Genomic DNA, 72,089 nt, shown 5'->3' on the forward strand with positions numbered 1-72,089 from the left:
AGAAGCCCCCCCCCCTGTATATTTTTTAAGACAGCTGCGTGATCCCTCACAAGCTCATTAACTCGAGCCGGATGGAGTCGAGTGGGTTAAGGGCGTTTATCTCTGCAGAATCTCAAGATAGAGATAAAAACTAAATGCACCATACCAGGCCATACATATTTACTTTTAACTAAATTGAATAACAGGTCTGGGTTGGCCTGAATGTAGATAGTAGATAATAGAGTTGTGGACTGTCCCAATGTAAACCCTGGGCCTGCTGTGCTGCGAGGTACATTCATTAGCTCAGACAGCATCTGTTTTTAGAGCACCAGAGTGCTGACCAGGGCCTTTGTACAGAGATAGCTACAGCCTCTGTTTTCCAGCTGGGCCCATGCGCTCTGCCATGAGCTCAGCACCACTGACCAACAAGGCAGAAGAAGCCTGTGGGCAGCAGTGAATGGAGTTTGTCCATGCATGAAGAGAGATCGCAACGAGCGAGAGCAAGCTGCTAGGGTCTGCTGCTTCGGTGGCTCCATTACAGAGACTTGCTTTACATCTGAACGTGTGGTTTTCCTCTCACTGTCATTGTGCTTGGTTTTGATTTATGACCTTGGTCTAGGTTATGTTTCCATCTGTTAGTTTGCAAGATTGCGCAAAAAACTACTGAATGGATTACGAAAACGCTTGGTGGAAGGATGATGGTGGGTCAGGAAAGAACCGTCCCAATTATGGTTCAGAATGAATCAGACATGCAAGAATGAAAATCCAGATCTAGTGGATTTAGATCTGGTTACACAAGGGGACTGAAAAGTATGCATTCTTCTTTTAGAAAGTACGGAGGAAAATCCAGTAAGTGACACTCCTGCAGGATTTAATCCGTTAGCTCCTCACATCATCCAGATCTATGGTTGGCAATTAGCCCTGTGGTTGGAGAGGTTGGTTTCACGAGTGGTGAATGAACCACTGACTCTTTCCTTTCACTGCAGAGGAACCAAGCAGAACCCGACATAAACTGAAGTAACGGGGAAACGCTGACGTTGATAAGAATGTAATGACCTCATGTAAATCACAGCAGGATGGTAAATGAGGTGATTGGACTTGATTCAGCCCAAATGCATTGCGGATGGTCTGAAGAAAGAATACTGTATTATTGGACAATAGCTTAGAGAAAAGAAAACTCATATACCTCTATGGCTGTTGGTAGTTTATATCATTTTAAATTAATCGATTGTTTTGGCAGATTATAACTTCAGACAATGTGATTTTCTGAAGTCACCCGCCAGAGATGAAGAGGTTGTGTTGTCGACATATGGTGTCAATTGTACTGATTGGTGTCAAATAATATGATTATGGGGCCACAAAGTAAGTGATGACAGAAATTAGCATAAGAGCAGATGTTTTTACCCACTGGGTTTTAGAAGTGTGATAGTAGCACGTTGTAAACCTGAGATCTTTGCTGCTGATGCTGCAGTCGGTTTTGTTTGCGTGATTCTCCTGCACATCAATGTTGTTGTTGTTGATGATTTGTTTAATGAAAATAAGGGCAAAGATGGGAGGCAAATAATGGTGTGTGTGTGGATGTGTGTTTAAATGGCAGTTTATAGATCCCTGTGTGTCGGTTCCTGCCCACCACAGCACGGAAACAGCATCATCCTGCGTCACCGAACCGTGACATCATCCAAATAAGTCAGACCACGCTTTCTATCCTCTTCAGGCGAGGGTCATGAATCACGGGTGTCACATGACACTGCGAGGCCTCTGGAACATTTGCACGTTGCTGCCGATGCATCACGAAGCCCATCCTTTTTTAGCCCGCAGAATGTAGCCGAGCGAAACGCCACGCGATGGGCTATTGAGTGTTTATTTGACCTCGAGGGCCATTAACAAATATGAAGCACTTACAAATGCAAAAAAGCGAAGCTCAGGAGGACGTTCATTCAGACAACACACACTAGAACTACTAGTGCACAATGCTGTTGTTTGGATAGTGCTCCGGTTTTTTTTCTACTCTTAGACTCGAGTTCACACAGAAGTGGACTACAGATGTCATGTTGAGCCAGTGGAGTGAAGTGCGCGGTTTAGAGCTTTCACTTTCAATCTAGTGGGAATTCAGAAGAGAAAGTAATTAGTCACTTTGAGTCAGGCCTGCACACACACTCTGTCTCACTCACAATCCTGCCCATTTGAGAATTTGTGGAAGACGGTCCTCTACATAATGCATCAATATGGCACTGATTTGTTTTCCAGATAGATCTTCTATTCCAGTGAGTTTGATGGCCGGAGCGCTTCCAGGCAAAAGGGACCTTGGGGGGCCCAACATCAAGCCAAACCAAACCCAAAAAAGAAATGATACCAAACCACATTACAGAGCGTTTGGCAGAAAGCTACTTGAATGGGACCTTGTAGTGGGTTTCCAATCATAGTGTGGTTGCAATTTTCTATCCAAACTAAACCAAGTCCTTGGTAAACTTAACCGAGCCACGACCCAAAGACGACGGGCATTCTGTTACATGTCCAAACCCGACCAGAACCCAATGTTTTCCAAGATAACAGGCACATGCAGCATAAAAATAAAGATAAAATGAATCTGCCAATATAACTCAATCCGATCTAGACCCGAATATAGACCCTTTATTAAACTGATGGAAACTACTTGCGATTTGTTATAACGTAGAGAGAAATATATCAACCACATCAGACCAAAATCTTGCATAGGTCCATAAGGCCAATGTGTGCTGCAGGTTAATGTGCAGGGCTGCTTTATGGCAAAATTGGATGCTTATATGATTTAGAATAATCCAGTCACTTTCATATTTCATACAAATCTTTTTGTTTCACTGTTTTACTGCCAAAGAGGTTAGATTAGGATATACATTTCAGAAGACAGCGTTGGATATTCAGGCGACATACTGTACTTTGAAGATGGTTTCCCTGAAGTTTGAAACCATTTCTTTGTTTTGTAAAACCAGTAAAAATAAACATTTGGGTTTATTGTAAGAAGGGTTAGTCTGAATGTAATATGTTGTGTAAAAAGATATGGATCCCATTGACTTTCTTGGCGATGCACTAAATGTTGCTTCAAATAGAGGCTCTGTCTTGGGGGCATCCCTGGTGTGGTCTGGTTGGCTCAGTTGGTAATCAGCCTGTGTAGCAAGGTCATACTTTATGTGAAATTACTCCCTTTCATCACATGTGTCTGAGGGAGGCTCACCTTGAGCTAACCTCATTAACTTTCATCAGAATCCCGACTCGAAGTATCGCGATTTAATCTGATCTGATCCACATCGGCGCACCGTTTCCCCCTGAGGGAGGCTTGTAGACGGGAAGCACAATGAAAACTCTGATATGTTCTAAAAATAGCAACTCCGCCATGTCATCTCCTGCTCATTCCCAGTTCTGATCTCCGTTCAATGCGTCCCACAACTCACACAGCTGTGAGGTGCTCCGCTTCTGTGGTGCGAGACGAGTGGAGGAGGAAAGAAATAAGAAGAAGTGTCGTCTTTTGTGTAGTGAAGCTACAATCTGGCTCCACATTTCAAGCTGAGGCTTTGTTGAACCATTAAGGGAAAAAGTGAGATCCTCTTCCCAGTAATCTCACTGGGTTTACAGCGACACATGCTTAACATGCTGTTGTGAGTGTGCTATCAGTCCTGCGGCGCCTGTGCAGCCTTTGTACTGTATTTGCCCGTTGCTGCCTCATCACAGCTTAAAGCCTGAGAGCCATGTTTTTTGAGGAGTCTCAAATGTAATGAGATCACATGGAGAAATCCCTCTCCTGGCATCGTTTATACCAGGAGGCCTCGATCCTCCGAGTGTTCGGAGGGAGATATGCAGTCAATATTAGACGTCTCCCAGGCGTCCTATAGCTCCGTATACCCTCCACTGTTTGCCCTCCCTTGTCAACAGGCTCCTTTTGTTCCTCACACTCATTTCCACTTTTCTCTTTCTCTCATTGCGGTCGTCTTGGTCTTTGTCTTTCCCTCGCTTTTCCTTTTGTGCTGCTGCTTCAGATAGGACGATCTCACAGGCATTTTGCAGCGTGTTTCTGACATGCGTATGTCACTGGCAGCCAGGCGCTCTGGACGTTATTCTGCTGCCCGACTCCCTCCATACAGTGACAGCTCAGATATTGGTCGGTCCAGTTTCTTTGGCAACGTAGGGAAACCTCAGGTTGTTGAATTAAAGATCGAGGCTTGGATATCGAACAAAGCATTGAAATACTACGTGTAATCGCCACTGATGAGTATTTGATGACTCTTGAGCAACTTGACTGGTTGTTGGTGTAATGAAGGCAAAACGTTTTTAAATCCACCACCAAAATTGTGCGGGTTCAAATCTGTTCAGTAGTTATTGCGTAGTCCAAAGAAATAAACAAACAGAAAGAGTTAAAACATAACCTCCTTGGCGGTGGTAATAAAACCAGTGCCACTATAGGCTCCAAACAGTGTGTGTATTGCATATTTGTGTTAAATGAGGTTTCCTAGTCCACTCCCCCCCCACCACCAGTGTAACCTTGGGAGTCATCCCCCTGCACAGCCTGCACAAATCCTGCATTAACATAGAAATCAAACTCCATAGTGGGCTTCTCTCTCTCTCTCTCACAGTGACTGACTTAATGGAGCCGAGCATCATATATATATATAAAAGTATTTCATCTGCACTGTCTCTCTCAGTCATCAGCTATTTCGGCAAACAATCTGTTCTTCATCTTGTTCCTCCAGACCTCCAACTCTACTGCTGGTTGCTGTCATTCTCAAGTTTCCTCTCTCTTTCATATCCGTGTTGAGGCTGTAAAATGAGGAGCTCTCACTCACACCTTGATTTCTTTTTTTTTACAACACCCTCCTTTCTCTTCAATTGTAGAGGATCAGAAGCAGAGGAATGCTGTTTCCTACTGTTGCTTAATCTTAATTTCTCTCACTCGGACTGTCTCTGCGTGCACGAGTGACACCCCCGATGACTCCATTGTGCAGTGGAGACTGGGAACAAGGGGGTCGGGAGAATCGTCCCTTTAACCTCTGGAGGGGAAGAAAAAACAACTTTCGGGAGGCAGTAAATCTCTTTGATTAAACCCAGCTCTGTCTGACTGCTCTTTTTTGTGTGGGACGACCCTGTGTGTGTGTGCGGTGTCTGTCCTCTGAAGGATGCTCAAACCTTGGAATAGCCACGGCAACCACCCCCCCCTCTCAATCTCTGTCTCCAACACACACACAGTCAGACACGTATGCAAACAGTAGAAGGGAATGTATGAGTTTAGACCGCTCAGCTGGAGATGCTGCAATAAACTTGTGGCCTTTTACAGTCAAGAAAAAAAAGGTTCTGCAGATAAGCGTGAAAACTAGTAAGTATATTAAACCTGAGCAAGGGCTGTGAGACTTTAAATTTCAGTGAAGCCAGGGATGTTTTGAACAACTCAAGGACTCATTTCAGAGACATACTGGCCCTCAGAGCCTTTCAGAGCAGTTCTTAGAGATTGTCTCATTGTGTGCAAAAACCTTTTCTCCACTTTTCAATCTATTATTCAGTCTAGTGGGATTTTAATTTCTACACGCCAAGGGATTTGTAATGGCAGAGGAAGGTTGTATCTATACAACACAATGACACGGTGCAATAAACCCAACCTGGCGACCATCTTAATTAGGTCATTTGTCATTTGGTGTGACTATAGGAACATGTAGACAGATGAACATGAGTACACACACACACACACACACACACACACACACACACACACACACACACACACACACACACACACACACACACACACACACACACACACACACACACACACACACACACACACACACACACACAGGCCTTGTAATAAATAACCCTAAGGCCTGCACAGAAACCTTGACACACAGATGGTTTGTCTGATGCTTGATGAAGAACCTTCAGGCTCACAGACAGGTCCAGGTGGTACCGTCTCCTTCAGTGAAAGCCTGGTCGTCATGGTTACGCATCTTACAGTCGGACAACAAAACTGATGCCTTGCTACTCCGTCAAACACATTTACATTTTTAGGTGCAGAGCCCGGTTGTGTGCTCCCCTTATGTTGAAGTGCTGCCGATCAGTCAGAGAAAATTTTTTTGCCCGAGTGTTGCTTTTGTGTTGCTTTGTGTTTTCTGCTGTTTGCACGGCCCCAGCTCCAGGGCAACTGGTGTGTGGAAATCAAACGTGGTCTCAGAAGGGAGAAACCCAGACCTCATTCATGGCAAAATGGGCTCGGAGCGAAACAAGCAAACATCCTGGAGACTGTGTTCTCTGTTACAAGGACAGAATTTGGCAGAGAAATGAGGGAAGAGGCCGTTCAAGATGACAACTAACAAACACCCGCTATTAAGTGAGCAGACGTTCAGGGCTCCAGCTGGAACACATGATTGTTTAAAAACAGCTTCTCTTAATGATGGCAGTAAAACCATCAAAGCTACAGGAGACAGCAGAATGTGTTGTTCTACAATACACTGACTGTAATAAAATAAAAGAATGGATGCTTTCAAGATTGACTTATATATATATATTATACTTTCATTTTAACAGGCTTTAACATTACTTTTCTTCCTGATAATCATCAAATTGTCCTTTTCTGCCCAATAAGGTTATTTTTTGTCACCCGTGTTTGTTGGTTTATTTGTCTGTAAGCAATATTCATTCATATATTAAAAACTCCCAAACTGATTACCATGAAACTTGCTGCAAATAGGGCATGAGTAATTTTTCACCCTAATGTTGCAAAAAAGGGTGTTTTTGACATGTTCACTGATTTTCCATGGAAAAAATGCATTCTTAATGAAATAAAATTTGACGTATGAATTTGAATTTAAGGGGACTGCTGGGCCCTGCCGTACATATGCGCTCGGCTGAGTCCCATTCTAGTTAGATCGTTGCAGCAGGATCACACTAACAACAACTGATCGGATTTCCGATAAAACTTTGAGGAAGGAGGAGACAGAGGAAGAAAGAAGCCAATAAATCTTGGTGTGAATCTGGCCAAACATGAACATTGAACATGGACGTCAATCCATTTTAAATAACATTTGTTTGTCTTTTCAACCCAGTATAAAAGTCATGTCCGATTACGTGTGTATTAATCTGCGAATGCACAGCTGGCAAAGGGGTATGTTTTATTTTACCAGTATGTGTGTGGTAATGCTTTGGTGGAATCAGATGAGGTTAGAGGTGGAGGCCAGTGTGTGTGTGTTCAGTGTTTTTCATGCAGCTGCTACTGTGGCTGATCACCGAGGTGCCTCAGCCTCGAGGGATCACCGCGCACACACACGTGCATCCACATTTCTATTCATGCCTGGGGTCAGTTATTCTATCGTTGTCTGCCTGCCCCTCCCTCACCCACCCACCTACCCACTGAAACATTCAGACCCACTATGTCCCAGTGGATGCATAAGCTCTGGCAGCTAATTGAAACAGGACAGAGATAGTTAATCACCAGGCTTTTGGAGACACAGACAGTGATCGCACAGTAGTGGACATTTAGAGGAACATGCAGAGGCCTAATTTATCCAGAGCTTCACATTCACACCCTTACTTTAGTGTCTTGTGACATTAGCAGTTAAGATGTGTTTTTGCAGCATGAATTGCTTCTTTAAAACTCCATTAATTTTTCCAATAGTTTGAAATAACACTTCTTGTCAGTTCGACCCCAGCCTTGTTCAAACAACGCCATCGCCGCTGTCCAGAAACAAAGCCAGCGTGCTTGAATCAATATGCTTCATGCATGGTTTGTATTCGAATGCATCAAAATTAATTAAGAAGTGCAGCAGTTGGCTCGCTGGTGGATTTTCCAACTTTTGCTGCTGCTGATTTAAAAAAGCTGTGTTAGGCTGCCACTGCCTCTCTTTGACCGGGGAGTGAATGACAATTGTATAGTGGGGGTTTTCATCAGTGGAAAAGGGGACTTTACTCTTGGGTTGGGTCGTTGTCGAGACAGCACCCACGTCCGTGTGGGAAGTTCAATGAAAAAGACCATCCCCTCTCTCTCTCTCTCATCTTTGTTGTTTTACATCAACCAGCAAGTTCAAACGGCTCGACCTCAGCTTATTAATGGCTGCCCACACGATCGGCTGCCTTTCTCCTCCGAGCCAAATACGGGTTTAAATGACCTCGCGTATAAACGATTTCAGCGTTTCTTTTGTCCTTTGCATTTGTTTTGCTAATGGTAGATGAATGGAGCACCTCTCTCTGGAGATTATCATAATGCATTCACGGGCACGGAGGGAAGGAAGCTCGTCTACCGGGTGGAGGGGTGGGCTCCTTTCTGTCTGTGGGCCTCATGCTGGAGGTAAAAGTAATAAAAGTGACCCGAGACATTTTGGTTATTGATTGAAGGCGTTGTGTTCAAGCAAGACACATTCATTAACTGTGTGTTCCCTGGAGATTTATTTAGATAGATCCATGAATTCATGTGTGTGACATTAGGTTGATACGCTGGATGAATTAATGTATTTTAGCTCTAAGGGTTGATTATGTCCATTTATCAATTTTGTTTTGAATATTGCATGTCGCTGCTTTTGAGAATAATTTCCATCTCATTATTTGCTCAACCAAGGGCCAGTGCTTTATGCAGTGGTATAAGTTAGAATGGCAAAATTATGGAGTTGGATTTCCAATGGCAGAGGGGCACTGTCCCTTAATGTTCACGACTCATCACATAAAGTGAAAACACGTGTTATCCAAGGATGTAGACTTCCTGTAAGGGCACGATGCCCAAGTGTGATGATAAGATGAACATCTCTTGAGATATGTAAGCCACATTCAGAGAATTCTGGAATTAGTAGATATACTGTACGTGTCATTTATCTGCATCCATGTCCTGTTTCATCTGATGCCCCATGAGAGTACACTGCTCCAAGTCCGCACGACTAAAAGCTGTGCAAGCCTCTGCCAAACGAGTTGTAATAAAAACGTCATCGCTACATAATATCACAGGAGATAAAGCAGTGGTAAAACAGCTTGGAACTATTAAATTGAGATTATCCCTCATCTTTATCCCTTTGCGTAGTAGCATGGTTTTCAGAGCAGCCCCATTAATGCCTCGTCATCTTCTCTCTGATGCAGGTTTCATCAACCTTCTGAGGACCGACAGTGGCTGAAGTTAAATCCTCACAGGTAAGTGACAGAAGCTAATGAAACCTCCTCTGTCTGCTTTAATTCAACCCTTATTTCACTCTCGGTAAAACACTAGAAGGATTTTTAACTGTTTTGCGCTGAATGTAAATGACTCTGAATAAAAGCAATGATGTCATTTTATTGCATTTGTACAAGCCACCAATCGATAACAACAACATGTGACCTTGTGCAGTGTGTATGCAGCTACTCAGTGATACACAGCACGGCACTGTATGCACAGACTCTTGTTGGATTCAGTTATGCTCTGATCTGTTTGTGACAAAACTACCAATATCCCTTTATTCGAAAAAGCACTTGGAGAAAAAAGCCATTCTGTTAATATAAGAAGCTTGTGTCAGTGTGTGAGTATGAGGGGGCGGGGCCAGCAGAGGAGATTAGACACACAAGCTAAATATTTGAGGCACCGGTGCGGCCAAGGAACCATTTAGTCACACTCCACAGATTTAAATGGTCGCAGGCTGAAGCATTAGAGGAGTATTGGTATAATAATATTCTACTTTTCTCTCAAAATCCCACGAGCACACGTGGACACCATTTGGGAACCACTGCCCTAGAGGTTTCATCCAGTATCACCCATAGTAGTAGGCATAGATGGGAAGAATCACAACTGTCATGACTGTGGACTCTTGGATAAAGAGTTTTCTCTTTTTCTTGGTGGACTCTTTGGTTCATGGACTTTTACCTGTGTGTCTTTGTGTTCAGGTTTGTGTTCAGGTTTGTGTTCAGTTTAGTTCTCAGTTTCCTGCTCCTCGTGTGTCTCTAGCTTAACTTCCTGTCTTTGTCCTGCTTCCCGCACCTGTGACTGTCTGCACCTGTTCCTCATGTGGTTCACCTGTGTTCAATCTACCCTGCCCCCCCCCTTCCTTATACAAGTCTCTGCTTCTCTTTGTCAGTTCGTCGTCTTTCATCGTTAGTTTGTCATGTTTTACAGTGTCTTCCTGTTCCTTGTGTTTTCTTTGTTTTTTAAGTTCAGCCTTGTATGAGTCATTCCAGTGTTTTTTCTGTTTTTGGACTTTGGGCTTTTTGTTAGTACCTTTTATTAAAGGACACTTTTTGTTGTCTTACCTGGCTCAACAACGCAGCTGTGGATAAAAAGAATCAACCAGCCCTTGTTGCTAAGTTAAATTCCTTGTTGCAAAACATAACTCAAGGAGAAGAGATATTTTTAGTGTGACAACATGTATAAGCTGGAACATATTTGAAAGAGCTCTTTTATGTATTTTACTTCATACTAAAATCCTTAAACCTGCATTTAAAAACAAAAGTGAAGTAAAATGTCCACACCCAGAGAGGTCGATAAAATGACCCATCATGTGTTTGGTCAGGACTTAGTTTGAATGTGAGTGGAAAAATAGGAGCCACATGACTTGGCATCACCTGCTGCTGAACACACTCACACACACACAAACAGGGGGGGGAGGGAAACAGATTTAATACACTGAGATGCACATGTTGTGAAAAGATGTGTTGTAGGTTATGTTTCATATTTTGTGCAAGACTAGAAATCAATGCACAAGTTTTGCAGAGATCTAAAAATACAGAGCTTTTGTGTCACCACACATGTCAGAGAACCTATAGAGAGGAGCGACATTATATACACACACACACACACTCTGGCACTGCTGTAGACCTTTTTCATTTGAATACCGAGCGGCCACACACATAAAGACTGTAATAATGTGCACAGATTGCAGGCCAGAATCACTCAGCATGCTGCATCTGCTTGGTGGGACAACCCATAAACCATATTTATCTGTAGGGAGCAATGTCTTAGTAACTAGAGCAAGCCAGCGTGTGGAGCAGCACAGTGTTGCATAACAAACCTCTACAATCTTTCCAGCGCTCTTTACTATCATCGCTACCTGAATAGCGCCACGAGAGCACTTCACTTTATTACCCTGAACCAGGATTTTAGCGGTGAGTCATTATCAAAACAGTTTATTGAAGTGAAAAGAGGTACGAGTTCAGTTATTGTAGGTTGTCATGACGAATGTTTTCTCCTCCCTCGGTCTTTGCCCTCCTACCGATCCCCCTCTCCTCCTCTCTGTGATTAATCCTGACGAACAGATGGGTGGAGGAGAGAAAAGGGGACATGCCAGCTTTTTGCCGGTGCTGTAACACCGTCAATCAGTCCCCTCCCCCCACTCTCACCTCCCGCCCCTCTCCCATCATGCCCGTCCCTCTCCTGTCACTGTTTCAGCCCGCTCTCCCTCTGCGTTACATCCCTCCATCAATCTGTCTGACCATCTCTGTCTGCTTTAATATTCATCAGTAGCATGTTAAATAGAAAGTGTACATTCAGGGTCCCAGGACAACAAACTATTTCTAGATTTGACTACCGATGAGCTTCCTGTATAAAAAGTGCAACAACAGGATCTTCAGAGATGCATCAGAACTAATTAAATGGAAAGGATATATATTTAGGAACCATAAAGGTATAACAGTCCTTCCTCTAGGATACACAAACAGGCTCTCACACACTTGACATACACACACACACTGTAACTCATGTCACAGTAAAGCTCAGACTCATGTACCAAGGCCTTGTGCATGTATCTCCTCATCAATACCTTTTACCTTGAAGTAGGCTCCAGGAATACCAATGAGGCTCGGCTCGTTTACAAGCCCGGCTGGATTTACTGTCACACGGTTTCACTTTATGAGGATGACACTTCAATGACTGTTAGTGCAAGGTCCATTTATCATAACATACATCGTGTTCCATTCCAAACACTTAAAGGGTTATTTATGCAGCGTTTAGGAGATGCTTCCATTTCAAACGTCACTGCTTCCTTGCGTCCTTTACGTTGGCATGGTTGTTAAGCAATAGATCCACTAGAGGGCAGCGAGGAGTCTGGAGTTTTGGACAAAAGCAAATGTTGGGAAAGCGGCTTTTTGTTCATGTGCAAAAGTTGTTTCTTCTTGTCCTATGGTCGTCTTGCTTGAACTTTTGGCAACAGAGAAAAACAAATGCAGTGATAGGACGAAGGGTTTAGAGGGAAATTACTGGATAACTATAAGGCTACGGAGAAATAAAAAACGTGGGAGAGGAGCCGATATTAATAGTTGCGCAATTCAGTTTTTTGTATCATTTAAAATGATTGACCACCAGTCTCCTCTGTCTCCCTTGATTATTCTTCCACGTTTGCACAAATGCAGCCACACAGAAACACATGCCCTTATGGATTTAACCAGCATGTCCCTCTTCTCTGGCTGAGCCCACAGCTTTTGATGAGATGGCCTTAGGCAGGCGAGGCATGCGGCTACACACACACACACAACCCACAGACACACACACATACAGAAACATTCATGTGCACATACATGGGCACAGACCAACACCCAGTCCAGCCCCCGGCAGAAGACAAGACGGAGCGCACGCCTGGCAAAATGTGTGCAACCGTCCAAATATCACAGCTTTTTAGTTGGACGTCAGACGGAGCCAATTTTTGTGGCAGCCATCAGAAATGGCTTTTGACGACTTACACACGGCTGGTTCCAGTGCTTTGTTTGAGAATTAATGGCCGCTACAGTGTAATTGTTTTCTCTTGAAGGCTTAAGCTCAACCATATTTACAATTTGAGTCGCTGAATTTTATCAAATGTTCTCCACCCATATTTTAGATAATAATACACTGCAGTTTTTTTCGTGTGTTCACCAGACGAGCATAACAGTTAGTGTCAGTGGTTCTTTAGAGGCAGCAGGTGTGACGCCTCAGACAGAGGCACCCACCCTTCACGCTCGCTCACCTTCTGAGAGAGACTCGCTCTGTTACCCGATTGTGCCTGGAGCAACGCTGTTAAGATTCAGTTCAGATAAAGGCTGGGATGCTCACTTTTCCCTGAACAGGAATAAAGGAAAAAGGAGAAGAGGAAATGACAATAAGCAAAGTCTGTATCAAGGTATTAATATCAGGGACTTAAGAGTGCATGGAGAAGCATGGGAATTCACTGCAGGGGGGGTTAGTTAGAAACAAATGCACTTATGCAGACAACATTTTTCTTTTTCCTGTTTTGACTGTTGCGTCTTTGACAAAGTAAAAGCGGTTAGAAATGCACAGAATCTGTTTCAAATACAAACTGTCCCACCTTGTACACATTTGCTTTTCTATCATTATTAAGCACCGATGCAGTTAAGAGCTACACCCAGTCGAACTGTTGTTGCGTCTCTCATCATCGGACGTGTCACCTTGTGTAGAACACCCCTGCCGTTTCAGCATTATCCCAGCGGTAAACAACATGAAGGACAATGGCCCCCGTTGGGTGGCGGTGGTGGTGCGATTGGCCAGGGCGCATGCTGACTATCAGCACTTCACAAAGCCTCAGAGAAAAGCACGCACTGGGGGATTCTGCGGATGGTGCGAGAAAAACCGCCCCCCCAAAATAGGAAACCCCCCCCCCCTCCCGTGTGTGTACGTGTGCGAGCAAAAAGTGGCTTAGATGGTTTGTTTTGATTAGGGGGCTGTGTGTGATCCGGTTCGGGCGCTATTGGAGACAAAGAGGCTGCCAGTGCTGTATTTTCCTTGCAAATAAATGGTGCTAGTGTCGAGAAAAGCTCCTCTTAGAATAACTTCCAATGTAGTGGGCAGCTTCATGATGGAGTCAGCAGTTGAATCATGAGGTGCTCTAATATTAAGCAGTAAGAACTCGTGGCTGGAGAGTTGGGGCTCCAATCCTCACAAGCAAACTGGGGACAGGAGGAACGACGGCTGGAGTGCTCACGAGCAATAGTCAAATGGTTTCTTGGTCTGGAATGTAGTGTAACATATCCGTGGAAATAACAAAAGTAACACAAGTATGCTATTACCTCATCCATAATAGAGCTTATTGTTTTTTTATTTTTTTACACAATGAACTCCACACCGCTCGCCTGCATTTCCAAGTGTATGACAGTAAATACCTTACACCCTGCATAGATTCACTTTGGCTTGAGTGTACGCTTTATTCCTGTTCCTCATATAAAGTGTCCCCTTCCCTTCAAAAGGTAATGAAAAGCGCAACATTATCCCCCTATTGTCTGATGAATAGTTGTCCTTAAGTAAGTAATACTTAACTCTGTACAAAGATATGAAACTGGCGTGAATAGCTCCCCATCGATCACAGCGGATTAGGTGAGGCTATGCATCCTCTTAGTTTTCCGTCCCCATCAAAAAGGCTTTGCCCCAAAGATGTAGGGCCATTTTCTCACCTTACTATGGGCATTGTTCGACTTAGACTCGCCACACAGGGAGCGGGAAAGACAAGAGGAAGAGGAGACAGAGCAGTCGGCCCATAAAGTGATCAAGTGGACAGATTCATATACAAAGGCTAAGAGAAGAGGTTGGAGTTTAGCGCTCAGGGTCAGGGCCCTTTCTTCCAGGTGTTTACACAGAGGAGTGGGACATTACACACATGGTCTGTGCTTTACATTCTGCATTCCTTCGCTCTGTGTTCGGCTCCCAGTCCCAGCTTGTGTCTCAGTTATACACCAATTTAGAGGGGCCTGGGTAGAGCATGCATGAGAGAAGGATTTGATGTTTGCTGTCTGCACAATGTTTTGTTCACAGCACATCGACACCGGTGTCAGCCCTCATCACCAAACGCTCACAAATGTCGTCCTTCAAAGTTGATATCCTTGTCAGCGTCTCTTACGTGTATTGCATGATACTGAGATATTTGTATTCTTTCAGTTTCCCATCCGTCGCTACATGCCCACTCACTTCACTTAATATATTGGACGGCAACCTGACCATATTGGTTTACTCCTACGGTTCTCATCAGCATTGTTATCAGACATATTAAGAAGCTGTTCTGCGCTTCCATAAACTTACTGGACATTACCGGCCCAGAACCAACTCACATTTAAAGTCAGAGGCTATAGCGGTCTAACACAGTGGAGAATTTAGCAGCTGTGTGTGACAAAAATACTGAGATACCAAGAAGAATCTCTTATTTGAGGTGTTTGTTAGGTGTCATATCTGAAATTGTCTGTGTGTGTGTTGCCTGCTCTGTGTTTTCAGGTTTTCCTTTACTCTGTTCACTTTTCAGCTTCTTGGGCTTTTTGCTTCGACTATCATTTCACTGTGCAGATTCCTCTCCCTTGAAAACTCACAGTGGAACAACAAATGTGTAAAGTCTGCCTCCTCAAATGCCGGCAGTGCAAGCGGTCGTTCCAGTGGCTTCACATTTAGGCTGCAGCTCCTCTCTCCCATGTGTCTGTGGGAACTCTCATGGCTCACAGCTCCTATTCTAGTGACCTGGTTACTGGAGACGCTCAAATTGCAAGAAGCCAACTGGAGATCAGTGTGTCACGGTGCGTGTTGCTCTAAATGAGAGCAATCCAGGCCAGAAAAGAAAGTGTAGCTGCTAAATATAATTTTACAACTGGCACAGTAAGTCATTGTGGTATTTGTATGTATAAAGTAGTGTTCTGTGTGTGCGCCCAGATGCAAGAGAGCGTACACTCCAGCTTGGTCGAGCTGAAATCGAGTCCTGCTCAGTCTATTGTCTCAGAAACCTCTGTCACTGTGATTTGATGTGACTGCAGATGACAGTTTACACCCCCCCCCAACCTCCCCCTCGTTCTCCTCCTGCCTCGTCCCTCAGCTGTCATCCCCCAGTGTGACTCAAGGCTGTGGAGTGACCAACTTGAGAGGAACTGAGAGGAAGGAAGACTGTTAACATTGTGTCGACGGACTCTTCATCACTCTCTGTTTGTTGTTGGCTGTGGATATAGTTGCCACTTTTATCGATGTTGCTGCTCGGGAGCAGGTTAGCCGTTTCCATGGTGATTTTCCTTGTTTACTTCGCAGAACTGAAATCCCAGATGTAAACCTGAAGTTACCCCGATAACCACAAATCCCACTTCGTAGTACAGGCCTGGGGTCTTTTGTTATTGTTTTGATTGATTGTCCCCTGGAGGCTGAAGTCCCATATTGTATGTTTAAATGTAAAAAGCAGCTGTTTGCGTGAGGTAACAGCAAATTTGATTCAGAACTTCATATCTGTTAATGAGTTTCAAATTAACAACATGTGCCCAAAGAAATAATCGTCTTTCGTTTCCCACACAAACCCTGATTCAGTCTCACTCACACAGTAAAATTACATAAGAATTTCAAGATTTGATTTAGTGTAATTGCCCCTCAGCCCCTGAGTGGTCGGCTCAGTCCACTTCCACTCTGAATTACTTTAATAGGGGCCTTTATGTTAGCAGTGTGCACCAGTGTTAAGGCTTTTATTGATTCGTCCTTGAGTGAAGACTTAGTATATGATTGCTAACTCCCACTGTCTGCCATTATGGTGCATTAAAATATAATTTTTAACACTGAAAACCTCGATAGCTCTGCAGAAAGTGAGCGTGTGATCAGTGCGACAGCCAGACTGCGCTTGGTTTGAGGATGAATCACAAAACGACTAAGTGAAATTGATGAGGTAAGGCAGGAAGTAAGATAAAGAAGACTGGACTTACTATCTGACTCCATCAGAGCTGCAGGCCAAGTCTTTGACCTCTGGGCTTTGACCCCTGAGTCAGTGAGATGAAGAACAAGGGGGATGAGAGATGTCCTCCCCGGTAGCCAAAGTCAGCCCACTCATCCTCCCGTGGTCGTCATCATTTCTGTTTTGTTCTTCTGTGCCCTGCAAGTAGGGAAATGATTGTTTCACATTTAGCTCTGGGACAAATGTTAGGCCGTGTGTGTAATTGTGCTTCTGTGACACCACTATTGCTGCCAGACAAATATCTTCCCCCCCACTGCACAGTGTAGCTTCATGGAATAGCCTTTCATGATGGCAAATCCACTCACTGGGCTTCAAAGACTAAAATGTTTTGACCGCGCAACAAACAGGTACGAAAGAGTGTTAGTCCTCGTCACTGAAACATTTTGAAAGTTCGGTTTTTTATAGTGCATGATTAAGCAAATCAAGGGCTGGGTGGGATGCATTTCCTACGTGAATGTCTGAGCAATTAATGGTGCTGAATATGATGGTTGTTGAAATATGGAAATGTTGACATTTGCACATGACAACTAATTGTGTTTATTCTGTTGACTCACTGAGTGAGCAGAGGCACTGTCTGTGTTACCTGATGATACCAGATTTGACTCTAGAGCAATTCATCTCTCACTGCCTCTCTGGAGATGTCAGACATAGAAACCGAGACACAGATGACCATTGAAAAGTTGTATGAATGATACCTTGCTGCTCTGAGGCATTTCCCAGTTTGGGAAAACTTACATCCATCTTTCTAGATGAAAGTGGTGGACGGAGCAACAGACAGATGTGAAGATACATCTAGCTTAAGAATATTAAAATCAACAGTAGCAATGGCCCTCAAAAATGTATATCATCCAGGTTTATTCGTGTACATGCTGAGTCAGCATCCACCCGCATTTCCAGCAGGGAGCTCCCCTTTTAGTTAGTCGTAGTTATTTATTTTGGTGCAACTTTCCACCTCTGACAGCAAATCACCAATAACATAACAACACGTCGAAACGAAAAAGTCTAGATATTTTATGATATTTTTTAGATTTCAAACTGAACATATGAAAAGCAGAATTAGCAGAAGTCTCTCTGTCCTTCACACCTGCAAATTCTTGAAGCTCTCTGCGAAGCATCGTTTTCAAGAAGCTTATTCCCACAGACGCTTTTGTCATCTCTCGAAGCGTTTGCCTCTCTGATCTTTTATAATTTCGCATTGCAATATTTCTTGTGGAGCCGAGGTTTCACCACCACGTTTTTCATTGTTTTGCAGACGTCTTCACCGTGTCGACCACCGTACCTGCTGTTAGGATCTGGAAAAAAGGGTCTTCACCATGATGCATCCGACCACGGACAGAAACAGGAAGTGGCTGCCTGGCTTAGGAGCAATGCTGTTGATACTCTTGAGTCGAGTGACTTCAGCCCTAGAAGTGCCTCTTGATCGTAAGTACCATATTTAATCTCCAATATAAGACAAGGTATTTTACTTCCTTCAGCTTCAAGCGTTGTGGAAATTACGCTGAACTTTTGTGGGGACACAATGAATTTTAGCTTCAGTGGCTTTATACATTACATTTTCGCATGTGTCAGCATGGGTTTGGTTGTTTTTCAGTAAAGAAATTCAATTAAACTTTGGACGTACTCTGTTTATTTTTGATATTTCAGCTACTTTTCTTGCATTTATTGCACGTGCCGCAGTCAGGCCAGTTCAATAAAATGCTTAAAAAGTACCTGAAAGCTTACAGTACCTGAACCTGATGTTTTTTTTCCTCCTCCACAAAAACTAACACCTTCTCCTCAATATTCTACCGCTGTGGTACGGCGTGTCATGATGGACTAAAAAGCTAAAGTACTGGAAGGATGTAAGTTGGCCGTTGACTTCTAGTGTGGAGTTTTCGCTCTTTGTGTGGAATGGATTATTATGATTTATACGTGCATGCAGTTTTCTGTTGCCACATGCTTGTTTTGGAGTAAGTTGTCTGTCTTCGGATCGGGGGGTTAGGTATTTTTTTCGTGGTTTTGTTTGCAGTGAGTGTTTCTATGTGGAATGAGATTCAAATGAACCTTGTGTGTGTGTGACGTTTGCTTCTGTTCATGTTTCTTCAGTGCCCCAGCCCCCCACCATAACGCTACAGTCCCCGAAGGATTACATCTTTGATCCGCGGGAGAACATCGTCATCCACTGTGAGGCCAAGGGGAAGCCAAGTCCCAGGTGAGACGACTGCTTTGAGTCTGGTTATCAGAATACGTGCAAAAGGCCCATTAATACGTGGATGTCTGTCTCCGTTAACCACCACGTTAGCATAGTACAATGATTTCTCCGACAGCTCCTGAAACCGAAAAACATTTTAAGTTTACAATGAGTCAGGAGTCAAGAGCAAACATTGCCATGCTCCCTCTGTGAAATTATAGATCTGTTTCCGGAGGGCAACTACACCCGGAGCGGTGCGGAAATATGGATCACCATAGCAACCGTTGTCATGGAGCGCAGTCGCTTGAGAGACAGCTGGCAGAGTGAATTAGCCACAGTTTGGATTTGCCACCAGTCTCTGAGTCAAACGAGTTACAATCAGACAAAGTCCTACCATAGAATCAGTGATCCACATCAGTCTGCACAAATAGAGCAGAATGGGATTCTTTGATTTGGACGGATCAGACTGGACTGTGTCATTTCCTCTCTTATGTTTCCCTGTTGCTGCTAGTCTGGAAAATAAAGGTTTATTTAAAAAGTATGTTGTTAAAAGCCCCACGTATTGTGTGGTTTTAGATCCTGCGCTGTGGAATGACCTCCCACTTATCAGTTCAGCAGAATTAGTGGCAGTTTTAAAAGCAGACACTCACCTGTAAAGTTTATTTTTTGTTTTGGGTTACTCTGTGTGATAATGATCTACGATAATATGATTATCATGATTGTTAGTTGCTCTGCTTGATGCTAGCTTCTCCTGGACGAGAAATGGCACACACTTCGACGTGGAGAAAGACTCCAAAGTCCTGATCAAGCCCGGCTCAGGGACCCTCGTCATCGACATCAGCGGCGAAAAGGCGGAGGCTTACGAGGGAACATATCAGTGCACAGCCCATAATGAGCACGGCACGGCTGTATCCAACAACATCGTCATCAGACAGTCTAGTAAAATTCATCATATTTGATCACTTTATTTCCAATTGTGTTTTTTCTTTCTAATAACTATTTGACTGTGATGAATTATTCTTTACACTTCCAGAGTTTCAGTTATTAGGAGGTGCTGAAACGAATTAGACCAAAATGAAAAACCTTGTTTGTGACTCACAGGGTCCCCCCTGTGGTCGAAGGAGAGAAATGAAGCCATCACTGTGCAGATGGGGGTCTCCGTGGTGCTGCAGTGCAGGCCCCCTGCTGGGCTGCCCCCTCCGGTCATCTTCTGGATGGATAACAGTGAGTCTTCTGCACGTGTCCAAATCTGCTCTCATAATGTAAAGACATAAGAAATTCATAGTCACAAACATATGTAGAACATCTATTATAACGTGTATGACCACTTTTAACTGTGACTTTAACTGTATGTGTATATTTGTGACTAGATTTAATAGAAAGTGTTTAATGGAAACCAGATCTTTCCACTTCTAACACTCTCTCCCTCGTCTTTTAGACTTTCAGAGGCTGCAGCTGGACAAGCGAGTGTCCCAGGCCCTGAATGGAGATTTGTACTTTTCCAACGTTCTCCAAGAAGACACCAGGAGCGACTACATCTGTTACGCCCGCTTCCCCCACACGCAGACGATCCAGCAGAAACAGCCCATCTCCGTCACCGTGCTCAACAGTAAGTCCAGACACCAAAACAAACCTCTGCCTTTTACTTCTGATTATATTATTATTACTTCCGTAATTATAAAACTTTCAATCCACAGTTTGTAACAGATTTACATTTCCACGTTTATATAAGAATTTGTTTTTATATTTTTCGTACTAAACTGTCTGAATTGTCTTTGTTCTTCCTTTACTCCAGCCATCCTGAGCTCTATGAACCATAAATAGAAATGTTTGATTGTCACAGTTGTTGTATGTCAGTGTCCCAATGACGTTACTGCACAATATTATATATAACGTATATATACAAATGCATTTTCACAAACTAATGCATTTGTATAAACAAGGGGGGGGTTAAGCTATTGTAAAATAAAGCATTGCCTGTTTGTTTCCTTGGTTTGCATGTTCACGATGTTCTGTTATATTACAGTGGATACAATGAATGAGACTGTGGCTGCTTTATACAATATCACTGAGTTCTATAGTGGTGAGTGCTGCTGAATTCCCATCAGCCCCTTCAGTGTGAACCCAGCCCTGTTTTTACCCTTTGGCATAACCGCACACTCACCTGTAACTCGGCCTCTACCCCCCCTCCTCTACGGTTATATTTTAACAAACTCATCCTCTGTATGTTGGTTTGTTTGTTTCCTGCACCAGGTTATCTTCTCATTCTTTGTCTGTTAAAACTTGAAAGGGTGGGGGGGTAGTACCAAGGAAGAGCCCATTAACTTCTGAAACACATTCGATTTAAGGAGCAGATCCTGCAAAATTACGCAAGAACTTCAAAAGTGATTTCTCCCAAACATCATTGAGGGAATGTGGAGGAGGAATAATCACGATTTAGATTTCCGTGGGCTGATAGATCTGTACGAGTGTCAATTCAGCTGTCTCCATTAATTGCCTGTATCCCATTAAGCTCCGAGCTGCCTTAAACGCAACATAACATTAAATATTGGCTGACTGCATCTCCCCTGGCATCGCACACACAAACACACGCCGATCGCATCAAGTGATTAACCAAGATGGCTGCCGCGTATGTCACATTATTTTAACATCAGTTTAGCTCCACGTTCTAGAGCAGCAGAGGCCCGGGACTTTCTGAGGAATGTGCAAACACTGTATTTTTGTGGCTGCAGGGCTGCTTTCCGCTGAGCGCACCCATGTTGCCATTGCAACCGCGCTCGGGGAGTTTCCTCCTGCTCCTTTACTTTCGTCAGTGCTCACGCTGTATGTGATGAAGTGAAACAGAAACATGTCCCATTACATCGTGTCTAGTCATCAGTCACCCATATTCTCTCCCTTCTCTCCACTCAAGACAAATCCCTTGATAAACTGTGTATCTTTGACTCCATCCTCCTGATCTTTACCCTGACCTGAACTCCTCTCGGTGAACTCAAACCTTCAGTCCTAATAATGCGGCCTGGTTCTGATCTGGTCCCGTGTGCTTGTGTGTTAAGACAGCCCACAGGGGGAGCGTCGTCCAGGGTTCATGATGCCTTCTGGCCCCACCAGTACCAAGATGGTCCTGAGAGGAGAGACCCTGGAGCTGGAGTGCATCGCCGAGGGCTTGTAAGTTCTGCTGCAATTTGTCAGTTTCTCATATTCAGGGTCTATACTTTATTTATTGTTTAACATTTATTTCATGCCTCTGCCATCAATGTGCTTCAGAAATATGCCACGACCTAAAAAATTATGCAGAGTTAAAACAAACTCATCTCACGCAACTGATTTGTAACGGCTTCCACAACAGGCCCACTCCAGAGATGTCGTGGCAGAAGGACGGAGGTGAGCTGCCAGACAGCAGGACGTCCTTTCAGAACTTCATGAAAACACTGAAGATTTCCGACGTGAATGAAGCAGACGGAGGCGACTACCACTGTACGGCAGCAAACAACCTGGGCACTGTACACCACATCATCAAGGTCACTGTCAAAGGTACGGAGATCGACAGTTATTTGGCCACTTTGCAATCAAGTGCATGTGTTATTCCTCACATAAGAAATATTTAAAGTATATCCTTTTACACTTAATGTTCTGACTCATCAGCATATCATTTTGCAGACCATATTCACAAATCATAGGGCTTAACAAGGTGCGACATCCTTTGTCCCAAACCTTCAACTAGTTAGGAAAACTACCGAAAAGTCCCTTTTACACGTGGGCAAAAGAAACAACATCCTAGAAACCTCAGAGAGAGCAACACGTCAAGGATAAGATAAAAATATATATATTTTCAACTAAAAGTAGCTTTTACAAACAACAGTTTTTGTTCTTGTTTGTCCCCAGCGGCTCCTTTCTGGGTCAGCGCTCCCAGGAACCTGGTCCTCGCCCCGAATGAGACCGGCATCCTGACCTGCCGGGTCAGTGGAGAACCCAAACCCAAAATCAGCTGGTTTGTCAACGGAGTCCCAATAGAAAGTCAGTCAAATGATAAATCCTCTTTTGCTTAGTGTTCTTAAAGGTTTGAATAATGCACAACTATGGTTATGTGCAGGTTTCTTCACATGTGTCATGGTGCTAGAACTAGCATTGTTATCAAGCCTGCTGATAAAGGTGCGGCAATCTGCATACCTCAGCATGCAGATTACATTTAAGAAGGTTGTGGTACAAGTGTGCAGGCTTTATTTTGATGTTGCTGTTGTAGAACTTACCAGTATATGTTGGACAATGTGTCCTGTCTCGCACTAGATGCTCCTGAGGACCACACTCGCAAGGTGGAGGACGACACCGTGATCCTCAGCAATGTGCAGTCAGGATCCAGCGCCGTCTACCAGTGTAACGCATCCAATGAGTTCGGCTACCTGATGGCCAACGCTTTTGTCAGTGTTCTCGGTGAGTTAGACCTGTAGCTGGAAATATATCTGGTAAAATGCGGCCCCTTTACAAATGTTCCACATGTTCCTGTGGTGTAGCAGTGGGTCACTATTGTGCAGATACACATACACACACACACAGCTACAAGTGTGTTAACCGCTCTCCATCATGACCTTTCCTACATAAACACACAAACAGCCCTAATGAGACTGATGTAAACACGTGCATCAGGGGCCAGAAACACAATACAAACATCTGAAAAAAAACCACAACATCATGGTTACACACACTGCCACACATGTAATTCACACACATTCAGTCACAACAAACAATACAATAGTTTTGCTCTCTTTAAGCCCATATTGTCTCATAGTGTTTAACAAGGAGACATCTAGACTTATCCCTCTATGAGAGCAAGGAAAACTACCAGAAACAAACTAGTGAAAAAAAAAAGAGAAGCATTAGAGATTAAAAAAAAAAGTGTCTAACATGAATGTAGATGTATATCTATGTTTAAAGTATTTATACATCAGAAAAAAGTCTGACAGATGAAGGGAGCAGCGATGACAATTGTAGTGAATTTACATAAGTAGGCATATTGTATATCTACTGTTAATAAGTCAATTTTGACCTGGTAATATTAGACATGGTACCAATCTGTTATATTCTAAAATAATTCAGGATTTCTGCTTTTTACTCATAGGTAAGCAATGTAGAAGTTTAAACCTTGTGATGAAGCCAAGACATTGGCAAAAGTTGTCACATATTTAGTTGATAAGTTAAACTTGATAAGACAAGATAAGGGCTTAACTTTATGGTTCAATTAAGAAGCATAGTGTGCGATACTGAATAATATTTGGCTTTCTCCTGCAGCTGAAGCACCGAGAGTACTCACTCCCCCCAACCGAGTGTACCAGGTCATCACCAACAACCCTGCACTACTTCACTGTTCTTCCTTTGGCTCGCCAATACCAACCATCACATGGTAAGATTGACACACGCTCGTCCGGCCATCCTCTTCCTTTGAAAAACCATGTTGTTACAATGCCAAAAAACGCTATCGGTAATGTGACAGCTCAACCAGCAGGGAGCAGAGAATGTAGGAATTTACATCTCTTTACCTGTCTTGCTTTTCGGTTCCACTCAGGTTCAAAGACAGTCAGACCAGCATTAAAAATGGCGACCCGTATGTGATCCATGAGAACGGCACGCTGGAGATCCACGTGGCCCAGCCGCTCGACAGCGGGAAGTACACCTGCATTGCCACCAACAACCTGGGGATCAAGGAGAACCATGTGTTCCTGGAGGTTAAAGGTCAGATAAGGACCAATCGCATCTCAGACAATGACAGTTCAACTCTTAGCTTGGTAAAAGTTCTGATACAGCTCCTAAGGAGAAGTGATGCTTGGTCCATATAGCCCAAAGTAAGTATGTGGTCATTAAGCCGTTTTTTTCTCTTCCTCCCCCCCCCAGTGTCAACTCGTATCCTGAAGCAGCCGGAGTACAAGGTGGTGCAGAGAGGAAAGAGCGCTGTGTTCGAGTGTAAGGTCAAACACGACCCTTCCCTCATTCCCACCATGACTTGGCTCAAAGACAACGGAGAACTGCCAGATGATGAGAGGTACAACACCCCTTCAGATATCTTACATTCAGCCTGTGTCAGATTAACTCATTAAATCCTCAACCCGCTGGTGAATTTGATAATTGGGGTAAAATAATCTCATTTGCTGTGATGCCATTTTAGGTTTGAGGTGGACATAGACAGTCTGACCGTCAAACATGTGACTGACGAAGACGAGGGCACCTACACCTGCATCATGAACACGACCCTGGACCAGGACTCTGCCAGTGCCATGCTGACTGTCGTCGGTAGGTTCACATACTTACTATGAGATATATACTGTAGATTTTGCATGTTGATCGGACACGATGGACGTAGAAATCATACAGGTGACTTAGGTTGAATCTATTTTTTTATTCTCTTTTACAAAAGCTGAAAATTCTCCTTCTTTTAACTAAAAGGAAATAAATCTGTCATTTTCTCCACTGTCCTAAAAACCTCTCTCTGCTGTTTTCACTTATTTTAAACTCAGACTCCAAACTGTTTGGATTTTCCTGCTTCTCTGCTGTTTGTATGAAATATCTGTCACTAACTTACAACCCTCTTCTTGAACTCTACTCTTGCTTCTCGCCGGGCAAAGAGGCAACGCCTGCTCCGCCTATTGTCCACGGTAAAAAACTAAAACAAGTGTAGCATTCTTTTATTTATTTTTTCGCCCTCGTCTTCAGTCATAAATTCCGTTTGTGGAACCTTTGGCCTCCATTTCATTTCCTTTCTTTTATTTCATGCCTGTTCTCTGTAGTTTGTTTAATGTAGTATGTTCATTGGATGTTAAGTGTGGTTTCACAGTGTCTGCAGGGTCGTGGTGAACACACTCAGACATGTTTCCACTCGACCTCCCTGAACGGGAAAGGAAACTAGATTTACATCACTGGCTTTTTATATTTCTACATACTTTTGTTCCAGATTCATATATAAGGTCACTGTACCCTTTACCTTTGATAACTGAAACAATCCCTTTATCTTTGAGTCCAAGTGACAACTGATCAAAAGTTGAAGCCCTGAAGCAGTCTTGAGAGATTATATTCAAGAGGCTAAAAACACCATGACCTTGACCTTTGAAATCTAATCAGTTTATCAGTAAGCCCAAGGGAACTGTGCCAGATGTAATGAAATTGTCCCAATATATCACATTCTTGACCTTTGACCTCCAGGTAGCAAAATCTTATCAATACAATAACTAAATCTTCTATAGTGTGATTTTGTTGGAGAAGGAAAAGTTCCTGCAAAAGGTGCTTGACTTCCTGTAAAATCTGATGTAACAGGCGAGAGGATTTCAGTTATTTTTGGTCCTGACAGTCTCATCGTGTTTGCAGAAAAACCCGACGCCCCGACCGACCTGGAACTCACGGACCAGACAGACAGAAGCGTTCAACTCAGCTGGATCCCTGGAGATGAGCACAACAGTCCCACACAGAGTAGGTCATATTCATGGTTAATGCAGCATTTTGCCCACTGCCAAACTCAAAACTGGACAAATGGATGTCAATGGTAGCTGGCATGATGAGCCATGATGGGCAAATATGCTCAAACATTGATTTAACCCATGGAAGTTATCAGAAATCTTTATTATTTTAACTCTTCAATATTCCTTCATCTTCCGCAGAGTTTCTGATCCAATACGAGGATCTGCTCCACCAGCCGGGACTGTGGAACAACCTGACGGAGGTTGCGGGCACCGGCACAACAGCCCAGTTGAAGCTTTCCCCGTTCGTCTACTACTCTTTTAGGGTGCTGGCTCAGAACCTCGTGGGCCACAGCAACCCCAGCCAGCCGTCGCGCCAATATAGGACCAACCCTGCAGGTAAGTGAATGTGACCATCCAGGCATTTCAACAAATGATCTAAAATAGTCGGATTGAGCTTCATTCTTCGGTTTTCACAGCTCCTGATGAAAATCCATCGGATGTTCAGGGAGTAGGAACAGAGTCTGACAACCTGGTCATCTCCTGGACAGTAATACATCTTTGTTTTTTGTATTTAGCTAGAGTTTACTGTTAACATGCCATCCACAGTCATGTACCTCTGTGTCCTGCACTTTTAATCTGTCTGTCAGAACCATATTGTGGTTGGGGTATTAAAATGTATACAATTTCTCTCTTTGCAGCCACTGACTGGTTTCCAGTCCAATGGGCCTGGTTTGGAGTACAAAGTGCTGTGGAGACAGAAGGACATGGATGGGGAGTGGTCGTCGAAGAACGTGGCCAACGTCTCCCGTTTCATCGTGACGGGAATCCCAACGTTTGTGCCGTTTGAAATTAAAGTTCAAGCGATGAATGATTACGGCAGCGGACCTGAGCCCGAACCGTTGATCGGGTACTCAGGAGAAGACAGTGAGTGGGACCATTATTACTTAACTGGTTTCCTTCAAAACAATTAGCAATTTTTGGTCAAAATAACTACTTGCAAAGTTCACAGAATCATGTAGCGGATCCGTCAATATGAGTTGACCTTTATTTTATACAGGCTGATAGAAAAATTCACATTTTCCCCTTTAAACCAGCATTTGACTCGCATCCTTTTTAGTTGTCTAAACATTTTAATGAACGTGTGCAACAGCTTTTAAATGTAATCACTTCACGATCATTGTAGGATTTTGGTCATTCATTTTTCATTGAAAGAAAAATGAAGTATTGCCATTACTATCTCAAACTTGTTCTGTTTCTTTGTTTTTGCAGTGCCGCTGTCTGCTCCTGAGAGCGTGCAGGTCATGGTTCACAACAGCACGCTAGCAGAAGTGCATTGGGAGCCTGTGTCTTTCCCTTCAGTAAGAGGGAAACTTCAGGGATACAAGGTATTGTTTGGTTGAAGTGTGTCTGTTGTTGCCACCCTTTCATGTTCCAGCTTTTGCAACCACACATTAAAATGCATAAACGTTTGAACTAAACATTCTCCCCTCCCATCACATGTTCCCCCAATCGGTGTCTTTTACAGAATGAGCACCAGCACTGCCTTTTATATACCATCCACAAAATGGCTGCCACTTTAGGTAATTATCCAATCAGGAGTAGACAATGGAGGCCAACTTCCTGGGAATATCAAAATAAAAGTTCAAGGCATAAGGGGACAACACAAACTCTAACTCTACCAACAATTTACAGTCAAACAATGTGAGGAACTTAAAACAACATAAGAAAGGTCTAATTCAGCAGACTGGAGGAGTGAATGCAATGCACTGCTCAAAAAAATTTAAGGAACACTTTTTTACCAGGGTATGGCATGAATTCAATTGACTTTTTGATAATTATCTGGTCAGTTAAGTAGCAGAGGGGGTTGCTAATCAGTTTCAGCTGCATTGGTGTTGATGGAATTAACAACAGGTGCACTAGAGGGGCAACAATGAGACGATCCCCAAAATAGGAGTGGTTTTGCATGTGGAGGCCATTTAAAATTTCACCCTCTTGATCACTTCGACTGATTGTCCATGAGTGTTGTCTTTAGGCTAGAGTCATTATCTCTACTAGGAGCATGAGGCGATTTCTTAACCCTACAGAAGTTGCACAGATTGTCCAACTCCTCCAGGATGGCACATCCATGCGTGCCGTTGCAAGGAGATTTGATGTGTCTCCCAGCATAATCTCCAGAACATGGAGGAGATTCCAGGAGACAGGCAGTTACTCTAGGAGAGCTGGACAGGGCCGTAGAAGGTCCTCAACCCATCAGCAGGACCGATATCTGCTGCTTTGTGCAAGGAGGAACAGGTTGAGCCCTGCCCGAGCCCTACAGAATGACCTCCAGCAGGCCACTGGTGTGAATGTCTCTGCCCAAACAGTCAGAAACAGACTTCATGAGGGTGGCCTCAGGGCGCGACGTCCTGTAGTGAGCCCTGTGCTCACTGCCCAGCACCGTGGAGCTCGATTGGCATTTGCTATAGTATAATATATATATATATATATATATAAAATTGGCATGTCCGCCACTGGCGCCCTGTGCTTTTCACAGATGAGAGCAGGTTCACCCTGAGCACCTGTGATAGACGTGAAAGGGTCTGGAGAAGCCAAGGAGAACACTATGCTGCCTGCAACATCGTTCAGCATGACCGGTTTGGTGGTGGGTCAGTGATGGTCTGGGGAGGCATATCCATGGAGGGACGCACAGACCTCTACAGGCTAGAGAACGGCAGTCTTACTGCCATTAGGTATCGGGATGAAATCCTTGAACCCATGGTCAGACCCTACGCTGGTGCAGTAGGTCCTGGGTTCCTCCTGATGCACGATAATGCCCGGCCTCATGTGACAAGGGTATGCAGGCAGTACCTGGAGGATGAAGAAATTGATGCAATTGAATGGCCCTCACTTCACCTGACCTAAACCCGATAGAACACCTCTGGGACATTATGTTTCGGTCCATCAGACGCCGCCAGGTTGCTCCTCAGACTTTACAGGAGCTCACTGATGCCCTTAGACAGATCTGGGAGGACATCCCACAAGACACCATCCGTTTTCTCATTAGGAGCATGCCGCGACGTTGTCAAGCATGCAAACAAGCACGTTGGGGCCACACAAGATATTGAGAAGCAATTGAGTTGCAGAAATTGAATTTTGGCAAAATGGACAAGCCCGCCACATCACTTTTTCACTATGATTTTCGGGGTGTCTATAAAATTGAGCCCTCTGTAGGCTGAAAACTTTTATTTCCATCAAAGATGTGGCATTCTTTTGTTCCGAAGACATTAAACTGTCCATATCAGTATAAATATCCAACATAATTTTTTTTCACAATGAGATCTGATGTGTTTTCAAAGTGTTCCTTTAATTTTTTTGAGCAGTGTATTTAATTAAAAAGCAAGGCATATAAGAACAAAGAATGCTTTACTTTGGCATGTCTGTCTTGTTAGTAGAGTTTCCTGAGGGGTTGGCCACATATGTGTCGACTCCTCATTGGCTAATTGCTAAAAAGGGCGCCATTTTGCAGGTGAGTATAAATAAGCCGTGTTGGTGCTCACCCTGTAAAATCTGTGTTGAAGGAAGCATGTTGGAAATTTGGGAAAGTTTTCAGTTCTTTGTTGGTGCTTTTGAGTGGGAGGTATTTAGATGCATGGCCAGTTGTGTGTGTCTTTGTGTGAAGAGGGGTGTATCGTCAATGCATGAACTGTTTTTAGATAAATATGACCCAAGTTTCCAGTCAAAATAGTATCTCTCCTGACAAGACTTACACCAGCAACTAAATAAAGAAGACAATGAGTCGTAATAAGAAAAATAATAGGAAATTCGGAGGGAAAGAGTTTATAATTAAGTATAACCCAACGTTTTAGCCTCAATGTGGAAACTATTTTATTTTATTATACTATCTCAGTGTAAAGTGATCTGCGCTTATCAATATCTGTACTTTGAAGATGAGATACGATTACACGTATATGACCAAACTGTCATATACGTTCTATGTTTACTGTCATTTCAGCGTGAAATGATCAGGCTCACTCAATTCCGGCTTTAAAACATCCGTATGATGAGTGCTCTGCATCTGTGCGTTACCATGTCTGTGAGATAAGATTAAACGTGTCAGCGTGTCAACACCCCCCTGTGTCCCTGCTCCAGGTGTACTATCAGCGCGAGCGCGGCTTGCATGAGACAGAGAAGACGACGGATGAGGAGGAGCAGGTTCTGACGTTCAGCGGGAACCGTAGCGAGGGACGTCTGCCCGGCCTGCAGCCGTACAGCCTCTACATCCTCTTCATCACGGTCGTCAATAGCAGAGGGGAGGGGCCTCAGAGTCCAAGCAAGACATTTGAGACCCCGGAGGGAGGTGTGTATGTCCGGAGAGGTGTTGACTGACATGGTTGGGGGATTAAATATTTAAGACCAAAAACTTGGACGATCCCAAATTTCTTCCCGGAGGTCTTTTTAATTGAACAGGTACCAGAAGCCTGAGCTTATCTTTCACATATGAAAAACGCAGGGAATTGTTGGGGTCACAACATGAAAATGTCTAACATACAGGCGAGGGGTGGCATCTGGGTAGAGCTTGACAGGCATGATAAGACCTATACATTTCAGGCCCACTTGCTCACTGTATGTAACGTCTGAACTTCTGTGCATATGTGAAAGCAGCTTCAAAGATTTCTTATGAAGAGGCATTTTGGAAACCGACCGTGACTTGTTTTCGGTTTTCAGTCCCAGGTCCTCCTTCTTCTCTGACAGTCCTGAACCCCAGTCTGGACTCTCTCACCCTGGAGTGGGGCCCACCAATGAACAATAACGGACGCCTTGCTGGATATACACTGAAGTACCAACCAGGTAGTTAAACCAACTTCAGGCGCACAACCTGTACACTGCAACAGTATTATGCACAGTTTGCTGAAAAGGAAATTAAATATTGTGCATTCGTAACTCTGTCTGTGCAGTCAACACCACCAATGAACTGGGACCAGTCAAGATCGTGACGTTCCTGGCCAATGAGACCACGATCACCCTGAGCAGCCTGAACTCCAGCATGCTCTACAAGTTTTACTTAAGTGCAAAGACAATCAAAGGCTCTGGCCCCTTCATCACAGAAGAAGCCTTCACAGTCATGGACACAGGTGAGTCATACTGTTAAAGCTTCATGCGCAGCAAACCACAAGCACAATTTACCATAATCGAATGGTGGCAACACTGGCTGTAAGCTCTGAGCTATCAAATGTTGTTTCACCTTGAAACATGGTCTGAGGTCTGGGTTTCTAAATCTGGACCATAGCAGTATGACATTATTCTTCTCATAACTGAATTTGAGATTCACACCCTTACCGCCATGAGGAAAATGGCAGCCGTGTGAATATAGGTCAATAGGAAGAAAAGGTTGAAGAGTCATATATCAGCAACCAGAACACAGAGTGCAGTGGTGAGTGACTGCCCTGACAGATATGAAGGACTCACTCAATCTCTATCTCTTTCTCTTTTCTCCGAAGCTCATTCTCAGACCCCTGTAGAATCGAGCAAAGGTAACGCAAGTTTGCCCCTGGAAGACCCTGCATGCTAATTATATATTTACATCATATATAATTAGCCTAGCATGGATATTAGCATTTATCCTACCTTTTTCTGCATGTTACGGGTTAGCATGTTTGCATTCTCCCGACGAGTAGACTTCCATAGCATTTGCAAGCAGCTAAGCTTGTGTCCTATTCAGATCGAATAGGCTGTGGCATATATTTTAAAACTTAGGATGCTTGTGCATTAGAATTAGCTGATTTGTTTTTATTAGACCCCTACCATGATGCTTGTGAATGTGTTTATGTGGAACTAACACATTTTATTTACCCCCTAATGCTATAAACTGATGAACTGTGCATATAAGTTAAAGTAGAGTTTGGTTGAACCAAATAATAAGCATGCTGCAGTGATGTGATGTGTTTTTTTGGGGCCCAGCTCCTGTTGTGCTTTGAACTCCAGCATGTCGGCAGCACATGTCTATGTCAACAACAGTTGCTTCTGCTCTTGACACTGCGTTGGCTAATGTTGGTGTGTGCGTATCCTGTCTCACTCTTTTCCGTGTTCTTTTCAGGCCCCACAGAGCCCCCTCACCCAACTATCCCCATCACTCAGTCTGTGCCTCCCCCGTTTCACAAGGGTACAAACAACTACTGCGCCTCCTTAGCCTTATCAGCCTTACGAGCTAAGTGTTGCAAAAATGATCCACCTCAGCAAATGTTTCATGAGAAAGAGAAACGTTTGTCTCTCTGGAACTGTCTTTAATAACAGTGATATTGAAGTGTTTGCCGAGATGGACAATTTTGTGGCAACTATACTTTACCTGTTGTACGAGATCTCAGGGAATTTTCACACTTGAAAATCCGGGCCGAGGTTCATGTCTGAATTACATTTTTTACATTTGATTCGGTTACTTTTGTTTTGACGTTGTAATTAAGGAACCTTTGCCTGACATTTTTACTTGTCATCACCCACAAAAAAGTTTTCACACTGAAAACTTACCAAAACATGAAACCACCTCTTGTGGTCCAACTAAAGTTTGGTCCGTTGGTAGGTGTGTGAAAGCGCCCTAAGACTATAATGGTTCTTGTGTAACAAGCTATACTCCCTGTTGCATTGTGGTAAATATCTATTACAGCTTATCTTATCTACAAGATCGGAGCGACAGATCAATGTTTAAGCATTTTTCTCGTTCTTTCATTGATCAAGCAAGCTTTAAGGTCATTTTATATATTCTTTAGTGGGAAAAACTGAAAAAAAAAACAATTGATTTCTAATTTGACATATTTTGTCTCTCTTGCAATGTCTTAAAGGTTATATTCTTTTTGAAAAACGAAATAACTTAATGAAATGGTACAATTAGCATTTTGAACAAATGCATCTTCTTTCTCTCTTGTGTGCTCAGCGCCTCCTGTAGGCCCTGCGTTTGGCAATGTTAACACGTCTGTATCGGAGGATGGTGCGGCGATCAGTTGGGAATACTTTGGACACCATAAGAATGTATTTGTGGAATATATTGTAGAAAACAGTAAGGCTTCACTTTGTATTTACAGTCTCCACAGAGCGCGTTACCTCCGCCAAGGCCCAAGGTTCGCCATTTAAATTCACAGCATCAGCCAAATAATACACACTCATAAATATCAGAGGAGAGGGACCTCGTAAGCATGCTTGATGAATTTCATCAAGATACTTGAATTATTCCCTTTGAAATTGGTGAAGGTGTCAAAAAGACAAGAAGTTGATGAACACAAAATTACTTGATCTGAGCAAAGCATGTAACATGTTTCTTCTTGGCTGATGTCCCATCCTTCCAGCAAGTTTTTATGCAATTCTGCTGACAATCTCTCTGATAAAGAAAGTAATAAAATATTCCTGAATCAGCTTCTTTGTTTGGATCCAGCCTATAATAACACTTCCTTCTTGACCCATATTCTATTCTTAAAGTTGTGTGGCAATCTGTTAAGTCGTTTTTTGCATAATCCTGCTGAAAATCAAACAAAAAGACGTGGGCGAAATCGTAACCTCCTTGGCGGAGGCAACAATGATTTATCCTTCAAAATTACCAGGCGGAAAATTGTAAATCAAATGACATGCTCTTTTTTCCTTGAATTTCACTCTTCCCCATCCGACACTCCACTTCTAGGTAAAGACGACTGGGAAAAGGAGTTGGTAAACAGTTCACACTCTCATATGATAAAAGGTTTAAAGCCCGGGACGTCCTATAGGGTGCGTGTGGTCGCTAGAGACCCGGCTGACCCGACGGTCCACAGCACAGACGAAGTGTTGGTTACGGTTCCAGGTGAGGCGGCATGCCTCAGGATGGATAGTCATTGTGCTTAATTATTATTTTAATCTTTTTTTGCCTGACTGTCATCACAATAATAAATGACGGCGTGAAAGGTGGCATCAAGTTGTGATGCATGTCGCTTAACGTCATCACTAAAAAGTCCATTCATTTTACTGTCGTGCCTTTTTCTTTTTCTCTTTTTCGCCACGTCTTCGGCGCCTAGTCGATCATTGCAGATTAACCCATTTGAAAATTCCATTTCAGTGTTTACAGCCTCTGTTAATCTCAGCATGAAGAAAAACAGACTCCACCACTTAACCAGGCTGGATTTCAGTTTGACAGGGCAGCGGCGCTCACCCTGTTCCTCTCTCTGTCTCTTTCCGTGCCCGTGCAGCCGTGCCCAGCCGACAGGTCGACATCGCCACCCAGGGCTGGTTTATCGGACTCATGTGTGCTATCGCCCTCCTCATCTTGGTCCTCCTCATTGTGTGCTTCATCAAGAGGAACAAAGGTGGCAAATATCCAGGTAATGCACATATCGGTATGAACTGTAAATTTTTTACCTGGATATGTGTGAGAAGAAAGACAAAATAAACTGTTATTTACAGTGAAAGAGAAAGAAGACGCTCACCAAGACCCTGAGATACAACCTATGAAGGAGGACGATGGGACATTTGGAGAATACAGGTGAGAGAGAAAACTGCACCTTTTTCCATCGTAGAAGTGGCTTAAAGCATAGAGTTCAATCAGGAGAGTCTTGAGAGAAAGTGATGATGTCCACATGGTTGAAACACCCTGATATGCATCTGTTACAACTATGGCAGCTGAGAAGGCTTTTCCGGGTGTATTTTTGGAAGAAATCTCGTGGCTTTTACATGGCTTAAATAAGTGCGGAACACTTCAAAATTTTCTTAATGAAGGTCTGTCATGGCAAAGAAATACGTTCAGATAAAGCTCATTGTGTTAAATAAACCAATTGTAAAATTCTTGAACATGTCAACTTTCAAATCCATAGTGTTCACTGCCTTTTTGATACAGTGAGGTTTACATACACATTGCTGCTGATTGGGAAACACGTTTGCAACATCCACCAAATAGGAGAAAACAAGTCATTCAAAAAACCATAGCAAAAAATTGCAAAACAATTTGAGATCTAGCCCAGATTTATAGTTTGACGGCAAAAGCTGAATAGTTGACTGTAAAATCCAGCTGGTCTGAAGAATCAATGGGTCATAGAGAGTCCTCCTGGTTGAACTTGCGCCAAGCTTCATTTCTGAGTAAGATGAATTGTCCTTTTCCTTCATTCATTGTGTCCTGACGTGACCGTTTGTATGTAGAACAATTGGCCAGGCCGCAGAGACACAATCCCCAACAGACTCCATTACCAAACACTCCATGGAGGCAAGGCCAAATCCACACCATTCTGTGCTGATCTTTAATAATCACCAACTCACATTGTAAACAAGCCGGTCTAATCAACAATAACATGTCAAATATAACAAGTAATCGCATCTCTTTAACTCTATCCCATCTTAAAACAGGTGGAAGGAAACTTTCATTAAGTTTTTCGTATTTCATCACATTTGAATAGTTCAATTGCTGTGGTGTATTTATATTTCTATATACTTTTGGAGCTATTAATACTAGAGCCCGGCCAAGCCCCTCTGCCAAGGCCCAACACTTTATTTGGATCTGCGTCAAATTGCACACATTCATAAGTCAGCTACGCATGGCAGATTTATTTCATCAAGATCCATGAATTATTCTCTGAGAAATCAAAAAAAGGTTATCAGTCAAGTAGTTTTTGTGTAATCTTGCTCACAATCCAACGTTAAATGTACAGGGTGAAAACATAACGTCCTTGGCAGAGGTCACAATTAAGAAAACATGAACATTTATGTTTCCATTTTCAAAACTGTAAATAAGAGTGTTGTGGCAGGACAAGGAAAGGCAGAGACGCAGGTACTGCTTACTGTTGTTTATTCAGTAGCCAGGAAGAACAGGCACATGTTCCCCATACGGGAAGTATATATAGCTACAGACTTTACATTTCCCATCGACCACTGGGTGAGAGGACACACCCATGAGTGCACGCCACACAGCCCCCCCCCCCGAACACCCAGAGGGAAAAATACAAAATGGGACAAAAGTCAGTACCTCTCAGGGGGTTTAACGAGGCGACCATAACGGCTACGCCGATCCCCGTCCGCAAACGCAGGGGTGAAACAAGCAGAAGGGACATCATTTACAACAGACACAGGATCAGGAGGCACAACTGGAGAAAACAACACAGGGGTCTTAGAAGGGGGGCGACCACGACGGGGAACCCGGGCCGGTAGCACCTCTTCGCCGGCCAACAGATGAGCTGGCTTAAGTCTGTCCAACGAAACACGCTCCCTGCGCCCGCCCATTTCCAGAATGAAACTTTTAGAACCCGCCTCTAACACCCTAAACGGGCCGTCATACGGGGGCTGGAGGGGAAACCGGTGAGCATCGTGACGCACAAAAACAAACCGAGCGGTCGCGAGATCCGTTGGCACGAAAGACCGAGGAGAAAAATGATGCACGGGGACCGGTGCACAAGCGGACTGTGACGCAGGACGCGGAAAGGGGGCCGAGCTGTGAGGCAGAAACTCCCCTGGAATGCGGAGCGGCTGACCGAGCACCAACTCTGCAGGCGAGGCATCCAGGTCAGCCTTAGGAGCCGAGCGCAACCCGAGCATCACCCACGGCAACCGATCCAACCAGTTTGCATCTGAGAGCGCAGCCCGCAATGACGCCTTAAGCGACCGGTGAAAACGTTCACACAAACCGTTAGCCTGGGGGTGGTAGGCAGTGGTACGGTGAACCTGTGTGCCCAAAGACTTTGCTAGCGCCGACCAGAGCTCCGAAATGAACTGCGGGCCTCTGTCAGAGGTGATATCAGACGGTGCACCAAAACGTGAGACCCAAGCTGAAAGAAAAGCGCGTGCCACGTCCGCAGATGTCGTGGAAGACAGAGGAACCGCCTCTGGCCACCTAGTGGTCCGATCTACCATGGTAAGGAGATGTGTAAAACCCTGGGAAGGGGGAAGAGGCCCCACAAGGTCGATATGCACATGACCAAAACGCCTGGCTGGAATCAAAAATGGCTCGAGGGGCGCCCTAGTGTGCTGGTGAACTTTAGCTCGCTGACACGCCACACATGTGGCCGCCCACTCCTTGACCTCTTTGCGAAGGCCAGGCCACACAAACTTCGAAGACACCAACTTCACCGACGCCCGGACACCCGGATGAGAAAGAGAGTGCACCATATCAAAGACCCGACGGCGCCAAGCAACCGGCACCACCGGCCGGGGGCGGCCCGTGGAGACGTCGCAAAGGAAGGCAGGCCCACCATTTTGCACAACTGCCTCCTCCAGCTCCAGACCGGTACTCGCAGCTCTCAGTGCAACGATACCCGGGTCCCCAGGTTGATCGGCAGCCAGTGCGGAAAAATCAACCCCAAGATGCACAGGGCACACCAGCACCCGCGACAGGCAGTCTGCAACTGGGTTCGCTTTACCCGCCACATGTTGGATGTCCGTTGTGAATTCGGAGATCGCCGCTAGATGGCGCTGCTGGCGAGCAGACCATGGCTCTGTCACCTTTGCCATAGCAAACGTCAATGGTTTGTGGTCAACATAGGCTGTGAAAGGGCGGCCTTCCAGCAGGAAACGGAAATGACGCGTAGCCAGGTACAACGCTAACAGTTCCCGGTCAAACACACTGTATTTTCGCTCACTGTCTCGCAAACCGCGGCTAAAAAATGCAAGGGGCTGCCACGCACCCGCAACGCGCTGTTCAACAACTGCACCAACAGCCACATCTGAAGCATCGGTCGTGAGGGCGATGGGCGCCCGAGACGCGGGGTGCGCCAGAAGCGCCGCGTTACCCAGGGCAGCCTTAGCCCCCTCAAAAGCCTGGATCCTCACAGGGGTCCAATCAACCTGGTCCTTGGCTTTCTTAAGCTTCAAAGCACCATACAATGGTTGCAGGAGTTGGGCCGCACGAGGCAAGAAACGATTGTAAAAGTTTACCATGCCCAAAAACTCCTGTAGCGACCTGACCGAGACCGGACGGGGAAAATCCGCAACTGCATGCACCTTCGAGGGCAAAGGAACCGCACCCTGCGACGAAATGCGATGGCCCAAAAAGTCTATGACAGACAGCCCAAACTGGCACTTGGCTGTGTTGACAATGAGACCACGCCCATCAAGGCGCTGGAAAACCTGCCTAAGGTGCGACAAATGTTCATCAGCCGACGGGCTGGCCACCAAGATGTCGTCCAAATAGACGAAAACAAACGCGAGGTCACGTAGCACCGAGTCCATCAATCGCTGAAACGTCTGCGCTGCGCCTTTAAGGCCGAACGGCATCCGCAGGAACTCGAAAAGCCCAAACGGCGTAATGACAGCAGTCTTGGGCACGTCCTCTGCCCGCACAGGCACCTGATGATAACCTCGCACCAAATCGATTTTAGAAAAAATTGTCATGCCCGCCAGACGAATCGAAAAATCCTGAACATGCGGAATTGGGTAACGGTCATGGGCCGTAATGTTATTTAAACGGCGGAAGTCGCCGCACGGCCGCCAAGAACCGTCTGCCTTGGGCACCATGTGGAGCGGTGAAGCCCACGGGCTGTTGGACCGCCTAACGATCCCCAAACTTTCCATGGTAGCGAACTCCTCCTTCGCGGTGGCTAACTTCTCGGTGTCGAGGCGACGCGAACGTGCGAAAACAGGCGTACCCGCAGTGGGAATGAAATGTTCCACGCCGTGTTTAGTAACCGCGGCAGAAAATGCGGGTGTTGTCAGCGAAGGAAATTCCGCCAGTAAGCGCTGGAAGACACTAGACGAAAAGCAGTATTATTGTCACAGTGAACCTCTACGGACAGGCCTAATCCCCTGCTGTAACCAACTGTTTCCATGATGTTACCTCGGCGTTCGCCAGTGAAGACAAGGTGGGTCTATCGGCGTTTGCGGACCTTAAGGGGGATTTGGAGAACAAAGGAGAGAGCCGCGGGGGGGCTCGCTGAGCCTCGCGGACCGATCGCGACGTGTGATCTAATTAGCATATGAATCGGAGTCCAGCCGCTGGCTGGAACCTCTCTCTACTCACCATTGGAGGAAACCACAGACCCTTGAAACTAATGTCACTCGTGATTGGTTGGTAGAAGTGTTGCTATTGGTCACCTTATGGGTCATTGCAGTGCACACGTGGGGTCACAGCATTCCGCACGTGGGGTAAGCCCCTCCCACACAATATTTATAATAAAAATGTATATATTAATATTTATTATTATTTATAAGTAAGCCTTTACCAAAAGCACTGCAGTTAATTAAAACTTAACATTCATGTGATGCTTGATGTTATAGGTGAACATATTGTACAGGGAACAAATGTGAACAAGGTATATGTGGAGTGAAAGCTTTATTTACATACAGCAAAAATATTGTACAAAAACTCAGATGAGGCTTGAAATGTTTCTCTGCAGCCTCTGGGTCATGACTTCTTTGTGGGACTCTTCTCCAGTGTGTAGACGTCTGTGGTGTGTAGCTGTGAGATCAGTGTAGCTTCCAGTCTTATATGAAGTGTGGGACACAGGTCGGTGCACTCCTGGCTGTGGAAGGATGGATCCATGTCATCTGTCCCGCTTCAATCAGCTGTAAACACATTCAGTAAAATTAGCACAGTTCAATTACAACATACACCTTTACATGTAACTGGAAAATTATTTAATGAATATAACCTTACCCTCTTTCTTCTCCGACAACTCCTCAATGCTGATGTAAGGTCTGGTCGGATCATACTGGCTCATAGTGTGTCTTTGTACGTCATGGACAGGCAGCTGGAAAACAACACATGTAACATGACTTTATTATTAATAAACGGAAATAGCCGCGCTGCATCACCGTTGGAAGATCCACAGCAAAAAAACACCAAAACAATTCCTAAACAGTTACTTACATTCAATGGCTTCATTTTCTGCACTTTAAATCCGGACTTTCAGCGTCTCAGCCTAACGCCTCTTTGTTTGTGTGTGTGTGTGCGTGTGTGTGTGTGTGGGGGGGGGGGGGGGGGCTGAGGCTGTGAAAACATACAGAAAAAAGTCACGTTGATGAAAAAACTTAGCGAGAACAAACTGTTACATCTAAGTAATTCATACGTATTTACACATGCACTAGATCTGCTCCAGCACTCGATGCTGTATTCGTATTTAAGCAACTTTCTCGCTATCCCAAAGAGTGGCGGACATGCTTTCAGATGTACCAGTTAGCTTAGTGGTTAGAATGGCGGCTCTAGCTCACCGTAACTCAGGGACTGTGCGCCCGTCTTCTCCGCCTCGACTCGTCCACACCGGGCCCGCGGCTCTGCCTCCACACGCACTCATCTTCTCCTCCAGGGAACAGCGTCGTGTCGACTTCAGCAAGTTATTTACCCCGAAGACAGAGTCACTCGTACGGGACAAGCTAAACACGACCCGCTTCCTGTCTGCGGGACACTCGACGCTGCTGCACGGCGTTTACGAGGCTCTGATTGGACGAGTCCATCAGCTGATGACGCGAGCGGGTGACGTGAGCAGCGGTTAATTCATATGGGATAAGTATTTGACTGAGGCCAGGTTTATTTTTTGTGGTGTTTAGTACATTTACACACATGATTCACGCTGTTCTGTGTTCGTAACCTTATAGTTGAATGCACTTATCGTAAGTCGCTTTGGATAAAAGTGTTGACTGTTTTAATGGAATACTGAGAAAGTTTAATAACAACAATTAGACAATTGAAGTTCAAATTATGAAGGAATTTAAGCTCTATATTGTGTCTCCTTTATATTTAAAATAATAATCAAACTGAGTGGAGATGTATGTTGTATCCAAACAGCCGGCTGCTGTGTTTTGTCACTGTGCAGTCCATGGGGGATTAAATATTACTATTTTTATTATTAAATCATTAAATCAATGAATGTTTCATAGCAATTTTGAAAGTAGTGGTGAAAAGGTACCATTTATAATTCATGGAACAGCTTAGTTTGCCATTGACATGTGAATTTGATGCCAGTATTTTGGGAGGACAGATATTTTTATGGAAAGCCAGTAGAAGTTTGGAGCTTACAGGACACAGATGATCATACCCAGCATCATTTATTTGCTGGTAGAGGTGTGGTTTACACTTCCTCTGTGCATTTAACCAGCACAATTGAAAAAGTGACTGTAATCATGCCACTCTGTACAGTTGTTGAGATTTAGGATTGGATGACAATAAAAATTTGAAATAAAGTGCATTGTTTCATTTCTTTTGACTGCATTGACCTTTGTTCGTGGTATACAATATAATTCATTATAGCACACTTACTTACTTAAGAACAATTTAAAATTTCAGGTTTAATATTTATTTTAAGCCTGGTTTACTCAGCCAGATAGTTTGTTGGTGCCTCTTACACATTGGTGTTATCTGCTCTCAGGGAAACTGATTTGCATTTGTGAAGCTCAGAGCATTGTCATTTGCATGTGAAAGCGTCCTCTAGGAGTTGGAGCAGGGGGGGTCAAATCTCAACAGCTCACAGGCTTGACAACTGCAGGAACCCTGAGCGTTTCCTTTGCTGCCTGCAGATACGTGTGAAAGTCGTTAACCGAAGGATGTGCCAACACTTCTCTGCGACACAGATTGACACAAACGCTTCTTTTCATGCAGTGAGACATCCTTTGACGCCGCAAAATTAGCGTGTGTTAACGGCCCGGGTCCCCCTGACTGACACGGAAAAGACGCAAAAGACACAGCATCAATGAGCCTGCGATTAGTTACATCCACTAACAACCCATTAGTGCACAGAAAATCTGCTCCGATAATAGGAACCGTAATGGAGGCTACAACAAAATCACACAGAAATTTGCGTCCATTGAAACACACAGTCACAGACTTGGTACCAAACGTCTCTATAGCCGAACCGTTAGCCGCTGTCAGACGCGGACCACTGCCACGGGCCGAGAGGTCCGTAGCTGCAGGAGGGAGAAGGCTCTTCTGCGAGCCGGAGTCCACCAGAAACTGATTACCTGATATGGAGTCATGAACGAACAGCAGCTCCTCTTGATCACCAGCGCCCACGGCTGCTACCGAGCGCCGGCTCTTCCGTTTCCCGGTGCCTGGAACGCGCACGGAGGAACGCAGCGGCGCGCCTTGCTGCCGAAGCGCTGATGGAAGAAACACAGCTGGCCGCGCTGTGTGCGGGTGGAGACTGCAGCCGTCACTGCCGGAACCTCGTTCTCCAACGTCGACTGCGAGGACTCCACGGCCACACTCTGCACGGAGACGTTCCTCGAAGACAGCAGGATCCGGTCCGCCTCCTCAGCTAATCCACGGAAGCCGCCGGCCGCCAAGCAAGAAGAGTTGGCGAGGGCTGCGCGCACCTGCAGCGGGAGCTGGCGCAGAAAGATGTGCGGGAACAGGAAACCCTCATCCTCGGAGCCCAGCAACGACAGCATCTCGTCCATCAGGTCCACTGCCGAACCATCACCCAAACCGGGAAGCGACAGTAGCTTGTCCGCTCTCTCCGCGGCTGTCAAGCTGTAGCGGCGGAGGAGAAGCTGCTTGACGGCGGCGTATTTCCCTCGCAGCGCCGGGGCTCGCAGGAGCTGCATCACGCGCCGGGTGGATTGCTGGTCCAAAGCCGCGACCACCAAAAAATACCTGGAGTCGTCTGCCGTTACTCCTCGCAGATGGAAGAGAGCCTCGATGTGCTGAAACCACGACGCGGGGTCGTTCTGCCAAAACTCCGGGAGCTTAACGTGCTCCGCGGAGCTGTCCGATCCTGGAAGCTGCTGCGCCATGGTCGTCGTGGAGACACGGTCCACGGGAGCCGGGGAAGAAAAAACGTCTTCCCCCGATGAGGAAGGGACACTATCCTCCTTCACCTCGAACATGTTCAAAAAACGGGGTCACCAATGTGGCAGGACAAGGAAAGGCAGAGACGCAGGTACTGCTTACTGTTGTTTATTCAGTAGCCAGGAAGAACAGGCACATGTTCCCCATACTGGAAGTATATATAGCTACAGACTTTACATTTCCCATCGACCACTGGGTGAGAGGACACACCCATGAGTGCACGCCACAGTGTGCTTATTTTCCTAATTCAAGTTCTGTATATGTATCTTATTTGTATATAGTGGTCAATGGGGTTTGATGATATCCTTACGAATCCAATTTTTAAATTTTTATATATATTGGCAATATATCATTATTTACATTTTTTATTGATACCCAAAAATTCTATATTGGTCGGGCTCTCATTAATATGAATGTCATTGTGCTATTATGTATGCATGCTATCCATATAGAATTGTGCACTCATTGTCTGTGTCTATGAAAAGCTTTTTGGCTCATAAATTGCTTTTCATGTGTTCCTCCATTTTTATCTTTTGTGTTTTTTTTGGGTTTAGGTCAATGGAGAGGTAAGACGAGATGCGCTAAAACAAGCATGCAATTCATGTAACCTTCTAAAACTAGAGATACAAATGTAACTAGGGTTCTATGAATGCTGGATGACTGCCAGGCAGCGGTGCTTCCGCACTGGATATCTCCGTCACGCATTCGTGTGGGCGGCACACGAATGCGTGTTTGGACTTTGTTGGTAGAACTACTCGACCTGCACGTTTGCGAGATGGAGATATCCAGTGCGAAAGCACCGCTGTCAGGAAGAACTAAAGTAGAACATATTGTTGTGCCTATAAAGCAAGTAGTGTGCACATTAACATATCTGGGTTACTGTGTCATCATGTTATCATTAAAACAAATAAATTACATTTAACTATAATCGCCCCCTCCCCCCTTCCTTCATTTAATCTCTTGAAACATTTCATCACCGTTTACTTTAAATGCAAAGAGTTGAACTGTGCTGTATGATCCTGACTGTAGAGCTTGCACACTGGAGAAATGAGTAGATGAGTAAAACAGGATTGAAATGGTTCCAGTTGCATTTTTGATGACTGCATGTAACCTTAAAGCAAGTGTAGTACTGCAAAGGACTGAGCGGTACACGTTTGCAAAATCTTTTTAGCAGTGGTCACTAACCTTGAATCTCTCAACCTCAGCACCCGGGCTTCCACAACCACAGCACTAACACTGTAGTCATTCACACAGGCTGCGTAGCTTAGCTGCTCCACTGTACACTGCCGTGAAGTCTAATCTGCCAGGCTAATCTTTGTCATTGTGCCTCATGAGAAACCTTCCATTAGCAGAGGGAACACTGAGTGCTTGTGTACATTTTTGTTCATTTGCTTTGCACCTGAGCAAAACTGCAAAAGACGTAAAACATACTGCTAGCTCTACGCTTGGGACAGTATGTGTGGCAGCGTACAGTTGTGCAGTGGAAAGCCAAATTGCTAATGCTTAAATGAGGCCATGTCTACACTAATGCAGATATTTTACTCTGTCTACATGAGAACACAAAAATGACTAACAACGCTAAAAACAAGCATGACAGGCCAGTAGATGATAAAGTCCACATCGACCATCCTTCAAAAACGCAGAGGAACAAGTTTGTTATTCAAAATATCTGCATGAGCTCGGACAGGGTGGAAGAGGTTACTGACCACTGCAGAACAAACACCAAAAAAATACTCTCAACAACCCTCACTCCAACCTTTTCTCCTACCTCTTTTCTAGTGACACAGAGGACCACAAGCCGCTGAAGGGCAGCCGGACGCCGTCCAATGGGACGGTGCGCCGTGACGAGAGCGACGACAGCCTGGTGGACTACGGGGAGGGGGGGGACGGACAGTTCAACGAGGACGGCTCCTTCATCGGCCAATACAGCGGCAAGAAAGAGAAAGACACGCACGAAGGCAACGAGAGCTCCGAGGCACCTTCGCCCGTCAACGCCATGAACTCGTTTGTCTAAGGGAGGGGCCGCCTCCTGATTGCGACAGTTGCTGCTGCCGCTCCTGGTCACCCTGGCAAATGTAACCATCCTTGTGGTGACAGTTGCTAAGGTGACGGTGGTGGTGGACTTTTTACAATGCTGACCCGCCCTCATCTCCACACCGGCCCATCCCTGTCACACTGTGACATCCTCCGATCAACACACACTCAGCAGAGACCAACAGCACATCCCCCATGACCACTGGAGGACGGTATGAAGCGAAGGGATGTGAGGAAGAGGAGGAGAGAGGAAGAAATATGGAAAAGCAGAAGGAATGTACAAGAAAGAGAATTACCACTCAGACTGAGCAGGAGTGTGGCCAACTGTGTGTGTGTGTGTGTGGTAGTGCCATTTAATCTCCTTTCCAAACACACTTTACTTGATAAATCCAAATATATATTTAATCAAATTTGCCACCGACAGGAAAATATGCATCAACTCACATTCACAAACATCTGCATGGCAGCATTTTAACCTCTTCCTGTCACTTGATGCACTTGTTGACTGTGTTTAAAGATAAATGGCATGGCCGCTCCCATAAAGTGAAGCCAAAGTGTCTCGATCGCCATCTGGTGGCCGGCTGCAGAATATGTCACAAACCCCGCCTCATCCACGTTAGTGGATGGGACATGAGCAAAAAAAAAAATTGAAGTACACGTCAAATACATTTTTGTTAAAGATAGATCTCTCCTTTTAGGTAGTTCTTATCACACTGATGTTTGTCCAAGCGCTCATTTTGCCAGTAAGTTTCATTTTCATGAGTTTTTTTATGCTATAAAAGACTGACTTGCAAACAGGTGCAGCGCGTGGATCAGTGGGACCTTGCGACCTTAGGTCCATTCCATAATCGTAAATCGGGATATCCAGGTTTCACTTCTGGATTATGGAAGGAGGTGGAGATGAGAAATATACAGTTGATCGTGCAAACCTACTAGTAACAGGATTTTCTTTTTCAGTCAGAAAGTGTTAATGGCATCTGATATACAGAGAATTACTGGCAGCGGTGTCTTTGTGGACACTACATCTCGCAGTAGAAGCTAGCATGTCTTTTTGAGACGGATGAACTGTTTGTACATATGTAATGGAATAAGAAAAAAAGGTATATTTCGAGGTCAGGGACTTCCATTTGCAGTCATTGAAAGCTGTTTAGAAATACTTTGAACTCAGAGTCGGGTCACTCCTCACACCAGCCAGCCACAACTCTCACACTGATTTGACCGTTTTATCCTCGTGATTTCTCAAGATTGCTAATTTTGTTTTTCTTCTCACCAAACCTACGTTTCTTGTTAGCCAGATCTAATGCAACAACAGCGCAGGTGCGGTTAATTCAGTATCGTCAAGTGCTTCCACCTCTGAATCCTGGCCACTGTGTAAGCCTGGGTTTATGGCAATCACGGTATTGTCCAAAACGGCTGTCCCCCGCATTGTCTCCGATAGCATCTCTTCTACCATATCTGATACATGCACTGGCAGAAAAAAGAGAAAGGCTTATTGCATGTAGAGGTTCACTGAGAGTACACATGGTAGTTTCCAAGTATTTAGATGTTGATGATCAAGAACCTGTTAGCATGGTTTCTAGTGCCTTTGTAGAGAACAATGACTTGGATCCATAGCTATACCCCTCTTCATGCACAGTCCATGAACGCATCACATAGAAAAATACCACCCCACTTTACCGAAATGGCAGTTGCAGAGTATTCAAAGCGCACCGAAAGTAAGCGCTCACCGAAAGTAAGCTCCACATTATTAAGGTTAATTTATGCTCAACGTTAGATACAGATACGGACAGAGCTTTCTGTTCTCCCTTAATTTTGTCCATATTTGTGCACATCTTCTGAAAGCTTATGGAGACGGAGGAAACGGACAAATTGGAAACCGTCTGGGGTGTAGCCAGTAGTTCAAGCGAGATGGTCATAGGACAGGAGGAAGTAGGTGGAGTGCATATCTAGAAGGGTTGACCTCCGTCATGGCAACAACATTTTCTGGATCGTTTCCTCTTTTGCAATTTGTCTACAAAGCAAAAGCACAACGTTTGTTTTGTTGCTGCAATGCTGAATACTGAGCTGAATTATAGAGCTTTTATTTTTGAATGTTATGAAAAAGCTAATTCAGTTTCATTTTATGAAAAACATTGACTATAGCATCCTAATAACAGATAAACCTGGTAGGATGAAGACAAACTATTTGTTTTTTCTAACTTCACTCTGCACCGTAGATTGTGCACACAACAAAGTGTCAGCATATTGTAAAACTGTTTGACGACGACTCTGTAATGATGAGGAACAATTCTGAAGTAGAATCTGGAGCATTAACACAGGACAAGCTAAAAGGCAGATTTAGAACGGGCACTGCACTAGTGTCATCAACAATGCTACTTCACCAAGGCCCAGGTACAAACTCTCTCTTAAGAGGTACATTATCGCAACCTCCTCCACCATCGCCATCTTTTCTTGTCGGAAACTCTTGCCTCTGGGCTGCCCTCTAGTGGCTGTATTGCTTTAACAACCATGCCAACGTAAAGGACGCATGGAAGTAGTCATCTTGTAGGTAAAGGCAGCATAAGTAAGCCTTAAGGGAATATTCAATTTAAAGCCCTTTATTGTGAGCAGAATAGCCTCTTTGAGTCCCTGGTTCCTAAACAAAGCTGAAACTGATCTAACGGAAGAATTATTGATAACATCTTTTTTCACAGGGACTTCTGAGGAACAATTTTCAACTAAAGGTTGTAATGGTCTCGTTGACAATCATGTTAGACAGCATTTGTCAGCCCATTTGCAAAGCACCCCCTTTCATACTTACAATGAAGAATTAAAGACTGAGCAAATGTGCAGAATATTAAAACGCAGGTAGCTTGAGGTCACATCACGGGCACCAAATGAGATGCCATCATGCATTAATTTCAAACATTCTCCTTTCAAACCCATTCACCTTAAGGAGGATGTGCAGCTGTGCTCAGCACCACTGCCAACACACACCAGGTAACTGCCAATGGGAACCAGACTCAACTCTCTGGTACAGACTACTGTCAAAAAACAAACAAATGGGACTCACTGTCACTGGTTGCACTTAGAGAAGAAGGGGTTGGGGAAATAATTAATGATAACTGAATGTGGAAACAAGTGTATCTGTTTATGTGAATGAAAATATTGCTTGTTTCACTTCAAATGGTAGACACACTGGTGACTTTGGTTTATGCATTTAACCTTATATCTGTGTATGTCGTCACGATCCGAGCGCAGCACTCAGTGAGTTTTATATTACTGTAAAATAACGAAGCTTGTGTGTGAATGTTTGGGTGAGCGAGTGTGTGTGTGTGTGTGTGTGTGTGTGCAGCACATGCATGCTACTATGTTAAAGCGTGCGTCATTATAATATTGATTTCTCATTCCATGAATAATTCTGACACGAGACGAGCAGTCTGTGCCCACTCAACAGGAGACACAAGACTGCCCCGCCCCCCCCGAGAACACTTCCATTGTCTTCATTTTATCATAACTTGCATCAAGTTTTTTGGTTGCAACGTGTCAGCTTTCCACATGTAGATATTTCTGTTGTATTCTGTAAAGCATAGATGTGTTGAGGTCAGAGGTGAGAGCTTGGCCTCGTGCATTAGGGATAAGGGAGGGTGAAAAATGGTTTAGTGTGACATGAGACCACTTACAGTTTTCACTCTTTTTCTTTCTTTTATTTGCCGTGAAATTTTACTATTTATTTCTTATTTTTAAACTTGTCAGGTGAATTTGCTCATTGTTTAGCTGTTCAGGTATCAAAAGGCGATTATTTAACTTGTGACTGAGCTCTCGTGACACCTGTCTCGTTTCTGTCTCTGACCGTTCATGCACCTTTTCTGTATTTTTTTTTTTGTAAAAAAAGGAAAAAAGGCACACACTTAAACAGGATTTATCATTTCAAACTAATTCCTGCATCTAATGTAGGACAACATCCAGTGTGCGGCAGCAGAATGTTGGAAAGCTGTCGTCTTAAATTAGACATCTCCTGAAACTGACACATCCTTTGTTAAGAGTGTACAAAAAAACACAAGTGTAATTTGGAGCATTCTGAGCCGGCATGGACAGATAATCATACTGACACAACAGGGTGTGAATAGTGACTGAACATGCAGTAGGATATACAGTATATGATATGGTATAATATGACATTCTGGTTAATGTTGAAGCTACATGAAAAGCATGAAAGGCTGTTAAAATGGTTTACTCTACAGTATAATATTGCAAAATATTTTGTATTTTAAATGAAGTAAAAAAAAAAAGAAATAAATGTTGGTTTCAGGATTTCAAACCGGGCCCTGTTTTCCTTCATGACCCTGCGAGCAGCGCTACATGCTAGTGTGTAACTCCAAGTATTGTGTTATATGAGGATGATGTATATGTGTATGAGAGAGCTCTCAAAGCAGTTTGGCTGCAAAGCAAAAGCACGGTGTTCCTTTTGTTGCCGCAATGCTGTACTTACAGAGCTTAGATTTTTGAAAGTTTATAAGTTGTGAGCCTGGGTCTGCAATGTATGAAAAACTGACATCAGGTGAACTTATTTATAAGCCACACAAAAGAAAAAACATTCAGTTTCATTTAATGAAAAATATTGACTTGAAAATTGGTGGAAAAATACATTACAGATAAACCAGGTGGGATGATTGAAAAGTTTTCTAACTTCACTCCGCACCATAGACTGTTTATAAAAACATATGAACACAATGTCCAGCACATAAACAATAAAAGTGACAGTATAGAAGCCCTCTGAAGTTACTCGTAAAAAGGTTGATAACCTGTATTATTCACTCTATGGAAAGGGAAGTTAAATTGGAGACCGTTAAATGCATTTCATCTAATATTTCAGAAATCTGTTTGCCACAGATCTTTGTAGTGAGGCTTCAGGGTTCTATTGTATGCAATTTGCTTTGATCTTTTGAAATGATTCTTCTTTGTTCTCTTTATTGTCAGGTGGTAGAGTCTCACTCATTCTAGACTAAAGAGCCGTTGAAAGGGATGAAACTCTAGAGAGAACCTCAAGAGAATTTGCTGTCTAGAGCGGCTTTCTGATACAAACCCAACAAATAGTTGCCACCATCCAATAAACCAAACTAAGAATCAGAAGAAGTACAGCTTATATCACTGCACAGGACTCTGTTTGATAATTATAACAAGTTGACAGTACAGCAATACCTGCAATGTTCAGTGGTATGCACAAGTACATAAGTAAAACAATGATTTTCTGGCGTAAAAACAGTGCCAAGGGGTTCGAGAACAACAGAACGCCTCTCACGGACGGCAATATAAGAGAGCTGGGACTAAGCAGAGAACATCAACATGTCATGTTGTATAGCCAAATGCAGGACGTGGGGAAAGAGTATTCACAGCTGAAAAAGGACAGAAAAAAAGACATGGATGTGAACCAGGATCTGAAATATCAAGTTGACAGGTTGCACAGGCAAATCCAGGATAAAATTGTCTTGGCGGAGAAAAAAAGAAAGGCTGAAAGTGATCAGGAATAACTAATCCAAAGAAACGATTTGCTCCTTAAAAAACTTGTGGCTCTACGAATGTATGACCGTGTTCAAACAGCTTTTGCGGAAGAATATAGATCACTGAAAAATAACAAAGAAGCTCTGAACAGAAGAAAGGATTTTCTGACTGACGAGGTTGCTCAGCGCTGTAGTAAACTCTCGTTACAGAGGCTCAACGCTGCTCTCGAGACGAAGATCACTCAACTCCGGAAAGAAAATCGAATTTGGGCCAAAAAAATGGTTGATGCACGAAGGATTGTGGCCCAATTTGCAGCACTAAAAGCAAAGGATTTGCCTATGTACCAAACGTGTTTCCGACTCAAACACACATTAATTAAAAAGAGAGAAAAATATTCACATTTGGAAAAATCACTCAATGCTTATAAGATTCAATATGATGCTGCTGCCACTGACATCAATATCACCAGCATCCAGGAGCTTGAGAATATGATCAGAGAGAAAAGGTTTCGCGAAATGGCAATGCGTACACAATCAGGCTAAAAAGAGCACTGTCCATAAGAATATGTTTCTCCACAACACAATTTAGAAGCTTCGCAAAGACCTTCAACCTTTCAAAGGCGTGAAGGGCAGACATGAAGCCATCAAAACAGAGAACGACGAGGCATGTAAAAAACTCTGTCCTCACAAGAGAAGTTCATGGACTAACCCACAAGATTACAAAAGAGGCGGGTTAAGGCCGAGAAAGATAACCTGCAACCGCTCATCTGCTGCATCAATGTTTACACCCCTTCAACCCCAAAACTATTTTGTTTACTCAAGCAGTTCACCCACCTCTCCATTGCTATAGAGATGAGTAGATAATGAGTGCATTTTAATTTTTCAGTGAACTATCCCTTTTACACCACATATGTCAAAGAAGTAGTTTAGTCAACTGATCTGAATCAAGTGTTTGTGCTCAACTAGACTCCCAGAAGCACTGATAACAGAGAAACCAGCTCTCAAAGGTACCTCTCAAGGACCGCACTGAAGACACTTGAAAGACATTTGCTTTGATCATGTGAAAAAATCTTTGTTCACTTTATTGTCAGGTGGTAGAATGACACCATTTTTTTTAGCTGCCTATAGTTGTTTTGGCGTGACAAATTGCACTTTCTGGCTTCATTTTGCTGTCCTCACTGTGCTCATTTCATGTTGCACTTGTTTGTAAGGTAAAGCCATTCCTTATTGATTTTTTTCATTACTGATTTTGCTTCAGATTTACAAAATTAAATGTCTATGACCTCTTTGTGATTTAGTGCTTGATAAATCCAACCCTTTCTGTGTCCTGTGTTCATCTGTGTCCTGGTATTAACATAAAAGTGATCACGATATTAATATTTTGAAATCCATAGAGTCTAAAATACCTCATGAACTAAATCTTTCCTACTATTAGATGACAACGAATGTAATGACAATAATGTCAACACACCAAACTTCCCATCAGTGTATCAGTCTGTTGGTTGGTCAAATACTTTAATGTAGATAGATGTACTGTAGTGGTCCCAAACTGGGAATTTCAGTTGGACCGTTGGACGGTCCGACGGTCCGTGAACACTGAAGATATCTGCGACTTTAGGCTAAAAACTTGGTGTAAAAGATCTTGTTTCGAGTCAAATTCGAATGTCGGGGCTTGTGGACACTTCGATGACACCACATTATCAGCATGGAGGCATGTTATGTTATTTTCAGTTTTATTATGTCTGAAGAAGGACTCACCATTGATTTCAATCAGTTTAGTGTACTCAAGCAGTTCACCCACCTCTCCATCGGAACAGTGCAGAGTAGATAATGAGTGCATTTTCAGTTTTCAGTGAACTATCCCTTTAACATCACATAAATAAACAACAAGTAGTTAATTCAACTGATCTGAATCAGCGATTTGTGCAAAACTCACTCCCAGAAGCACTGATAACAGAGAAACCAGCTCTCAAAGGTACCGCTCAAAGACCGCACTGAAGACACTAATGCAATTTGCTTTGATCTTTTGAAAAATTATTCTTCTTTGTTCACTTTATTGTCAGGTGGTAGAGTCTCACTCATTCTAGACTTAAGAGCCTTTGAAAGGGCTAAAACTACAAAGAAAATTTGCTGAAGTGTCTAGAGCGGCTTTCTGATACAAACCGAACAAATAGGAAAAAGGAAACATAAACCTGGTATTGCACCTTGACGTTGTCCTATATCACTGCACAGGACTCTGTTCGATCATTATGACAAGTTGACAGTATATCAATAGTTGCAAAATTGTGTGGTATACACAAGTACATGAATGAAACAATGTTTTTCTGGCGTAAAAATATAAATCCCCGGGAGTTCGAGAACAAGATGACGCCTCTCAAAGACGGCAATGAAAGAGAGGTGGAACTAAGCCGAGAACATCTGGAAAAGCACAGCAAAGTGGCACGGAGGCGCAACTGTGCTCTCAGGTTGAACGTCAATAAACTCAAACAAGAGTGTCAGGCTTTGGTCCAAAAATTAAAGGATACACCAAAGATTCACGACGAATTTGCTGATTTACATTTCGAAAATAAGGACTTGAGCCCTACATCTAACCAGCTCAAACACAAATTAATTAAAAAGAGAGATGATTATGCATGTTTGGAAAATCTGCTCAATGCTTATTATAAGCTTCAAGATAATGTTTTTGCCACTGACACCAAGATCACTAGCCTCACAAAGAAAGATGGAGGTAGCTGTCCTGCCAAAAGGATGTGAAAGATGGGCCAAGAAGAGACAAGCTTGATTCACACCTGGACCAATCCAAGACCCGTTTGACCTGACTATGCTAAAGGAAATTGCCGAGATATATTGTAGCTTCTTTCCTCCCACCTGTAATCTAACTTCTTACTGCTATATTTGTTTTTTTTTAGCTGCCTATAGTTGTTTTGGCGTGACAAATTGCACTTTCTGGCTTCATTTTGCTGTCCTCACTGTGCTCATTTCATGTTGCACTTGTTTGTAAGGTAAAGCCATTCCTTATTGATTTTTTTCATTACTGATTTTGCTTCAGATTTACAAAATTAAATGTCTATGACCTCTTTGTGATTTAGTGCTTGATAAATCCAACCCTTTCTGTGTCCTGTGTTCATCTGTGTCCTGGTATTAACATAAAAGTGATCACGATATTAATATTTTGAAATCCATAGAGTCTAAAATACCTCATGAACTAAATCTTTCCTACTATTAGATGACAACGAATGTAATGACAATAATGTCAACACACCAAACTTCCCATCAGTGTATCAGTCTGTTGGTTGGTCAAATACTTTAATGTAGATAGATGTACTGTAGTGGTCCCAAACTGGGAATTTCAGTTGGACCGTTGGACGGTCCGACGGTCCGTGAACACTGAAGATATCTGCGACTTTAGGCTAAAAACTTGGTGTAAAAGATCTTGTTTCGAGTCAAATTCGAATGTCGGGGCTTGTGGACACTTCGATGACACCACATTATCAGCATGGAGGCATGTTATGTTATTTTCAGTTTTATTATGTCTGAAGAAGGACTCACCATTGATTTCAATCAGTTTAGTGTACTCAAGCAGTTCACCCACCTCTCCATCGGAACAGTGCAGAGTAGATAATGAGTGCATTTTCAGTTTTCAGTGAACTATCCCTTTAACATCACATAAATAAACAACAAGTAGTTAATTCAACTGATCTGAATCAGCGATTTGTGCAAAACTCACTCCCAGAAGCACTGATAACAGAGAAACCAGCTCTCAAAGGTACCGCTCAAAGACCGCACTGAAGACACTAATGCAATTTGCTTTGATCTTTTGAAAAATTATTCTTCTTTGTTCACTTTATTGTCAGGTGGTAGAGTCTCACTCATTCTAGACTAAAGAGCTGTTGAAAGGGATACAACTCCAAAGAGAATTTGCTAAAGTGTCTAGAGCGGCTTTCTGATACAAACCGAACAAATAGGAAGAAGAAGACACATTAAACCTGGTATTGCACCTTGATGTTGTTGTATATCACTGCAAAGGACTCTGTTCGATCATTATGACAAGTTGACAGTACAGCAATACCCCGCAACGTTCAGTGGTATGCACAAGTACATAAATGAAACAATGTTTTTCTGGCGTAAAAATAAAAGTCCCCGGGGGTTCGAGAACAGAACGCCCCTCGAGGGCGGCAATATAAGAGAAGTGGGACTAAGCCGAGAACATCAACATGTCATGTTGGATGGCCAAATGCAGGACTTGCAGGAAGAATATTCACGGCTGAAAGTGGACAGAAAAAAAGACATGGATTTGAACCAGGACCTGATATATCAAGTGGACAGGCTGCACAGGCAACTCCAGGAAAAAAATGTCTTGGAGGAGAAAAAAAAGAAGGCTAAAAGTGATCGGGAAGTCCTAATCCAGAGAAATGATTTGCTCCTTAAACAACTGATGGCTCTACGAATGCAAGAACGTGTTCAAAAATCGATTGAGGATGAATATAAATCACTGAAAAGAGAAAACGAAGCTCTGAGCTGTGAAAATTATAGGCTGACCGACAAGGCTTGTCTCCTCCATCATAGACTCTTGCATGGTAAGATTGACATGAAACTAAAAGAGGCATTCAGGGAAAACAGTGCTCTCAGGTCGAACATCACCAACATCCGACAAGGAATTCAAGTTTTGACCCAAAAAATAAACGATGCTCCAAGGATTAGGTCTGAATATGAAGCACTAAAAGCTGAGAATATGTCCATCAACCACGCGCGTTTCCAACTTCAACGCACATATGTTAAAAAGAGAGAAGAATATGCACATTTGGAAAATGCACTAAATGCTTATAATAAGCTTCAAGATAATGTTGCTGCCGCTAACACCAATGTCACCAGCCTCACAAAGGAAATCCAGGAGCTTGAGAACAAGATCAGAGAGGCAAAGGTAACAAGGGATGACTATGAGCGACTAGCCAAGCAGAAAGAGCACACTCCGTGAGGATTTCATTCTCCAGGACAAAATTCAGGAGCTTCACAAAGACCTTCAACATTACAAAGGTGTGAAGGGCAGACGTGAAGCCATCAGAGCAGAGAAAGACGACGCAAGTCAAAAAATCTCTGTCCTCGTAAGAAAAGTTCATGGACTAACCCACAAGCTTACAAAAGAGGCGAGTTAAGGCCGAGAAACTTAACATGCAACCGCTCATGTGGGGAAAGATGGAGGTAGCTGTCCTGCCAAAAGGGGATGAAAGATGGGCCAAGAAGAGACAAGCTTGATTCACACCTGGACCAATCCAAGACCCATTTGATCTGCCTATGCTAAAGGGAGTTGCAGAGATATAGTGGCTTCTTTACTCCCGCCTGTAATCTAACTTTTTACTGCTATATCTTTATTTTTTCAACTGCTTATCCTTTTTTTAAGCACGGAAAATTGCACTTTCTGGCTCCTTGTTGTTGTCCTCACTGTGCTCACTACATGTTGCACTTGTTTGTAAGGTTCTGCCATTCTTACATTTTCTTTTTGATTGTTGTTATTGCTTCTGATTTGCTAAATGAAATGTCTATGACCTGTTTGTGATCTAGTGCTTTATAAATTCCCCCTTTCTCTGCCCTTTATTCCTCTGTGTCCTGGTTTTAACCAAAGTTATCACAATATTCATATTTTGATTTGTACAGAGTCTCAAATATCTCATGAACTAAATCTTTCAGATGAAAATGACTGTGATGACTAATAATGCTGAGCATGAATCTGTACACAGACACACTTTAATCTAGATAGATGGACTGTAGTGATCCCAAACTGGGAAATTCCTGTTAGAGCAGCAAGAAATCATGCACATGACACAAGATAAAATAAATTGTTTAGTGTTAGCTGGATCCTAATTGGCGGCAGTGGACAATGACTGTGGACAACAGTGGCATCTGATCTTGATGCTGGATCATGATCTTGCTGGCCATGATTGCAACAGGACGGCTTGACATATTTCTCCTCAGATACTTGATACCTTCAGTTATCCTTAAAATGTTTACCCTCATCAATGTTGCTAAAACCGTTATCCTGATGATGTTTTCCTCTACACATCTATGGCACTTCTGTCCGTCCTGGGAGAGGGATCCCTCACATGTGGCTCTCTCTGAGGTTTCTATGTATTTTTACCCTGTTAAAAGTGTTTTTAGTAGTTTTTCCTTACTCTTGCTGAGGGTTAAGGACAGAGGATGTCACACCATGTTAAAGCCCTATGAGACAAATTGTGATCTGTGAATATGGGCTATACAAATAAAATTTGATTGATTGATTGATTGATTAGCTCTATAGCTTTGAACAAAGTCCCAAATCACTGAACATATTTTGAAAATGTATCCTTTTTTAAGCACATTGTGAACTTTTCTTCGTTTATAAACATTATTTATATTTCATTAATGTTTTTATTTATTGTCAATGAGTCGGGGCCAGTGCCCCCCCTCCCCCCTCCGGGCCCTGCTGCCGGATCCGCCCTTGAGCAGCATGACGACGATGATGGGGATGATGCTCGCATCCTGGCATCCTCCCTCTCTCATGGACCAATCGCATCCATCCGCAGCCTCTCTGCCAGCCAGAGGTGATGCTCGTCCCCTCTCATCCAATGGAAAAGTTAAGCCGAGCAGGACCCAGTGGGGGGGAGGCGGGCTGCTGCAGGACGGTTCGGGTGCAGGTGTGACATGCGGACAGCTTTTTGACTTCTCCCCTCATTTCTCCGCAAAGGTAAGAGCCACACCGCAATGAGAGCGTGTGCGTGAGCAAAGTGGCTCTTGTGTCTGGAGAGCAAAGTGATAACGGGGACCCGTGGAGCTCCGTGGTGCAGGAATGGACCGGGCGGGGAGGGGGGGGGGGGGGGCGCAGGAGTACCGCATTGCAGACCAGTGGATTACCGGTGCCGCTCTGTCGTCATCGGTGCTGAAGTGATGTAAGGAGCTGTCGAAGGGAATTCTACGACCAAATGAGCACTGTTTGAAACAAGCTGAGCTGCACATGCCTGAAACAAAGTGGACGCAGGAGGGAGACGCAAGGTAAAAGTGTCCGATTTGGGATCGGTGCGCAAAGTGCGCAGGGAGGTGCTGGATGCACCATGGGCATGTTTTGGGTAAAGGCCGAACTGTCCTTCATGGGCCAGAGAGCAAAGGCTTAAAGATTTGTCTGCACTGTATTCAATGATATAGTTATTGACTCGTTAAAGTTATCATTAAGTCCCAAATATGTTTGATTAGAGACTAAGTTAAATATTGCAGCACTGGTTAATAGACATATCCCTCAACATCAATTTAAAAAATATGTACACAGTCTTGTACCTTTTATCTTTTTTAACATTGTCCCATTTCATTGTTTTCTCCAAATCAAATGTTTCATGGTCGCGATTCATCCAATTGCTGGTTTATCTTATCTTATCTTGGGAATACTGTGAATCCTTCCTCTTTCACATCCTCAACATCAGGCCTGGGTGTGTTTATGTCACATTCAGACTCTTGTGATGCAGAAAATCTGCACATTTGCGTAAATAAATCTAATCCAACCAAACAAAACAGGAAAGATTGGAATCCCTATACTGCATAATTCAAAAGTCACAAAACCACAGCATACCCTGTTTATTCAATCACCCAGACAAAAGGGCTTAATGCATGTGCTGACCTAAATTTTCAGTACCAAAGAGGATCTCTGATGGGATTACTGGCCAGGGGGAGACGCATGAAAACCCTCTCTGATGAAGTGATCAGAGTCACTGGTGGGTCAGATTGCTGCTGCCACTGTAATCTGCGTAAAGCCAAAGCTGTGCATAAACGTGCCATGGAGGCGTCCGCATGTTTTGAATTTGACCTGGGATGCGGTGCCCTTACGCCATTTACCAAAACACTGCCGTGACAATGCGGGATATATGCAGCCAAGTGCTGGGACACTGTTCTCACTGAGTTTAGTGTTGAGTCATCAGGAGTGCACATGAGGAGACAGCGCTGCAGTCTCTGCATGACAATGCACTGTGCACTGCCTGTATGCCTTTGCCTCCCTCTCTCTCTATTGACACAGACATGGCTGCTGAGCTGCTAGTCTGGGTGTATATATATATTTGTTTTCTTCCTGAGCTGTAGCCTGTTATTATCCTCTTTTTCTTCTCCCTCCTCCTTCTGACATCCAGAGTGACTCAGGGAATTGCCGTGAGACTTTGCTGCAAGCTTTACTGCAGGATGTAGAGGCATTGGTTTGGGTGTCAAAGTTAATGGTGTATTTAAGTACATTTTCAGCAGCAAGGACCACGCCCCAAATATATGTGATTTAAAAGTTTGAATGGAAATTGATCTGATCCTAAATTGTATGCATTCTTTCATGTATCACGCCCCACACCTACACAACATTTCATGGTAATAAATCGGTTGGGTAGTTTTTGTGTAATCCTGCTCACAAACAAAGCAACCAACAGACGGGGGTGAAAACATAACCTCCACATCTAGATTATTGAACTGTTTGCTGTATTTTGATGAGCCCTGCCTATGCAGTTTAAGCTATTTGTTGAATTCAGAATCAGGCTTTGGTATTGGGGGTCCCATTCATGGTTTAGAATGAGCATTGCCACTTTAGCCTTATTGTGGAAATATGTCCCAAGTGGCAAAAAACTAATTTGGGCGACCTTTGGCTCATTTGGTTGACATGCGGTATTGCCATGACTTTCTTATGGACTCGATCTGGCAAACATGTGACTTTATTCCACGCTGTCTGTGGGCCGTGTGACAGTGTGGTAGTGTGTGGGCCAGATCTGGGCCAAAACAATGTTGCTATGACGGATTTTGGTGACCTTCGCTCCAGCACAAATCCATTCAACATAATAATTGCATAGTTTCAACTAGATACTCACTTATCATAGTTAGAATAGAAAAATAGCAACATACTGTATCATTTTATACCGACGAAAAATTAGTTTTTCAGTGTTGACAATGTCCTCCACTTCCTTTCGGGCACTGAATTGTGGGATAATAGTGTCCATCCACTACACACACTGAAAAATCTACCGCATTTAAGATGCACACTGTCTTTGAGTGTCTTGTATGTAGGAACTTGATCGGAATCCCAGTGTAACAGGGTACACCCAGAGCATGGGGTCAACGTTGTGTTAATGTCATGTCGGACATGAAGTGGTACACATCTTAGGGCTGCAAATTCCAAGCGTTTACCACATTAGAATTCCTGCATCCAAATTATTTTTGAAAAGCTCTTGAGCATCTTGTATGTCATGCCCTCTGTCTCTCCCTGTGCATCCTGTTAGACGGTGAATCGTGTGGCTGCTCACGTTCCGTCCCTGCAGAAGCGATGTGTCAGCATGTGTGACAGACACAGCAGGGGCTGTCTGCTGCAGAGTCGCACCTTGCGTTTTTGCCCTGACGTGCACGTACATGCATGCAGTGAAAGCTCGTCCTCCTCCGCAGGAGCGCGTCCTTGTGCCTGCTCTGCTCACACTGTTCGCTGTATTCTGCTGAATCACTCACATCCTGCATCATTCATAGGCACAAGAGGGTTTTCCAGCAAGTACTGCGCTCAATCTGTTTTTTGGTGTGGAAAATCCATATAGTGTCGACACTCTGGTTTTATATTTGAAGCATCACATGTTTTAATTACCTCTGCCAAGGCGGTTATGTTTTCGTCTGTGTTTGTCTGCAGGATTATACAAAAGCTATTTCCATGGAATATTTTGGAGGGGTGGGGCATCTCGTTCTGGTCCCTATAAATGTGCTTCATGAGGAGACTGTTGGATCTGTTTTAAAAATAAAAAAAATACACTGACTCAGCAAGGAAAGGTGACAACACATTTAAAAGCTCTGATTCTTTTTCTGTCAGTCTAAAATCTTTTTGTCTTGTCTCTCCAGTTCATGCCCGGTTCATCCACGTTTTGTCCGTGTCCCTGATTCCGTCCGCCTGACTTGTGAGGCTGCAGTAAGTCAGTCTGTTGACCACCATGGCCTCCGCTGGTTTGCTGCTCCTGGCCCTCTGCTCCTCCATCTCCATCACAGGTCAGACACCTGAAGATAGAACAACTGCTCTTCAGACTGACATAATGAAACTTTGCTATTCTGAACAAGTGGGAAGCCTTGAACGCCATTGACTGATTTTTCTTTTCCACTTGTAGAGGCGGTTCTCTTTGGTGAGCCAAGAATTTATGGAGGTGAGTTCATTTTATTGGAAACACAGGGCATGCTGAACACACATCAAAATGCATGAGGGCGATTTGTATGCCTCTGCAGTTTGGCCGTTCCATTCTCGTGAAAATAAACGGATTAGAAAATACTCGTTCATTAATCGTAATCAAGGTAAAAGTTTTAAAATAATTGTGATATTGATTCAAAGTCATATCGCCCAGCCCTATCTGTTGAGCACCAGACACTTTAATTCACTGACTAGATTTGGATGGTCAAAGGTCATGTGGGCTTCACAACCACTGGGCGGTTATTCTAGTTTTAAATATAATTTTTTCTAGTTTGTACATCAGCTGAAACTCATTTGATTTTTCCAGATGATGCGACCGGTTATGGTCCCATCTTTGAGGAGGAGCCGGTGGATGTGGTCTACACTGAGGACTCGCCCGACAAGCAAATCTCCATGAACTGCAGGGCTCGGTCAAACCCACCAGCTTCATACAGGTTACACAAAGATTTTTATTCACGACAATATATATATATTACCTTGCCACTATTTGTACACAATAAATAGATCATGTGCTTTGTTTGTACCGCTGCTAGGTGGCGTCGTGATAACTGGGAGATCAAGCTGATGGAGCAGCCAGATGAGTTCTACAGCCTGGTGGGGGGGAACCTGGTCATCACCAACCCCAGACAGAAGAAGCACGCTGGCACGTACATCTGTGTGGCCAAGAACATCTACGGCACTGTCATTAGCAAGGAGGCTAGGGTCAAGTTTGGATGTGAGTATATAAACCTTACTTCTTTCTCACAGGGTGCTGGTACTCGGTGTTCCTCCTCGTCTCATGTTTGCATCCTATGGTTAAGGCTTTCATATTCTCTTTATGCTCTCTAAAAGCGACTTTAGTTGCCTTGTTTATATCTCTTCATAAATCAAAGGTATTGGTAGAAATTACAGTGTAAAAAATCCTGTAAAAGATCTGATAGTAAAAACACTTTCTGTAAAATTACAGCAATAATAAACTAAATTAAAAAAAATTATAAAAATGTATTTATTAACACAAGTATAATATTTTAGCAAATTGAGTAATCCTTTAAATATATCTGTAATTTCCTGTTATATACATTTCCGTATTGCAACTTTTATTTTATGGTTAATCTTTTTTTTATAATAATGATCCTTATCTGCTGTGTAGTTTTGGAGGAGTTTCCTGACGAGGAGAGAGATCCAGTCTACGTCAAAGAAGGACAGGGAGCAGTTCTGCTGTGTGTACCTCCAAAGGCCTGGCCCCGTATGTGCCTATCTTTATGCCTTCATCACATGGCTCCATCTTTTTTTCTGCATGCAATCATTTGTAAAGAGGAAATTCATATTTTAAGAATTTAGTTATGCGTCCACAAACATTTTCCTCCTTCTCCTCCAGAGGCAGTGACCTACCGCTGGATCTTCAACGAGTTCCCAGTTTTCCTGAACACGGATCGCCGCCGATTCGTCTCCCAGCGAACTGGGAACCTGTACATCTCCAAGGTGGAGGCTCAGGATGCAGGAAACTACTCCTGCTACGTTTCCAGTCCCATCATCGGGCAGAGTGTCTTCTCCAAGTTCATCCCCCTCATCCCCTCTCCCCCCGATGAGGGTCGGTGACAGTAGCTGCATCTTAAAAAAGTCTAAGAGTCCTTTTTAAAATTTGAATGTAATTTACTGTTTTTGTTGGCCGTAGGGGAGGAAAGAAAGTACCCTGCAGACATCAGGGTGAAGTTCCCAGATACCACTGCCATGCTGGCCTCTAATATTACATTGGAGTGCTTCGCCCTGGGAAAGTAAGTCATTTAATGACAAAGAGTGCTTGTGATTTATGTTTTGACATAGAGCAGGGACCTATTGATGTGATGATGAGCAGTTACTTGTTGCTCTAATGTTCCTCTGTCTGTTCAGTCCCATCCCTTATATTGTTTGGAGGAAGGTGGACGCCACAGACCTCCCCGCAACTCACGAGATCAGTGAATCCGGAGCCGCGCTTCATTTGTACAATGTGCAGTACGAGGATGTGGGAGGATACGAGTGCGAAGCCATCAACACTAAAGGGAAGGACTGGCACAAGGCCTGGCTCTATGTGGAGTGTAAGTAAAGAGCTTTAGATTCTGAAAAGTACAGTTTTATAACGACCAGCGATATTCATTCCTCAAGTTACAATAAAAACTGTGTGAGATTAGGTCCTACTTCAATTGGTAACACAAATTAATCAATTTTTTTTTTATATAACTATCTTGGCTGTACCCTGGGCTCCCCCCATAGGTAGGATGCGTTATTTCACTGTCGTAAATACGAGTTGCGGTCTTAGCCTGAAAAAGCAAACAAGCGCATATTGTAGTTCCACGCCTCCAGGGGGTGCTGTGGCAAAGATAGACACGCCGTTCTCCCTATTATTTGTTTGTATACCATCAAAATGATTTTGAAGCTTATATTTGAAGGTATAAAAACAACTTAGTGTTTCTTTAAGTCGAGAAAACTTTTTTTTTAATCGAAATCTTGTTTTTTATGTTGGTCCAGCTGTCTTACTTCAGACCACATTAATTCATGTTTGATCCCCCAGGTTAAAGTTTGCAAAGATCTCCGTGATGCTTCAACATTTTGTCAAAATAATCCAAAGTTTGTGAGAGGTGAAAACCTTTTTGAACGAACATTAATTTAGTCTATTCGTTCAAGTCCTCATTTTCACAGCAATTGTCAACACCAAGGCAAGAAGTGGAACTTAAAGAAATGTTAAAAACAATATTAATGTTTTGTTCCTTTTAGCTGCCCCAGAGTGGGCTGAGACCCTCAACAACACTCAGATCGACATCGGCTCCGAGCACACCATGCGCTGTGTGGCCTCAGGGAAGCCCTATCCTTTCATCCGCTGGTACAAAGACGGATATATGGTGAAAACTCAACAGTGTTCTTTTTGAATAACTTAACATTTAGAATTAGATTTAGTCTGTCTCTGCTTGGCTTTAGTTGTGTGTTTAAAGTATTTCATGGTTTTTTTTGTCGCAGTATGGTAAAGGTGAGCTGAAGTTTTCAAGTCTGACTTTTGATGACTCTGGGATGTACCAGTGTCTTGCTGAGAATTACTGGGGCATCAAATATGCCAATGCCGAGCTGAGAGTCATCGGTGAGGCCCCCCCCCCCCCCCCAACATCTACACTCATAATGTCTTATTACATACTAGATACAAAATAGAGAATTCAAAGCTTTCATCAACCGAATGATCCTTACTCTCTAACCTCCCTCCAGCCTGCGCTCCCACATTTGAGTTTAACCCCGTAAAGAAACAGCTTCTTGGAGCCAGAGACGGACGAGTGGTGATCGAGTGCAAACCCCGAGCGGCTCCCAGGCCTCGGTTCACGTGGACAAAGGACAAAGAGCTGCTCTTTAACAATTCACGGTCAGTACAAGTCATAGAAGGAAAGATTAGGGATGATGACGCTGCAATAATAATAATTCAAAACAGTGTAGCACTGGAAGATACTTGATTTTCATTAGTCTTCTGCTGACTTTTTTAATTACATTCATTTTTAGCATTTCCATCATGTATGATGGGACTCTGGAGATCTTCAACGCCACCAAAAATGACGAGGGCACCTATAACTGCTTTGTCGAGAACGACAGAGGAAAGGCCAACAGCTCTGGTTATCTCACCATAACAGGTTAATGTGCTTACTTTACAAACTTTACTTTAAGATTCTCAACATATTTAATAACATGTTTTTACATATTTCTGCATATTTAAATATAGTACTTTTTTCAACACTTAGAGGCGACCAGCATCACGGAGGCTCCTGAAGACACCGAGGTCAAGGTTGGCGATGAGGTCATTCTCAAGTGCACTGCATCATATGACCCCATGCTGGACATCACCTTCATCTGGGCCATGGACTATAGAGTCATCGACTTTGACTCGGAGTGGCAACACTATGAACGTGTTATGGTAGGGTGATGGTTCCTCCTCGCCCCATTTTTTATCTCTCAGATGTCTCACAGTTGGGAACATGACAGATGTATTTCCTTCTTCATATCTCTCTCCCTTCCTCTTCCTCCCGGTGGTCCAGACTGAAGATGGCACCGGTGACCTTAGAATAAACAACGTCCAGATTTGGCACGAGGGTCGTTACACCTGCACGGCTCAGACGGTTGTGGACAACGATACGGCCTACGCTGACCTCAAGATCGTAGGTCAGTACCAGCAACGTTTTCCTTCGATCACGATCAACCCAAGACTGTCTGATTTTTTTATTTTCTTCGTACAAAAAAGCTTTTTAATGTCCGACTTTTTAATGGGTGTTTTTTTAAATTTTCTTTAATGCTATCTTCTATCTTGTTTTATTACCATCTATTTTGTAAAGGACTTTGTGAACTTGTTTAGATAAGTGCTATAGAAATACAGTTGTTTATTATTATTCCGTAATCTGCTCTCTTTTCTCAACCTTCTTCTAATCCAGGTGTTCCTGGTCCCCCTGGTGTGATCCGTATCGATGAGATCGGGGAAACGTCAGTGAAGCTTGAGTGGAGTAAAGGATCAGAACATAATAGCCCCATTCTTTACTACACCATTCAGACCAGGCACTTCTGGGCTCTGTATGAGGATGACTGGAGGGATGCCAGCACCTGTGAGTACTGCTCTCAACCAGTAGGGGGCCTGCTCGCTCCACAGTTGGAGCAACCTTATCCTTCAATCTAATATCCGCCTGCATATGACTACTTTTTTTTTAGTACCTTATTTGTCTTGGTTGCCTGTCACGTCTCTTAGCTCCAACCACTCTTGACGGCAGCTTTGAGAAGGCAGAGGTGACGGACCTGTTCCCCTGGATGGAGTATGAGTTCAGAATCATCGCCACCAATGAGTATGGTTCCGGAGAGGCCAGCATCCCCTCCCTCAAGATCAAAACCTGGGATGCTTGTAAGACAAAATAAAAATATTTGATGTAATTTATAATCAGGAAAGTTGTGGGGGGAAAACTAAGATAGGCCCTTTTCTCCTCAGCTCCAGTGGTTTCACCCACTGATATAGAAGGTTATGGAGGCAGAAATGGCGAGATTGTGATTACATGGACAGTAAGTAGCCCCTCACATCATTTGACACTATTAATATTTTGACTTTTGCATGTGCCAAAACTAGTTAATTTTCTCTCTTTCCACTCCCGACCTTTAGCCTGTGGATCCGTGGTATTTCTCCGGCAAGAAGTTTGGCTACATTGTCGCGTTTAAGCCTCACGACGCTTACGACTGGTGGTACGAGACCATCTCGGACCCTGAGACGAGGCGTTACGTCCACAGAGACTCCTATTTCATTCCGACTGAGGAAGACTTCCAGGTGCGAGAGTTTCAGGTGAAGGTCAAGTCGTTTAATGTGAAAGGAGACGGACCGTACAGCCTCACCAAAGTCATCTACTACCCACGAGATGGTACGTTTTTGTTTTGTTTGTTTCAGTTTTGGTTCCTCAGATTTAGTGGGGACGCTAAACCCCGAGCAGATGACCAACTTCTTTCTTTTCTCTGATTTCTCCAGTACCTATAGAGTCTCCGACAGATGTCTATGCCAGGCCGGTGTCCTCCCATGAAGCCCTGGTGTGGTGGTTACCAGTGGTCGATACTGGAACAGGCCTGCAACAGTATATTGAGGGATACCAGGTATAAAGCTTTAAACAGCCCATAAACCAACTCAAGATTTCTATCCACAAGTTTACACATTTACATTGTTAAGCCCAGCTGCCTTTGATTCTTGTTACGACAGAAATTATTCAACTTGTTTCTGGCTACAAGGCTACTGAAGTGTTGGCATACTAAGATGTGGCTATGTTTATTTATTAGCAAATATCAATCAAACCTTAATCTAAACCAAATAAGGAAAATCTGCATAAACGTAGATTAAATATTATAAATTCATATGAGATAACTAGATACACAAAAGTATAGATGAGCTTGGCTGTAAAATGCCCCCAATTTTGCAATCTGTGCATTATAAACCATGCTCGGGGATTCCTAATATTGCAAATCCATGCCCACGGATTGGCACAGATTGCCAATCAATGTGCGCGGTTTGTTACTGGAGACTTCGTGTTTGGCTCTGTACAAATTAATTATATTGTCCTCTTGCTAAAACTAAACTAAATCTCAGCAAAGAAAGACCAACATTATGTCTCTGTAGGGAGAACAACCCAGTAGTTAATACTGCCAGTCAACATGCACTAAAGAACGTTAGATTGTTGTATTACTAACTCATTTGCCTCAATGGGCGAATTTGCAGGCTAGCTTGATTAGCATTAAACTGATTACACAGAAACTAAATCAACAAATCCCAGATCGGTAATCACAGTGGGGGAGTAGATAAATGATGACTGTCGATAATAGTTTCGTCAAAGATCAGACAAAACCCTGGATGTAACATTATCAGTCTGCTAAACTGCAACTGCTGTAAAACTGCTAGACTAATAGTTATCAATGTAGTCAGCCAGAGAGATATTGTTCCGAGGCCGTAGACCGGGAAGGCTGAGCACAAAGATTGGCGTCACCAGCTTGCTCCGCCCTTAACGGCAGTGCCAAGCAACAGAACTGCAGTTGGACACAACGAGAAAGATTTGGTGCCCCTCGGTTTATTAACATGTGTATGTTTAGCTGTTCAGTTGAGTTGAAGCCAGATTTTTGTATTTACAAGTGTAAGCATCAGACGTTTTTTGGTCTCCTCAATAATCTCTTTAAAGAACAGTTCACCAAACCGTTTTGATCCAGGGATAGGTTTGCCTGAGAAGGATCCACATGCTGGAGCCTTCGTTGCTCTGAGAGGCAGGTGGCTACATTTTGAGGAGCTAGCTTTAAAATGGAACAGCCTCATCGTGACGCTGTGACGCAAGATTCTTCTCTCGACTTAACAGACTTAAACCGGTTTCCAGTTATAGTTTTTCTGCAAATTGCTCTGTAAGAAGTGTTACCACCACATAACCACTGTACTTTGGTCATGATGCCAGTGCTAGGTAGTTTAAGAAAGTCTCTCATTGTGTAAAACATCATGTGTCTTAACCAGGTCAAATACTGGAGAAAGTACGATGATCCAGAGCCGGGAGCCCATCGCATATTTGTTACAGCTGCAGTCAACACGACCAGGCTGGAGAACATGCTGCCAGACTCGCACTACCTCATCGAGGTCCGTGCCTTCAATGGAGCCGGCCTCGGGCCACCTGGTGAACACTGCGAGATGTTCACTAAGAGACCTCGTAAGACCTATTACTCACAACCTAACCCTAAACAGCAACAGTTGGAGGCATCTCAGTGTCACGATCTGCAGACGTGGTGTTGAAAATATACACTTTTGATTCCAGCACCACCAGAGCCTCCCAGGATGTGGCGCTATATCTCTTGGACAGGAAAGTGGCTGTATGTTTGGTGGGATCACATCTCGTACGACTGGTTTGGCAATATTTCATTCCCACTATACTACAAGGTAGGTGTGGAAGGTTTTGCTTGTATCTTATTAGCCTAATGTAAATTACATCTAACACTAATTTACAATTCAAGATGACAATAACGGTTTATGTTGAAACCTCTCCAATTTTTCCCAGGTCATGTTCAGAAAGTCAGGCTACATCTACGGGAAAGTCTACATCACTGGCTGGCACTTCATGGACTTCCCCATGCCTCAGGTTGGCGACTATGAGATGATGGTGCGTGGTCGTTATGAGGGAGGAGATGGACCGATCAGGACGATTAAGATTCTGGGTGAGACTAAAAAACATTCAAATGTTTGAGATTTTTTCGTCTTTGTATTTTAAGTCCATTCATCTCATGATATCTCTGTTTCCTCAGGCAAAGCATCGATGATCACACCCAGTCTAAGCCTGGCCTCTTTGGTGCTGCTGGCTCTGTGCATTGTGGGATTGTAAATTTAAGCCTTCCTTAAGTGACATGTATATATAAAGACTCTGGGAAGCAGATAAGTGGATTTAATAAGCGAGCTTCACCTCCAACGCTCTTGTTAAGATCCAACATCGTGCATCTGTTCTGCTGTAACGCCACATTTGAAGCAGTTGTTTCACATTAATAGAATTAATTGAGTCTTACACTTTTTAGAGATGTTGACTTTATTAGAAGAACTACAGGACACATGCAGTAAACATGTGACCCCTGCATACGTGTGTTTGCAATTCAGGCGACATCCACACTACTATGTTTTCGTTTGAAAACGCATCCACGATGCAATGGATAAGCTCACAAAATGAATGAAGACATCGGATAATGATGTGTAATTTATCTTTCTGCACACTGTTCAGATAGATGGTAAAAGTTCACAACACAATGTGCCCTGTACATCATCCACCATTATCGTCATTTTCTATTTGCTCCTACCTGTTTTAATTAGTTGGACAAACATTTATAATGTAGAATTAGACCCAGAGTGTTTTTTTATTTTATTTATAGCGATAAGCAATCACTCAAATATTCAGAATAATGAATACTCTGTAAATAACTGCATTATTTATTTTTCATGTTTTATGTGTATGTTTATTTCTCTTTGGAGCACATAACTCGTAACCACTCAGAACTTTACTAGATTCTATAAGTTGGTTTCACTATTGTTGCCAGGTGTCCGGTACAGAGGATGCTTGCACGATATGAATTTCTTTACATCCTAACCAGAATCATAAGCAGATGCTATTTGAGTTGTAGCTACACCAGTGGAAACCATATCACTCTGTTATCTCCCTTTGAGACCGGTGATGGTTTTGACAGTAGAAATGTACTATTTGAATGAAACTACTGTATTACACAAGCTAGGTTTTTTTTCGGTCATGCTGCAAAACCAATAAACGGACCATATTAACCAACTGTGTTTTGTCCTGTTTACTTTTTTCTCAGAGCTTGCAAAATGAAACGTAAAATGTGATTTTAATCAGCAGATGGCAGTATATCCACATGCTATAAGCCATCAGTCAGTTATCTATCAGTCCAGAAAATACAGTATAATATATATTTTTAATATCTAATCTGAATTGTGATAATGTCCTTAGCATATATATTTTCTTTCCAATAAAAGTTATCAAAACTACATACTAAAACATAGCTCATTAACTTTGGTAATTTGTCTTTGTTTGCTTTGTATTTGTGCATCATAGTAATGTTCATCTTCTTCACACGGAATGCTGTTGTTTTATTGGTTTTCTCTGCATTTTGAGTTAAAAACATGCGCATATTTAATGTTTACGCCTTTTATTATTTGTTATACAGACACAAAAGGGATTTTTGTGTGTGCTTTCCATGTAAACATTTATGTGAGTGGCTTTTATCTCTCCTCTTCCCTCCATTACCAGCGTTTTACCCCGTTTTACCTCCTTCCCTTCAAACAAATTACTTGCATATGCTAAATTTCGTGTGAGGGTGAAATCAAAGCTGCCGTGGTTCATGCACAGTCTCGGCAGATGCACTAAAGGTGCGTCTTCCCTGCAGGGAGAGTGAGTCTTTTTCTGGAGAAGGATATTGAAGGGCCTGTTGTTGTGACACAGGTTTCTCAGTTACATGCTCGGTAACAACAGCAGCATTACACTGTGTGCATTTGGTTTGTCTCTCTGGCTTCGACAGAAGTGGACCTTCCAGATCTTTTTATTGTATGACTGAGAATCTAAATTTTTCTTGTATGTTATTGAGTATTTGAATATAAGACATTAATACAAATTATGTGTAAACATAATTTACACATATGTAACTCAGAATTGTCAATCTGAACACTCATTTGCCACGTTGACCCTCAAAATATTATTAGAACAAGTCCGACTTTAACACCAATCGTGCAATGTGCCGCAGAGCAAGGCACCGAACCACAGGATAGCTGTGATCGTGATTGGCTGAGGTGAATGTGACGTGTTGAATCAGTTACATGTGGATCCAAATAAAATATAGCTGAGTGCAATTGTAGTTTTTTCACTTCATTTGTTTTTCTGGTTGATATTGTGGTAAGATATGTGCAGGATGCACCCCCCTCCCTGGGAGTGTTCCTGTAAATAACAGAGGTGGTGCCTGATCAAGGATGCATATGCAAACTTAACTCCTGCACCGGCTGTGAATGATAAACTGGGTTTAGGAATGTTTCTATTTGTTTCTATTTTTAATTTTTTTTCAAGGGACAATGCACATGAATTACCATTGCTTTTAGTTCAACAGGAAAATGTGCTTGTTTTTCATCCGGCAAAAATCATACAAATAATAAATAGACGTGTACAAAACACAGAAGTACATGATACATAAACACGCCAGCAGCTGATTATGTCTACCTCTACCAGTAGTTGTACTTTACCTCAAAATGTCATGTACCTCTGATCAACTACTTTTATCAGGAAATATTGTACTTCTGTATGCTCCATCATCAAAAATGAAACTAAACACTTCCAGGGGCTACAAAATAAAAAATGCAGCTTAATGCATCGGTAATGATAATCCATAAATAAATCATATCCTATAGGTCCTTTGTCATCTCTATTCTGTCTCTGTGTATTTGATGCCACACAAGTTGCCCACAATTCACTGCAAACAAACTCCAGATTTTTTTTCCTCTGTCTTATAAACTTACTCTGATTCTGACAGACTAATCCCAGGTGTCAGATAAAGTAATTATAAGCTCCAAGGATGACGCTGATTAATAACATTGGTTATTCCCTTTCCATTTGATCAGAAGAAGCTCTCTGGCTGTCAGGTTAAACCTGTGGTGGAGGTGGTGGGAGCGCATGCTGATAATAGATTTGATAACGGAGCTGCCGGGGTCCTCGGTGCTCAGAGCCACTTCAGCCTGTGTGATTTCCTGCCCCTTGCATCTTCGCATTGCATTTTTTATCCAATCCTCTTGACCCTTTAAGCCCCTTTCTCCGAATTAACCCCTTCTCACCTCTAAACCAGTGGCTGTATTTTGTGTTTTTTTTGCACAACAGCACATTGTGCATTGAAATAGAGACATGTTCTATTATTTAGTAGCAGCGTTGCAGCACATTAGGGGGGAAATGCAAAAGCTTCAAGTGCAGTGGAGTTACAAATGAAAAAAGCCAACAAGGAGCCAAACCAGGACATATGCAAAGCAGTGTGCATTAGCCTCCTCACTGGCCCATAAATCACAGACATCAGGCAGAGCCCCCCGGATTGCAAGCTAGTTAGCCCACACTAGAAGAGCCACTCCTGCTGGTCCTGCGCTGCAGAGGAGTCTACCGAGCAACATCAAGTGGCTCCCGGGGTTTGGGAAGAGCCCCAGTAAATCTCCAGGACCAATTTGGCGTGGCAGAACAGGCCCAACGTTAGCAGCGCAGCTAAACTGGTTAGCAGCCTGTAAGACCGCCGCTGAAGGCCCCTCCCGCTGTTCGATTGGCTGAGACGGCTTGCGGTGTCAGATCAGGAAGTAATTGCCTCTTCTATGGATGGTTTATGACCCTGTTTGAGAGAGGGATAGCTCCTTCACGTGTCCCTCTCTTCTAGGGGTGGTGCTGCCGATGGTTAATGTAGGTGCTCTCTCGCTATTAGCGAACAAAAAGAATGTT

The 72,089-nt window shown here is 43.5% G+C and overlaps 2 protein-coding genes and 1 long non-coding RNA gene across 8 annotated transcripts; 2 read left to right on the top strand and 1 right to left on the bottom strand.

Moving 5' to 3' along the window:
• Window positions 1-17,968: 17,968 nt before the first annotated feature.
• Window positions 17,969-44,911, top strand: nrcama (neuronal cell adhesion molecule a). Of its 6 annotated transcripts, XM_061077774.1 has the most exons (26): window positions 17,969-18,023; window positions 18,687-18,792; window positions 19,517-19,710; window positions 19,873-19,995; window positions 20,210-20,380; window positions 20,798-20,858; window positions 21,829-21,936; window positions 22,118-22,302; window positions 22,654-22,785; window positions 23,056-23,199; window positions 24,055-24,166; window positions 24,329-24,495; window positions 24,655-24,802; window positions 24,926-25,050; window positions 26,119-26,220; window positions 26,409-26,606; window positions 26,687-26,757; window positions 26,909-27,134; window positions 27,480-27,595; window positions 30,339-30,546; window positions 30,915-31,037; window positions 31,145-31,321; window positions 33,853-34,008; window positions 34,391-34,522; window positions 34,605-34,683; window positions 44,677-44,911. In XM_061077774.1, exons 1-26 carry the CDS (start codon window positions 17,969-17,971, stop codon window positions 44,909-44,911), a joined length of 3,654 nt encoding a protein of 1,217 aa, XP_060933757.1. The 6 variants fall into 6 exon arrangements, with proteins under 6 accessions (XP_060933757.1, XP_060933766.1, XP_060933773.1 ...); XM_061077783.1 differs by lacking the exon at window positions 33,853-34,008 and having other exon boundaries at window positions 31,145-31,333; XM_061077790.1 differs by lacking the exon at window positions 33,853-34,008.
• LOC133010296 (uncharacterized) lies at window positions 39,431-40,089 on the bottom strand. Its single transcript, XR_009680679.1, has 3 exons — window positions 39,985-40,089; window positions 39,772-39,865; window positions 39,431-39,680 (listed from the first exon to the last, which is right to left on the bottom strand). It is a non-coding gene; the product is annotated as an uncharacterized LOC133010296 (long non-coding RNA).
• Window positions 44,912-57,231: 12,320 nt separating the features above from the next.
• On the top strand, window positions 57,232-68,459 carry cntn1b (contactin 1b). The gene is made up of 26 exons (XM_061080762.1): window positions 57,232-57,318; window positions 59,675-59,797; window positions 60,273-60,282; window positions 60,345-60,416; window positions 60,533-60,568; window positions 60,917-61,043; window positions 61,143-61,324; window positions 61,739-61,834; window positions 61,967-62,179; window positions 62,264-62,363; window positions 62,479-62,663; window positions 63,340-63,464; window positions 63,580-63,697; window positions 63,820-63,970; window positions 64,105-64,232; window positions 64,341-64,513; window positions 64,635-64,758; window positions 65,025-65,192; window positions 65,333-65,482; window positions 65,567-65,637; window positions 65,735-65,987; window positions 66,092-66,213; window positions 67,604-67,793; window positions 67,899-68,020; window positions 68,139-68,295; window positions 68,383-68,459. Exons 1-26 carry the CDS (start codon window positions 57,232-57,234, stop codon window positions 68,457-68,459), a joined length of 3,360 nt encoding a protein of 1,119 aa, XP_060936745.1.
• Window positions 68,460-72,089: the final 3,630 nt, after the last annotated feature.

The sequence above is a fragment of the Limanda limanda genome, chromosome 1 (assembly GCF_963576545.1).
Source record: "Limanda limanda chromosome 1, fLimLim1.1, whole genome shotgun sequence".
Lineage (NCBI taxonomy): Eukaryota > Metazoa > Chordata > Actinopteri > Pleuronectiformes > Pleuronectidae > Limanda > Limanda limanda.

What these genes read in the sequence shown, in the direction of transcription:
- nrcama (XM_061077774.1), top strand. Translation starts at nt 17,969, where the DNA reads ATGCTGTTGATACTCTTGAGTCGAGTGACTTCAGCCCTAGAAGTGCCT. An exon ending in CCTAGAAGTGCCTCTTGATC is followed by an intron (nt 18,024 to 18,686) that starts GTAAGTACCATA and finishes ATGTTTCTTCAG; the next exon opens with TGCCCCAGCCCCCCACCATA. An exon ending in GAGTGCATCGCCGAGGGCTT is followed by an intron (nt 21,937 to 22,117) that starts GTAAGTTCTGCT and finishes CTTCCACAACAG; the next exon opens with GCCCACTCCAGAGATGTCGT.
- cntn1b (XM_061080762.1), top strand. Translation starts at nt 57,232, where the DNA reads ATGGACCGGGCGGGGAGGGGGGGGGGGGGGGCGCAGGAGTACCGCATT. An exon ending in CTCCTCCATCTCCATCACAG is followed by an intron (nt 60,417 to 60,532) that starts GTCAGACACCTG and finishes TTCCACTTGTAG; the next exon opens with AGGCGGTTCTCTTTGGTGAG. An exon ending in TGCCGAGCTGAGAGTCATCG is followed by an intron (nt 63,698 to 63,819) that starts GTGAGGCCCCCC and finishes ACCTCCCTCCAG; the next exon opens with CCTGCGCTCCCACATTTGAG.